This window comes from Strix aluco, chromosome 5 (genome assembly GCF_031877795.1).
Source record: "Strix aluco isolate bStrAlu1 chromosome 5, bStrAlu1.hap1, whole genome shotgun sequence".
NCBI lineage: Eukaryota > Metazoa > Chordata > Aves > Strigiformes > Strigidae > Strix > Strix aluco.
The window spans coordinates 53813219-53885307 of record NC_133935.1 but is presented as its reverse complement, the minus strand read 5'-3'; the positions used below and the strand labels follow the sequence as shown (position 1 = coordinate 53885307).

Sequence of the window (72089 nt, the reverse complement as noted above, 5' to 3'; positions counted from 1 at the left end):
ACAACCTCAGTTCCCTCAGCCGCTCCTTGTACGACATGTGGTCCAGACCCTTCACCAGCTTTGTTGCCCTTCTCTGGACACGCTCGAGTAATTCAATGTCCTTTTTGTAGTGAGGGGCCCAAAACCGAACACAGTAATCGAGGTGCGGCCTCACCAGTGCCGAGTACAGGGGTAAGATCACTTCCCTGTCCCTGCTGGCCACGCTATTTCTGATGCAGGCCAGGATGCCATTGGCCTTCTTGGCCACCTGGGCACACTGCTGGCTCATGTTCAGCCGGCTGTCAATCAACACCCCCAGGTCCCTCTCTGACTGGCAGCTCTCCAGCCACTCCTCCCCAAGCCTGTAGCGCTGCTGGGGGTTGTTGTGGCCGAAGTGCAACACCCGACATTTGGCCTTATTGAAACTCATCCAGTTGGCCTTAGCCCATCACTCCAGCCTGCCCAGATCTCTCTGCAGAGCCTCCCTACCCTTGAGCAGATCAACACTCCCACCCAGCTTGGTGTCGTCTGCAAACTTACTGAGGGTGCACTTGATCCCCTCGTCTAGATCATCAATAAAGATGTTAAACAAGAGTGGCCCCAAAACCGAGCCCTGGGGGACACCACTCGTGACCGGCCTCCAACTGGATTTAACTCCGTTCACCACAACTCTTTGGGCCCGGCCATCCAGCCAGTTTTTTACCCAGCAAAGCGTGTGATCATCTAAGACTCGAGCAGACAGTTTCGCCAGGAGAATGCTGTGGGAAACGGTGTCAAAGGCCTTGCTAAAGTCAAGGTAAACAACATCCACAGCCTTTCCCTCATCCAATAAGCAGGTCACTCTGTCGTAGAAGGAGATCAGGTTTGTCAAGCAGGACCTGCCTTTCATAAACCCATGCTGACTGGGCCTGATCCCCTGGTTGTCCTGCATGTGTTGTAAGATGGTACTCTGGATGAGCTGCTCCATCAGCTTCCCAGGTACCGAAGTCAAGCTGACAGGCCTGTAATTTCCAGGATCATCCTTCCGACCCTTCTTATAGATGGGCGTCACATTGGCCAATTTCCAATCTGTCGGGACCTCCCCGGTCAGCCAGGACTACTGGTAAATGATGGAAAGTGGCTTGGCGAGCACCCCAGCCAGCTCCTTCAGCACTCTTGGGTGTATCCCATCCGGTCCCATAGACTTGTGTATGTCTGTGTGATGTAGCAGGTCACTGACTCTCTCCTGGATTGCGGGGGTGTCGTTCTCCCAGTCTCTATCATCTGGCTGAGGGGGCTGGATTCCCTCAAATACATGTTCCCTCCAGTCTGCTTGGCTTTGGGTCCAGTCATCTGGACAGAGAAATGGGAGCTAATGTACTAAGCTTGCTCTGCTTTGCCCAGTGGGAACCAGGCTGTGCAATGGCTGCAATCCCTGAGCTGGGTCATGCCAGGACATGGGGCTGGCAGAAAAAGCCAGGGTTGTCCAAGGCTCCTGGAGGGAAAACACAGCTGCTGCATGGGCTCCTTTCCACACCTCCACACCTCAGGCTGTTGACTGCCATAGATCAGGTTTCTTCTCCTCACACATACCTGGATCATCGTTCTGGCAGGGGAACAGGGCAGGATCTTTATGCAGCATCTGAAAGGGGGCAGAGACTGATTATCTAGCAGCTCCCAGAACTCCTAAGTCTTCTTCTCTTCCCTGAACATCCAGATTTACTGAAATGCCAGCCACTTTTCAGAAGGAGATGTTTCTGCTGGGTGATACCTGCTTAAAGCATTGCTCTAATTAGAGCCAAGGAAGGGCAGGAGAAAGTGAAAGGCAGAGAACCTAGTCCTCTTTCTGCAAGATAACAATGTCTTACAAAGCAATTACAGTAACTTACTCCTAGTTTCAAGACACAGGGCTGATTCTTGCCATCCTAACTGGATTTTGATTGTTAAGGGGAAGTATCAGTTTTCTTTCACACCGTGAAGAATATGAAGCTTTCATGGAATAGCATCCAACCCCTGTTGGAGGTCTCCTTACAGCCACCGGCCCTCAGAAGACCCACAAACAAGCATGAATTTCCAGGCTCGTTTAACTGGTTCAAATTGCTAGAAGAGCCAAACAAAATCTTCACCCTAGGAAGTATCTGGACAGCAAATGCCATGATGAAATGGCTTTACACAATTTCTATCCCAAAACCTTTGATCAAAAAGGTCTCATCCACGTCAGTTGTATTTCTGGATGCACTGAGCTCATAGATCTGGTTCTTTGCTTTCATGCATTGTTTTGGGATTATTATAGAAATGTTTAACCTGGGTGCCACAAGTGCAGAGAAAAACTGCAGGCATATAAACATACAATCATGGAATAACAGCAAAACATTTTTAGTAGGGTTCACGCAATGTCTTATAATAGCGTGGCTCAAAACAAACAAAGATGAAAAGTGATTTTCTTCATCTGTCTTAACAAAATTGCAGATATATTTGAATTTGCCAAGATTTTTTGATTTATGAATGATAAATATGAAACAGGCATTAGAAGCTGCAAATGGGACTTGATCATCCATCAAACAGACAAACCTGATAGCCTGAGAAGGCTGCTGATTTCATCAGGGTTGTGTTTGTCTGCTTTTCCTAGTTACTTCTTTCTGTGGGCAGTCACTTCTATTTTCTACCCTTTGTACAGTCTGCCTTGCAGTTAAAACAAGCAGAAACAGTTTCTGCAAAATCAGTGAAAGAAGCAACAAGGTGGGTCTCACTGATCCCTTTGATTTAAATTTGCCATGTTCCTCTGCATACAGTCTGCAGCATAAAATGAAAATACCTAAAGTTGGGCAGTCTGAGTATGCTCTTGCAGCATGTAGGTCACCCGATCAGTTGTCCGGCAGGCCCTGACACTTAAGCTTCTGAGTTAATAAACTTCAGGACTGTGTGGATCAATTTCAACATCCAAAGATAATGGAAATAAATCTTCAGCTATTTTTATTTAATTTTTTAATTTTGGCACCCTTTTCCCCACAGAAGAAGATTATAGAAAGAGTTCATCACAGAAGTGCAGACAAAAACTCAAATACTGGCTCCCTTTAAGCAGCTGAAAAACTGTATGGAACTAACCTTCATGTCCTTCTAAACTAAATCTCTCTAATCTTTCAAATCCAGTTCAATCTTATTATCAACTCACTTGGCAAAATTAATATACTAAAATGGGGACTTTGCCAAGTTTTTTTACACTCAGTTTCTGTTGTGCCAATTCAATTACAAATTATTTCTTTACAAAGCTCAATCTTATATAGTAAATTAATATAAGCAAAATGACCAAAGAAGATATGGTTGACTACACTACAGCCTAAAGAGATAATTAGTCTTCTAAACCTGAGAAAAGCATATTAGACACCTATGATTTATGCTGTGATAGATTCAAATCTACATGGCACATAGAAAATGAAACAACCAAAGTCATCCAAGTCTATTGGAAATGAAGATTGTTTAATTTTCACATTGAAATACCAAAAGTAAATGGTGTTAAATGGAAATCAGTTCTGATTTTGATAATAAAACATTTAACTACTTTGCCTGCTCATCCTGGAATACCAAATGGGTTATAACTTCCATATTTAGCACCAAACTAAAAATAATTGGGTTAACTACTGCTAAATCACTGTTATTCTCAGCACAACTTCCAATAGAGTTGTTTTGGCCACAGTGGGAGGGGTAATAGTCATAAACTGTTGTGCTAGTAATGTCCTAACGATTTGCTCTTCACAGCAAAGACATGAGTACAATTTGTACTTACCTGTTGTCCAGGAACCTGTTTACACTAAAAATACTGTTACCATACATAGGGGTGTGAAGAACACTTTGATTATTTATGTGAGGGTAATAGGATTTCTGTGAACTTCTCAAAATCTAGGATGTGACCATTTCGATCAGCTATTTGAAAACTATCAGTAGACTTACTTCAGGTTGGGACATGGCCATTACAAGTTGAGCACAGACAACATTTTCAAAATCCTTATTCATAAAAGGTGAAGAGTTGTTTTTAATACCATATGAATGAGGAATTCCAGATCTGTTTACCTAAACACTCTAAAAACTAAGACACATTGCACGTGAAGCAAGACTAAGGGACTCATGTTGTTAAAGGATGCAATAAATCACTTCACTGAATACAGAAGAAAATTTTATTGATAAAATTAACCTTGAGATTTGATGCCATTTACCACAAAAAAAATAATGCTATTATTTCACCAGGCAGATAGTGGTGTTTCTGCCCTACTTGGTCTTTTGTAAAAAGGTTATTTCACAAGCTCCCAGTGATCTTATAAGGAAGCCCTGTCTTGCCTAGAGAGAAGCTATGCTTGATCAACGAACAGAATTAGACTTCTTGTTTTCTACTCAGGTATGCTCAGTTCCTTCTCGTTCCCTGGCACTACTTATGAGAGAAAAGAAATAGGCTTCTGGTTTCCATTGGATCAGTCCTGCAATCCTTAAAATAAAAACTTTTATTACATACAGATAGGTAGACTTGCAGGACAACTATCATTGCTATGTCCTGTGGAATGGTAATGGTCTGGGATGGTGACCAAGCATGCTGAGGAAACACAGAGTAAGTGAATCTACATCCACTTATTTCCATTGTGGTTCACAAACCCTGGCATGGGTCTCTATAATGTAGCAGTCACTTTGCTGAATAATGAATTTGTATCTGGTACTTTCATTATCTTTCCTCCCATCCAAAGACAAAAAGAAGATGAATATCCAGAAGATTATTTTTAAAATTCTCCTTCTGGCATTGCAATTTTAATAATAGGCTCAAGCAGTCATGTAAGACTCAAGCAGTGAGGGAAGAAGGACAGCCTGGCAGGTCAAGCCCAGAGCTGTCCTCAGAGCTGAAACTGTTTCTGAAATAGTGAAAACGAGCACCACCCCCTCACAGAATCCCTGTTCAGATTTTATCTCAGCCGCCAGCTTTGTTTCAACCAAATCCCATCCCTTGCCTCTGTGCCTTACTCCTGAAACGGTGGTAATACTCATTTATGTGAAGGACAAGCTCAGAAGATTTTATCAGTTAAAGACCACAAGACATCAGGATGTGCCCAGGCTACATAATGCTGACAGTGATCTGGTTTGAGTGCCAAACTCCTATGCTTAGCTCTGCTGAGTCCCCAGATGAAGTGCTGAGCCATCTTCCAGACCTGTGCCAGGTAATTAAACACTTTTGCATGCATGGCACAGCCCTGTGCTACCTGTGGAGACTGCCAATACCAGGACACCGAGAGGCACACATAGATTGATGAACACAAGAACACGCCCAGACCCTTGGTGCAGTTGGCACCAAAGGTCTGTCCCTAAGAAAAATCAACAGTTGCTGAATTGAACTTCATTTTCATGTGAATATTTAACAGAAGGACCCTAGAAAATAACAGTGGTAACCAACCACCAGTTCTTCTGATCAGTTCTTCTTGGTTCATTTTTCATTCTAGTAAGTGTAATAATTTAACTAACACAACTGCTCAACAATTTTTTGTGCATGTATTTTGCACACTCACCCTTACTTCTGTCACTGACCTCATTTGAATTCCTCACAGTATGTACACATTCCTTTTAGCAGATTTAACCACTATGTGTCATGTGTCAGCGGGAAAAAAAATTCTGTCTCAGTATTCTCAATATTTAACAAAAACCATTTGAAATAACAATAAACCACACATGCTGCAAAACCAGAAAATAGCAGGGCTCAGCAAACTAGAAGTTCTGTCTGCAGTCTGGATTGAGTGAGATGGGGAAATCTTCACAGACTGTGCTTGAGTCAGTGCCTGAACTAAAAATTGGTTGTTGTGTTCCATCAGTTTATCTTATAAATTAGTATTTTGTTTATTCCAAGTAAATTATTGGTCTTTCAAAGACAATTTTTTCATTGTCACAACTTAGAAATATATTAAGTGATACAATCTTGAGTGCACAATGCAAAAACTGCCAGAAATGGCCATTTTACAGTCTTACCATTTCTGAAACATATTTTCTTCAGATTTGCCTTGATTCTTCAGGTCCACCTGAGGTCTACAGAACAAACCAAACCCATGCCAGAAGTCAGTGGCAGAAGGCCCAGGTGCTAAGATGAAAATTTCTGTCTCTAGCTCTTTTTGAATGGTTTGAACGTGATCTTTCTGATGGGAGCATATACAGCCAGCTACTTGCTGCATGGGGAATGAAGATCTCCTGCTTAATGGAAATGCTTAAATCCAGCCTGTGCATGCATCGGGAGATGCTTGAGTGTTTCCAAGGAGCCAGCCCAGATGGGGTACAACAGGCACTGTCGGCAGCAGGCAGCAGCAGCTCAGCTAGAGTTGTGGGGTGTCCCTACATGGTGGTGCCACACACTGTGAGATGAAAGGGATTGCTGCTGTGGGCAGCCCTGGGTGCTGGGAGTCACCTGGATGGGATCATGTGGATATGCCCACCCTGTGGTGAATCACCTGGGGCTGAGTTGTCTCTGAGCATCCCTATAAGGCGCGTCAACTGCTTGGAGCAGAATAGATAAGGAACTGGTGAGAGTTCACTGATAAGCCCATAGGGTGGGGAAGCAGAATCTGGCTGAGCTTCTGCAGGATGTTTATCAGAGTCTGTGGCACATAAAAGCAGCCAAATTGCTTTCAGATCTAAGCCAGATATGGAAACAAGTCAGGTGCTTTTTGAGTAGTGCTGCATTTATAGGAGCAATTCAGCAGCTTCAGCTTGGGGCGGTGTCTGCAGTGGGTGATGAGCTGCCAGTGTCTTTTTGCTGCTTTTACAGCAGGTTACTCCCCTGCTTGACCATTGGCTGCCCACGGCAACCAGTGAGTTGACTACAAGCCCCTCTTCCATCTGGATGCCTCTCATAATAATGCTTTCCAACTAGAAAGATACAAACATGCTAGTATGCTGTATCAAGCATAAAAGAGAGCTACTCAACAGAGATTATACACTCACTGCCAATTTTTCCATTTTTAACATTATAAAACACAGACAGTTATCCACATCATAAAAAGGAGGAAAATATTAATGATATCATTACAGAATAAGATTATGCTTATCTATTTTCATTTTACTGTGGACAATGGGTTTCTGTATTAATGCTATGGGTGAATATTTTTTCACATATCTAAAGCATAGTTAAATTGTGGAACACATTCCAGCAGGAAGCTACAGAAAACATGAATATAAATGACTTAATAACAACAAATTCATGACTAAGAGGCTCATCAGTGCCTGTTAAGTATCTGGATCTGAATGTAAACTCCAGGTAAGCATGTTCCTAAACTCAAAACTACTAGAAAGGGACGTGTTCTTTTGAAAGAAACATTGTGTAACTGCTTTGCTTTTAATTAGCTTTTCTTAAGCTGACATCTCTGATACCAGACAAGATGGAGACTCATTCTGACTGAGTGGAATTTTAAATATTTGACCTTCCTCTCATGTAATGACTTATCTCTTTCCAAATGTCATCTAAGACATACTTGCTAGCAATGTTCAGTATGTGCTTCCAGGTGATACCAAGCAGGATTTGCTGAAGAGACACCTTTGCCCATGTCACGCTTTCAAAGGGATCTTAGTGAGATGTCTGTGGGGTCTGAGTTTGGTTAACATTGTTCAAAAGTTTGGTCACTGGCTTTTTTTCTCATTTGTCCAGGGAAAAGACTGCACTCATGTTGGCTGAGATCACCACTCTTCAGAAAGTGGTGTCTGGGACCTTGCTGTGCTATGAAGAGATATAGAGTCTTCATCACCTAGCTCTGGAAAAGCATAGCTAGGATTTGAGAAGATCTTGCAGGGCTTAGTAGAAGACAGTGGAAAATGGGCTTTAATTTCTCTAAACCTGTATTATGCTCTTACATGGAAAATAAGACTGCAGTGACAAAGCCCTGAAGAAGGGCTCTTCCTGCACCACCTATGGGAGGACAAGGGGCTCTTCCACCAATGACATATACATTTGTTAGATATGACAAAGGGGGAAGTGACACATTCTGGCATGCCAACTGCATTGCTCATGTGCTGCTTCAATGAAATTGAGGGCTGTTATGAAGGTATATGTACGTATAGAGAAATTAATCAGTGTTTATAGACATAGAAATAGATTTCTGTTAGTTATTTTTAATAAATTTGGAATTGTTCAGCAGGTTTATATTGTTATTCATAAATAATGCAGGGGAAACAGGAAGTCACTGTAAAGTCATTCAGACAAAATTTTCAATCCAGTCCTCTCATTCATCGTTGTGTGTTTCAATCATTTATCTAGTGGACAGTTACAATGGACACTATACCAAAGGAGAAACGCCCAGCACTGACCCGGGAAGGAAGCACCCCTGCAGCAGCCCAGGCTGGGGGGAACTGCTGGGGAGCATCTCTCCTGGGGCCCTGGTAGGCAGCTGAGCGTGGGGCAGCCGTGTGCCCTGGCAGCAGGGATGGCCAGCAGCCTCCTGGGCTGCACAAACAGGGACACGGCCAGTAGATCGAGGGATGTGAGTTTTCAGACCACATTGAGAATACTGGATCCAGTTCTCCCCTGCTCTGATCCAGAACATAAAGAATCTCAATAAGCTGGAGCAAGTTCAGTGGAGGAGCCCCAAGCTGGTTAGGGGCTGGAGCACTTATGCAGTGAAGAAAGGACAACCATGCACGAGTGGAGAAATCTCCAGAGATGAGATGTTCTCACTTCAGCCCATGTTCATATTATGTAGTTTTATTGGCTTAGCCAGTAGAGGAAGTCCCTCCACCCACTCTGTTGTCATGCCTGTTTGGTCTAGTAATGGCAGAAGCTATTTCTGCTTAGCTGAGTTGTAGGTTATCTGCTGATTATCCATTTGATAAAAGAAAACAAAACTTTTAATAGAAAACTGTTTTTCTGAAACAATATAATTTCCACCTGAGTTGTTTTCATTCCAGAGTCTGATTGGCTGACAGGCTGAGAGGTCCTGTGTTTGGCACTGCTGGCTCCTGTTGGCTTTAAACAAAATCAGCCCTTAACCTGTCCATGTTGCATTCTCATTTTAAAAACAATGGCAACCTATACACCTAAGCCTTCAAGTTTTGCAGCCTCCATGAAAGTGACGCAGAGGAGGCTAAAATCCTTCAAAGGGGAGAAGACAACTGAATGATGTCTCCTATATCTTAGCTGTACAGTCTAATTACTGAATTCTTGTATAAATAGGAGAAGCAGCTGTGGCCTGCACACTTTAATGAGCGACATCTGCTCAGTTTTGGAAAGAAATGTCATAGTTCCTGATTTCAGTCAAAACCAGATTGACTTACTTCAGTCAAAAACCATGTTGAAATCACAACCTGTCCCTGACCACAGCCTGATACAACTTATTTCCACCGTGCCCTGTTTGGTGGTGCTGTCCCTCTGCCGTGGGCCGGGCACCCTGGTGGTGCTGTGCTGGGAGCCCCGACCTCCATGGGAAGGACCCCAGGCCTGGTGGCTCCCTGCTGCCACTTATCCCTCTATAAAGAGATGATATACAAAGGACAAGACAGTCCATGTCCATCAGTCTGAAGAGGCTGACTCTGATATTTCCCTCGTCTTCAGTCTGCTTGCCAGGTGACTGCAAGGCAGGTTTGCTGACTTGACCTCTCTTGCTGCCCTAGGACACAGCTCTTTCAAACTGCTGCATGCAGTTTATCCTGCTGTTTGCAGCCAGACCTTCTCTGTGAGGCCTGAGTGTCTCCAGAAAAGCACCATGATCACCACAATGTGTAATCTGCCAGGTCTTGAGTCCTCTTCTGGTTATAGACCTAAGTGATTCTAGTCCTGGGAGATGAAGCATTTCAGAATTTTATGGGCACAGACCCTAAAGTTTGTAATGTAAGAACTAACTAAAAAAATTACTAAAGGTGAAATAACTCATCTATGTCCAACCATTAATGAACCTTGACTTTTTAAAAAACTCAGCACTTTTTGGTTATTAGGACTCCATATTCTACAGGTATTCAGAGGCTATGGTTTGCCTATTAATACTTTTCTGCTGTCAAGCCAGCAATAATAGCCATTAGTTTCATGTTATGATGGACTTTTATAAAATCTGTATTGAGGCTGAATAATCTTGTAATGAGATGGTACTGCTCTACCCTTTGGTGAAGCTTTGTGCATTACCTACATCACTTAAATCTCATGTGCCTCATACTCTAAGCAGCCTTGATCTGACTGTGAGATGATGCAGCTGATAGACTTCCATTCCAAATTGATATTTAAGGAACAAAATTGCCACCAAATATGACTTTGGAGAATTAGGGTTTCTGAAGGAAAATGTAAGGGACTGACAGCTGGATGCCATTTCATAAATGCTTTTTTTCTAATATTAAGCACTTACAATGCAGGCCAATATAGAAATTTAGAGTCCTATTTTTCAGGCTGCAGGTTGATAAAAGAACTGCTAAGTTTCTTGGCAATACTACCAGGGACTGGTGGAAGACAGCACACATTGCACTTTGACTTTTTTAAGCCTACAACAAAGTCTGACACACGACAGGGCTTAAAAAGGCAAGTGCTAGGAAGGAGCCCTCTGGAGATCATCTCTTTAGTTACTAGTGTGTGAAAGAAGAGGTCAAGTTTATTCTTGTGGCTCTAAAACTGACTGTTTTACTAGAGGGAAAGGCAACATTAGAATTGTTCAGCTGTTTATAATGCTTGTCAGATGGATGTATGCAACCTTCTGTTCTACTGCAGTTCAGCAAAGATCACTGAGGTGCTGGTTTAAAGGAACCCTATCTCCATACTCAAGCACTTGTGACTGGCTCATAAGTTGGTGTCCATCAGCTCATGGGAATGTATAACTAACACAGTAATTCACTGTGTGTCCAAAAGGACTAACATCTGAATGATGTATTATTTTTGTCTAAGTTAATTTCTTCCAGTTTTTCATTATACTTTAGATATCATGTCATAGTCATAGTTTTCTGTCTCATTTTACCTGACAGGCTGCAACATCAAAGAGCTGGAGGAGGCTTGGGTCTGACATGGCAAACAAGTCCACCCCTTTCCGAAGCAGTTCTGCCAAGCCCTGTTCTGCTCTCTATGCATGCCCAGGGTGATGTTTTTGGGAACAATCTAAACCCTCCTTATGTCTTAAATTTATTCTGCCAGTGATGCAACAGGAAGCTCAAAAATCCTTGGCTCCCCTTCCCAACAATGGCTGAACATAGAAAACCTACTGAAAATTCCATATTATTTTCCCCACTTGTGAGCTGAGGTGCTCCACAGTGACTTGATGCAAATGAGTTAATGCTCACACACCAGTTAATTTTTCCTGGGTGGAAACACTGCCTTTGTTGTGGGCTGTGCTCTGGTACCCATTTGCATGTGCAGCTAAGACTACGAAGGCTGCATCCTATATTTCTGAGCATGCAGAACTGCTCCTTTGGGATGGGGTTTTCTGGGGCAGAATTTTCTCTGAAAATGCAAAAGGAATTTCAGTACTTATGGGGTTAAGAGCATCTTTCTTTATGCCCTTTCTACTTCACTTGCATGAAGTGCCTTCAAATTTTGCCATTTGATTTCTAGTTTGTAATCTCTACTGGATTAGTCAATGTAGTTAAAGCATCCCTGTAGTTGAGTTAAGAGTTGTTGGATAAAAACAACATATGACCAAGAGGCAGTACTTTAGTTATATGTCAATTAAATTTTACAGTGATTGCAGGTCACAGAGAGAAGTTTTCTTTTAAAAATGAAGCCAAGACTAGAATAGCATGGGTAATGTATGTTCATCTTTCATATTCATAATGTTTAATACAAAATTAGTAAAAATTAAAGAAATTGAATGAACTTTGTAATAATACAAGAAAGAAAAATACACTGCCAAGGGTTCTCCCTCCTGACACCCATTTGTGTTTTGCTTTACATTGGTATTTCATTGTAAATATCTTACTAGTGGCAAAGACACAGATATTGTGTTAGAGGAATGACCCCGTAGTTCTGTGTTCTGTCCCAGAAGGATGTCGGAGTGTCTGACACCACATGTGGCTTCAGAAGAAAGGTAATAGCACTAGCCCATCTAACAGTGTTATCAATGTGGAGCTATCTGGTTTCATGGTACTGCTGAATCTGGGATCAGCAATTCCTCTGCCTTTGATTCTTACAGGTACAACTAAGCAAACAAAGATGGGAATTACAGCTTTGATTCTTTTTCCTCCCTCCTTGAATAACAGTGTCAAAGAGTGATCTGGTTCTGTGGCATTGCTGAGATTACCTCGTTTCTTTTTTCAGGAGAAATAGGACTTGGTAATAACAATAGGTATGCAAAAAAGGAGGTAAGTGAGCAGATGTGCAGAGAAAATCACTGGGCAGAAATCTCCCCCTTGGGCTACTAAACATATTGTATATGAACTCTGCATAAAAGCTCTGTATCCCTTGGCTCTCTGATAGCAATTATGATCAACCTGCAACCAAGCAGTTTAAAAGACTGCTCAGCAGCTGCATTTACTCAGAGTTCCCAGAGGCAGCCATGAGTCAGTGGAAACAAACCCAGACTGTGTGACTTTGCACAGCCTTCTGCTCACAATTACAATCAAGATGGATGGGAGACACTTCTGTGATTTTTTTTCCCCACAGAGGGACTCCCTGGAGACCACACATGCACTGCTGCAATTACACTATGGCAGTCAATAGCAGGACAGAAAACTGTGATTAATGAACAATCCAAGATTACCACCAGTCAACCCAGTGCCATTAAAAAAGGGATGCAGAACTACATGTAGAATTGTCTAAAAAACATTGCCCGGAAGGCTCTATTTCCATAGAAATGTTCCTTTTCACCCTTTTCCCCCCATGTCCCAGACAAAATCGATACTACAGATGTCTACACATCTTCATATTTAACTCCAACACCAAAAAGAATGACCATAAAAGGAGGTTGATAACAAGCCTAACATAGTAATGCCTTTATATTGCACTACCACTACAGTGAAACAGCAACTGCAGGAATGACTGCAGGTCCTTAGCATAAGTGTAACACTAATCTGAATCAGGCTGAGTAGAAATAGCAGGCTGGCAGGGCTTGTTTAGTCATCTTATGTTGTGGTGTTTTCTTCTGAGTTTTGGTCTGCTGCAGTTGAGCTGTCACCATGACCAGGAGCCAGGTAGGTAAAAGCCAATGGAAATCAAGATTGACATATCAGCAATGCTTATTTAGGGCAAGTGAGATTCTGACCTCTAAGTCTCATTGTCTTGTCACACTGGTAAAAATGGAAATTAAGATATGTTCTTCCAAATTAGCATCCAGAAGAGAAGAATTGCACTCAGTGTCCAAATCTCATCACACTGTGTTCTTGAACAAGAGTGGAGCATGCAGTTGAACCTGTTTCCAGAGGAAATCAAGTCCAGCATCAACTATCATTGCTCCATCCTACCTTTTCCCCTCTTCATACCTCAGTCCTGGGACCATCTGTCCAAGTACTGCAGTTCAGTGTACATCTGAGACAGCTCCACTACCCACCATGTCCAGATAAGGTCCACTCTCCATCCATGTGTGATTTTCTGTCATGAAGTAAATACAGACAGACTCAGCCTATCATCTCAGCTGTAACTGGGAACTGGAAAGCAGCAGAAGTGGTCCAGCTGTTATAGATGTTGCCCTGGATGTACTGCATGACACTAAGGACATCAGAGAATAAAGCATCTGTAATCCACAGAGATGAGGGAGAAGCTAAGGATGTTAAAAGATCTGTGATGAGAAAAGTTCCACTGCATTGTATTTTCCCAACATAACACAACTCCAGGAAAATGAGAGTGGGGTCCATGTGCCAGCATGGGGGAAAAATACATGCCAAATTACTCAGGCATAGGCTGGTCACCCTGTGTTGCCTGAATATTCCCTCCAGAACAATAGTACAGCAACAGAATGTGTCAGTCATAAGTACAGGTTTCAAGACTGCAAACTGTCCCACAGCTGCTAGCAACACCAGAGCTATACCATATGGACATCACAGTGATGCCGGCTTGAAGAGTTCCTGCGTGCCCTCTCCCTGACAACTCAAATCTGGATGCTTTCTTGCTACCGCAGGCTGCAGTGCACCATATTTTTAGTTGCACCATTTGTTGGTTACCTTGTTCCATGTGGTTTCTACCAGGACAATTTCTATCAGTTAGCTGGATATGCTGCCCAACAGCAGTGATGTGTCCACATGCTAATATTGCCAGGGAAGTGGATTTTGGCCAAAAGAACTAACTACTATGGAGGACTTTGGGAAGACAATGCAGGGCTAAAATTAACAGTTTTTGGTACAGGTAGACAATCTTTGCTGGTAGCAAATGTGTTGCTGAACAAGCTGCCTTTCCATTGTTCAGGCCTGCCTATGTTAAATATCCCCAGTGAGACTCAGTATGCAACTTCAAATGAATCAGCAGGGCTGTCTCCACTGAAAGGCTGTGATTGCAGGGCCTGTATGCAAACCTGAGGCAGCTTTCATTTTGGTACTGGAAGTAATTGAAGTGCTAGACTGTAAACTCCAGGCCAGACTGGAAATCTTGTGGGCTGCTGTATGCATAGATAGCACCCCAAGCCTGACTAGTAGTGGCATTGCTGCTGGCACCAGAATGGATGAGAAAGGTCTGTTTGTGCTGCAGTTATGTATCAGTCTGACTGCAGAGGAGACTTACCCTAAATCTGCCTGTACTCCAGATTGCAAATACATCTTTTCTTTCCTGGTCTTTTTGAGGTCAGAGTTAGGATAAATCAGGCTGCTTGGACAGTAAATTCTTTGAGGGACCCAGAAGAGTACAGTGTTTATAGTATATCTGCTCATTAAGTACCCAGCAGCAACCCGTTTTAGTTGAGAGCTTTCAATATTAAACAACATCATCCCTAAAGCTGCCGAAGGGGAGGCTGGTCTCCCAGCCCCTGCAGTGTGTCTAAGTCAGCTTCCGACGGTTTGCCCTCCTGCTGGCTTCGTGGCTTTTGCAGTCTCAGCTGGGCAGTGGCCTGGTTTCCACGGGAGGAATGGAGAGAGCCCCTCTGTAGTCTAGCCTGGAAAATCTAGTCTGGAAATGCAGATGGATGACTTGTATCAACTGCTGTCCTAATATTATGGCATTGGATAATCACTGCTAATGCATGTCTTCCTATAGCACAGTGACATCTACAGTCCATGTTTAAAATGAAGATATTATTTTACTAATGTCATATTGTTATGCACTTTAGGTCTGTTCTGCTTAAAAAGAAATGCTGGCATTGCCTACAATATCTAAGTGCTGTATTGCAGGATGCTGCCAACACAGTGTGCTCAAGTTCTGCACCAGCAGAACATGAGCCAGCTCCAACCTAAAAGCTGTGTGAGTTGTTACTGTCATCATGAGCCTGTCTTGTGATTATGCTTCCCATAATACTCAAGGTCTTCATACGCCTGACTCAGGCAGGCCCTCCTTTTCTGTGTGAATGCATGGATGCTCAGCTCTTGTTAGTGTCTGTAATGTGTCTCAGACATTTGGCTATCACTTCCACCCCTTGCTCTTCAGACATTTTTGTCCTGTAGCTCTTACAGGTTGTTGACTGAGGCAGCATGTTTAGATGTATTTTCCTGGGGTACTTTACCATTCCAAGGAAACTCTTTTTCCTTCCAGTGTTTCTGGGACAGGCAACTCCTCTTTGCATATCTTCCTGTATCAACTTTTCTTCCCCTCTTTTAACTGTCTAAACTTAACTTCTTGTTTATTTAGCATTAACCCATCAGGCTGGGCTTTTTCTCAACAAGTTGTTCTGAGCCATCTGTCATGTTTTTTGCTATATAAATACATAGATCAAAATGTAAACTTCAGCACATCCAGCTGTTTAAAATATAAATACAGAGAAATCTTGTGGGTTTGGGTGAAACACCTGGAGCTGAACCAACTGAGACCATAGTCTAAGACACAGACAGTGACTATGTCGAAGCAGCTGGATGTGGAAGATCTTTGAAGACCTTTGGTCTGGCTGTACTTTCCAGCTTTGTTCTGACCTTGTATCAAATTGAGGACAGGAAAGTCAATATTTTCCTCTCCACCTTCCATAGCCTGGTTTCTCACAGGTCTCCAGTCTTAACAGCAGGGAAATAGATACAGGGCTCAGGAATTTCCACAGGCTGCATTTGCTATTTGAGATGCAGACAGTGTCTCCCAAAGGAGGTGCTGACTGAAAACAAGTATGATCTATTATTTTCTTAACCCACCCGTCAGACCCACGCTAATGCATCAGGCATGGAAAAAAGCATGGATGTTGATCATACGTCCCAGCATTTCTGTCTCTATTGAAAGCTGAAAATGTTCCCTTTTTGTGTATTTGATCAGGCCTAATTCCAGTAATTGACTAGACAGAATTTAGGTGCTTTTGTCCAAAATGTGTGATGACACTGCTCAGCTGATGCCTGACTTCTTGGGGTGAGTAATTTTCAAGAGCACCTCACATTTTGTCTGGACAGTCTAGAACAATAGCTTTGCACATTTCTGAATCATTTTCCTGAACGGTCTGAACAATTTGACATCTAAATCAAATCTAAGCTCAATCAGGAGCCAGAAAGTAGGCACTCATCTGCTCTGAATTCGACATTGTCAGTCCTGCTGCGGTTCTCAAAATGCATCAAAAGAAATTGACAAGAATGGACTTAGTGCTCCGTGAAGTTTTAGATGCCTCTTAAAACAATGGTAGAGCTGCTTTTGCCATACCATCTAATTAGCCTGGATATCCGTAGAAGATGGGGGGAGATACTGTGGGAATTCAACTTTCTGTGTTACCTGAGATAGATACCTTAGCTATAAAGCAGAGTACTCATGGGCCTTATGTTCTTTATTTGGTCAATGAAGCGGTTGCTTTTGGATGGCAAAAGCAACCTCTTCACTGAGAGAGTAAGTCTCTCTTCTTTTCCTCCATGCTGTGATATCCCAAAGCAAGAATCTCTGCAGCTTGCCTCATAGTTTCAGGGTGAGGGACACTTTCTTGAAGACATAGACAGTCTTGTGTGGATCTATTCTAGTGAGAGCTTTGCTCCCTCTACAAGACATTACAAACTCTTTCTTAGCCTGGTTAGTCACCTCCTCTTCTCCAGCTCTTGTCTTTGACAGACATGAGACCTTCTGATCCATTCTAAGCCATTTATAGGGTGCTTTAATTTTCTATGGCATTTCAATGAATCACGCTTCTTAAGATCTGAATGTTTCACTGATCTTTCAGTGTTAAAATGACTGGTCCTTGTGCTATGCTGCCTTGGATATGTTAAATGAATAAATGGTTCATTTGCTTTCAGTGCATTGACACATACCTCTGCTATTTCTGTTTTCAGCTCTTGTTTGTTAGGCTCTGATTTTAGGAAGACTTCAGCAGTCATACTGTTCTCATCTTCTTTTACATGCTCTAGATGCTGAAATGGTATCTGCAATCTCTTGCAAAGCTGATAATTCATTCCAATTCTTGCATCATCTTCCAACATCTCTTTGTCTTGACTTGCAGAGTTTATTGTGGAACATCTGCTCTTGCAGACTGTGATTTTGAGATTGAGATTTTTTTTTCTCCTCTATTTTTTTTTTTTTTTTTTTTGCCTTGGGCCTATTTTTATGTTCTTTTGGATGGCAAATAAGAAATTTTTGACAAGTCCAGATGTTATTTTTTTAGAGTCTAAGGATTTTATCACAGGGACTTAGTCCCCCTCCAAATGGTAAAGTTGACTCTTTCATCTTGGAGAATTCCCAAACCGTGGTTTCAATTTCTTTTTGTGTTTGAGCTTTACATGCATAAATGCTTTGTTCTCTTGTGGGAGACACAGCTTCTCCTTCTGCCTTCTGCCATCCTATTCCTACGTAGCACAGTGAGGCCACCTCTTCACCGCTGCCCGCAACCCCCTGATGCTGTGCAGATCCAACATGGGGGCTCTTCCTCACCTCCCACACCTCCTACCAGGGTGCTAGGGCTGCTGGTGCTGCTGCAGTGTGGCCTCCCCTGCTTTTCTGTGTTTTCACTTCTCTTCTACCTATAAAAGTTATTTGTAGCTGGGCCAGGGCAAATTGCCACACTAACGGTTTTGGACAGTGTCAACACTTTCACTGTGCTTGTTACCTTACTTTAAGAAATTAATCACTGAGAAAAAATGTAGAATATGTTAAGAAGCTTTCAGATACTTGATATTTGAGGAGTCTCATTAACTCCTAGAGCATTAAAACAAGGTTCACCCTTGAAAAGAGGGGGTTGGGGTTTTTCTTTTCTCTTTTTCTTTCTTTTCTTTTCTTTTCTTTTCTTTTCTTTTCTTTTCTTTTCTTTTCTTTTCTTTTCTTTTCTTTTCTTTTCTTTTCTTTTCTTTTCTTTTCTTTTCTTTTCTTTTCTTTTCTTTTCTTTTCTTTTCTTTTCTTTTCTTTTCTTTTCTTTTCTTTTCTTTTCTTTTCTTTTCTTTTCTTTTCTTTTCTTTTCTTTTCTTTTCTTTTCTTTTCTTTTCTTTTCTTTTCTTTTCTTTTCTTTTCTTTTCTTTTCTTTTCTCTTTCTGAAACAACTGTGCCTTGTTGGTCACATCATAAACCACCACTGTACAACTATCCTTACGGTTGCTCAGAAAGGTATTGAGAATTCATCCATCATGATTTAAGAGATGTGGAAATAATCAGTGTAAAAACTGTAAGCAATAATACTTATATATTTGGCAAAGATCTTCAGTAATAATTATAATAAACAAAATATGGTGGGCGGGGAAAAAGGAAATTTAATGACAAGAAATATTTATAGAGCCAAATCACTGGACTGCTTCTGCAAGATTGTTTTAAAGTGCAGCGTATCTTAAATATTTCCAAGAAATCACCTTGTCCAGTCTTTCTTATTAGCTGAAGAGTTAAGAATCTGGAGGGAGATGGTCTGAGGACAGTCATTCATAAAAATCAATATGTTGCAGAAATTTCAAAGTCCCGAGAAGATTCATCAAATGCTATGGTTGTTGAAATTGATTTGTTTAATCACAAAATATGCAACAATCAAAGACATGATAACATAAAGCAGAATGAAGGAAAGCTTTGCTTCATCTCCTGTAAAGGAGATGAAACATTAAAGCCAAAAAGCCAGAAGCCTCCTTAAGCAGGGTAAACATGTTGCTGGAATCAAGGAGACCTGAAAATCCTGAAGGCTATACTCATGCCCTCCACACTCATTTTCATGAATGTTTACCAGATCTGGGGTTGGGCGTGATTTCAACCTTGGAGGATAAAACTATAAAAACTTTGGAAGCCACAGGCCTTTAAAGAGTGTGTGCATCACCCATACCATGAAGTTATTAAAAATTTAGTAAGAAAACCTGCATCTCCCTCTCTGTTGGCCTAACTGTGCAAAACCTTATTGAATTTAGTGTGTGCATTTGCCTTAGGAGAGAAGCTGTCCCCCTATCTATGATTCTTTTTTACATTGTAGTTTAAGGATTTGGCAGTAGGAAGTCTTAGACAGTGGTATAAGAAAGTTAATCTCTTATCACCAATGGTATCAGAATAAAATGCAGATTCCCCAGCTGAAGCCAGGGCTTGTCTTCTGGCCTTTATTAGTTTGTACTAGTCACTATAATTTCCATTACTTCCTCAAGGAAATTTTACAGTGAAAGACAGCTATTAAAATGTCAATCACATATTGGTCTTCCTAGAAATCTCCTCAGAGGCGAGTGGCAAAGAGGCAGAGAAAAGATGAGGATGCGCAAACTTGAGTTTTAAATTATAGCTTGGCCTCTACTGACAATAGACAATGAATTTTGCAAATTCAGAATTATATGGGAAAATATTACAGAGAAGGCCTTTTTAGGACTCTTATGCCTGAATATTGTCCTGTCTGACTTCGTGTATGGCAGGTCAGAGAGTGGAAGATTATAGCTGCTCCTATTCCAAAGCCCTTGTAAGGCAAGGAGGAGACTACAGAGGTTAAGAAACCCAACCTAAGGAAGAGTAAATAAAGAAATGTTGTTCGAATTCTGCATACAAAATGTTAAGGGAAGATTTTCAAGGTCCTTAGCAGATGTTGAGGCAAAGCTTACTAAAGGACTGCATGCACCTAAATCACTTCAGAAGACCTTCTTGAGAAAAACACTTTTGAAGAGTATGCACACTTTCTTTTTTTGAAGACAGATATTAACCTTATATTAACTCCTCCTTTGAGCCACTGTTTTGCTGATTAAGGATACCAATTAAACTCGGACACCAGAGTGAAAAGAGTAGGCGTATTTTACTGGTGATAACCAAATAATGTAACAGTAATACAGAAACATGCAATAAGAAAAAAAGGCAGAATAGTGCACTTAAAGCAACAAACAGGAAAATACACGGTAATGCATCAAATCATTACTACACGAGAGAGAGAATAGTGATTAAGAGAAATACATCACCACTTGCGTATATTATCATCATCATCCAGATCCGCAGTCACTGGGGAGCCCCGGTTACAGCGAGGATTTGGAGAGCCTGTCCCGGCAAGTGGGAAATCCTACGCAGTGCGTCCACCCATAGGTGAGGCATCCAAAGTCACTGTGAGCGGGTCCAGCCTTATATACCAGAGATCGACAAGCCAGAATAGCTGGCACCTTTGTTTTGAGTGGAAAATTTCTGGTTTCATTCTCCTGTTGGATTCCACCCAAAGCTTGGCCAGGGCTTGGGGGGGGGAACCAAGGAAGTTTCTAACAAGGCCAAATACTTGGGTTCTCAGCCTTGAACAAGGCTGCGAAAGGAAAGTTGAATACATGCTCTCCTCACTACTGATTATATTTTGTCTTTCACTAGCGAGTTTACATATTTTATTAATGACTACATGCTAAGTTAGCAGCTTCAGCTTGGGGCCTGTTGTTCAGGCTTCAGTATTTCAATGCTTTAGCACTTTTTACACCAGCATAAGTGGGTTGTTATAACTTAGTACAATACCTACTAGCACAATGGTTGTCAGTTATAAAATATACAGGATTTATCTATAGGTCAACTCTGGCTTGGGCCTGTTGTCCAAGCCTTGGCACTTCAGCCACTTCCATTTTACAATTATAAACTGTATAATAATATTGAATATATTTTCCATCCCTAAATTCAATATGACATGATATTTTAATATAATTAAACTTTGTGTATTTCCTTTTTTATTGTCCTTGTGGAACAGGTAATCAGACAGACAGGGAGAAGGTGAACCAAGCTGGACTGACAGGACAGGTCAGAAATCTCTGGTTTTATGCAAATGAGGTAAGATGCACTGATGATGTTCTACAAAATTTTCCACAATAGACCAGCAGCTCTCATCCTGGCTTTTTCTCAGAATTTGCTTTATCACTGTTCTAAACAGGACACAGAATCAGTAGGTTGGTTTATGTTTGCTTCATGACAGGTCTTTTGCATATGTAGGTTTTTAACTTTTTTCTGCTGTCCCATAAGTTCATGAACTTGTCTGTTTAAAGACTCTCACTGGAATGCTGAGAAACTTGATTGTTTTCTTTGGGGAACTATAGTGAAATGAGAGCCTGGGCTGTTTTCTAACACACAGCTTAACCGTCAGGTTTTGCTCTGTAAATTACAATTTACTCTTGGAAGAAGACCTACTGACTTTGCATTCCAGCAAGCCAACATGAGCAAGAAATTAGTCATTTCATTTTCTGCAAGAATTATTTAGGACTGCAGAATGGTTTTTGCATTTGTGTTTCTATTTTGTTCTCACTATCCCTTTAAAATACATATTTTTGTGAGGCATAATTTCTCTTCTGGAGTTAGGCAATATCTAAATATCATGAAATGTTCTGATAGCAGAAAATAATCTGAATTTGTTTTTTTCCTTTTTTTTTTTTTTAACCTATGTACTTTTAAAACTAAGTTTTAATTCTTTTTTTTATTAGAGTGGTTCAAAATATCCCTGAAACTTAAAATACATATCTGAAAGGAATAAGCTGAATTTCAGAAACAAAACTTTCTATAAACTTTTAATAAAGTTTTTTGTTTTCTGTTTTTGATAAATAAGTCTTAAATATTTTGAACAAGAGCTGAGTTTTTAATTTGCTGCATTTCAAGAATTTCAAAAGTACAAACAAATTTTTAGTTACTTCTTAATTAAGACTAAGTCTGTTGTTTTGTTTTGGCTTAGTTGAAAGATTGGTGCCCCTGATAATGCAACATTGCCAGCCTAATCTGCGCAGTTATGACAGCTTCCAGATGAAGAATATCCACATTCATAAATCATTTAAAATTAAGAAACCAAATTAGCTGTCTCTCATGGTTATTTAAGGTAGGGTGGGATATATTGTCATATTACATTTCAGACTTAAATTTTGCATTGAGACAAATTTCTAATTGTGAATAAAAAATATATAAGAAACAAGTAATCAAACTTTTTATAAGTCATGGAGTTTGCAAGGAAGGAGAAATTAGTAAGGGATTCACTTAGATCTTATGCAAACATGAGTAATCATTAATTAATGATTACTTTAAAAATAATTTATTAATAAAGATGATACATGGAGAATGTAAAGCAGAACACTGTCTTCTTGATAGGAAGTGAGGAGTGGAGCATAAGTTACACAAGACAAAGTGAAGACAATTTCCACTGGGATTTTCTGGCACAGTCTATTATTTTCTCTCTGTCCTGTCAGGCTGGTACTCTGGATTTTCTTTGTTCTTTTTGATGGACATGACTTGTGACAGCGGTATTGCTTTCCAGCTTTAATCTTCCCAACAATAAAAAGACAATTAGGGTCCTTTTTCTTTGGAGGTGTCATTAGACTATGCCCTTTTCAGAACTAGAGACTATCTATAGTATTTGCAAATCTTTCTAAAAAGTGCTTAATATTTTGTAGTTTTAGTTCTGATAATCCAATACTTTTAGTTTCCTCACTAATTAAAATCACACATACAAAGTACTAGGTTTCTTTTAGCATGGCAACAGGAAAGATTCTGGCAGGTCAAAGGAAGCAGCTGTTGAACCACATGTAGTCAATGGGCTGACCTTCTTTTGCTTCTACACACCCAGCAAAACCTTAAGAGATTTTATGTGCAATTTTTCAGACCACGTCCATAATTTGTTCTAAGCTAACATTTGACCCACTGGCTGAAGTATTTTCTTTCTCTCGACTGACGTCGATGTGCACCAAAAAAATTTAGCCATAATATTTTGCCAAAGAATTGTTTACCTTGAATCATGCCACTGAAAATTTTGCTTCAGAGTATCTGTAAAGACTTTTTAATATCATGACGCTGTGATATCATGACTCTCCAACTCTTTGCTTTTGTGAAATGAGACAGCAGAATTGCTCACTAGCCTGGATTATTACCCAAGACAGCCACAGTTTTTTAGGGCAAAAGTGCAAAATTCTGAGGTCAAACAGCTATTCTAACAACCCATTTAGTACCAGCTGTGAAAATTGTATTGACTTTGATTTTTTCCTGATCACTTCAGAGAAAAAAAAGTAATGCAGAACTAAAATTGTAGGGCACTTTTGAAACCATAGATGCAAACTGAACACTTTCAAAATTTCCCTATCTATCCGAACAAATATTCTAAACATCTTGTGAAATTGATCAGGTGTAGCTGGAGTGAAGATGCCTTATAAATGAAAATTAAAAACTCTTCCAAAAATAGTTTAGTAAGAGGAGTGAAGTTTTATACAGATTTGGTCAAATACTGAAAATTCTTTACCAGCAAAAATCACAGCATGATGAATCTTCTTTCTAATAATTGGGTGTAAAAATTAAAGTGGGCAATCTGAAAGACAAAAACAGAGAACTAAAGGTTTGCCTCTGGATTAATTTCTCAGCTAAGGTTGGGCACTTAATCAGTAAATTCAAGACATCCTGCAAAAAGTGCTGAGTAAGAGGTAAAAGGCAGAAGTGTACTTTGTTCTTGGGAGCTCATTGGAAATTTTAGTGTTAAGATACATGTGTGTTCGGGCACAAGTCCTAGGAATAAAACAGACAAGACTTGTGCTCATAGGCTTGGGGCAACTATAAGGTCAGCCTTAACTACAAATACAGATATAGCCCAGATGACTAAAATGAACATGTTGAAACATTTGTAAAAGTACAGTAACAATACCTAATCTCCCCAGATATTTCAGTCCAAGAAGAGGCTTACAATGCACTCACTACAGATACACAAACACTTGTTTTCTTGTCTTTGAAATTTCTAAGGGTCATTTCTAAGTAATGAATATGATCCTTTCTTATGTTTCAGAGCCTGAGATATATATATATATATATAAAATTTAGACCACACAATTTTAAATAATGTGTTTTCCCTAATTCTGTGCTTTTTAGACAAATGCCTTGGTGTCCTCAACATCCATACTGAAAATAAATGCCATCCAGGTAAAGATCTTGCTTTGTATCTGTGGACTTCATTTTGAGCTGGAACTCTGAAACAATGTTTAAAGGGTAGGTATGACACAACTGGAAGGCATCTGTAAAACCAGAAATGAATTGACAGTCTTGTTGATACATGATGAGATCCAGCCTAATGACTTAGGTTCACACAAGAATTTTCCATGCATGGCCAGTTTTAGAAACCTTAGCTAACACAGAGGTTTCTTCTTGAAGTCTCACTGAAATAGGTATGGTTACTTAAGACTGTTCAGTGTGAGTAAAGGTATAAGAGTTTAAGCTCTGAGTTGGGAAAATGGGGGTGTAGAAGGATAAAATAAATCTGTTGGAGAGAACTGTATTTGGTTCAGGAAGGGTGGTTAAAGTAAGAAGGGTTAAGAAGGGTTTTGTCTGTTAACTAAATTTAGGGTTTTCAAAAGCAGGGTTGCTAAAGAAAATATAGTTGGAGTCCACCTTCCTCTGCATTATTTTTGACAGTAAAACTTATGTGTTAGTAGATTTAGGTAATTTAGCCATGAATATTAGCTTTTCCATTCAAATTTAAAGAATAAGCTATTTCCATCAATTATTTTCAACTGCCCTTCTTCCACTTCCCTTCCAAGTAGCTTTTTTTCTACTGGTGTGCCAAAGAGACAAGTAGGAAAAAAAAAAAAGTCTGAATATTGTAAGAAAGCATGACTCACATGAGCTAAGAATTAGCATTTGAATTTTATTCTTGCTCACATGGTTGTTGAGAGTGAAGAGAGTAGATAACAGTCATTAAGGTTAAGCATTTTATATGTCATTCTAATGCAGATACTCCTCAAATCTGAGTAATAAGTCAGTCTATATATACTTGCCTACTCTCTTATTTGAGCCTAATTAAGATGTAAGATGACTCAGGAATGATATGGGTTTCAGAGAATTCATATGATTTAAATACAAGGAGGTAGAACTTAGTTCATACAGTTGGGCAAGAAAGATGTTTCTGCACTGGTTCTAATAAAAATATGAATGTGGTGGTTTAGCCCCTGCCGGGGTCTGAGACCACGTGGCCGCTACCCCTCCCCCACAAAGGGAGTGAAATACAAAGCCCCAAGACTGAAATAAGGAAAGGTTTAATACAACAATGCAATAGCAACACAACAAACAACACCAATAACAATAACAGTAATAGTGATAGCAATGAACAGAGCAAAATAGCTACCAAATACAGCAGTGAGAGGAGCAGATGTACAAAACCCCTCGTGCACCGCGCTCCCGCGCCAGGAAATGTGACGTGCCAGGATGTGACCTCCGCATGGTATCTGAATAACCCGGCTAGAGCTCCCCCCCCCACTGCTGGGGAAACTTAACCCTATCCTGGTTAAACCAGGACAATGAACTATGAGATCATATAGCTATATGCTGTACCCTGAAGAAGTTGACTTGTACCCTTAATTTTACTGGAAGCATCATCACACATTTTGAGGAGGAAATGGATGCAGAAGCTCACTGAGAGCCACTGCTCTGCTGTGTTCTTTCAGGCACTCCTGAATCAAAGAAAAGAGATCATCTTGGACCTGCCTTGTCCTCTGCCTGGTTCCCCATTTGAAGGAGGGTAAGGTTGAGGACCACACAAGAGATTAGTACCCATGCAACCTTTGCACTGATCACCACAATGCCAGAACACTTGGAGTTGTTAGGAAAAGTGAACCACGTGCTAACAAAGTTTGTTCATTGGTTGTTCTAGCCTGCTGGGTCATTGGTCTAAGTTATAGAAACAATGATCTGCGCCATCTTAATTCCCTCATAGCCTTAACATCTCATTATTAGTGTTAACCAGTCCCTTTGTGTTGGGGCACAAGCTCCCTGAATACCAGTTCTTACACCTGATATGTGTGATATTATTTTTCGCAGCACAAAATCTGTGCTGAATTTCAAGTCTAAAATCTTTTATCTTTTTACTCTGCACAGCTTTGATTTTCCCATGTGTAAAGCTACAGACTTTGTGTCACAAAAAAAGAGGTGATGATTTTCTGAAACATCCTTCGTTACTTTCATGTTCTGTGAATACTCCTTAGTTTCATCCAGAGGATCTGAAATTATATCATCCAGAAATTTTCTCCTTAAGTCTTGATTATTTTAAGTAGCCACCTTTGCAGGTGAGTTTTCAAGTTCCTGGCTTTTTGCTCAGCATCCTGGAAGCATGTGGTCTGAGCTGGAAAACATTGGCCATGGCACAGTGTTGGAACTGGTGCTGAAACTACATTATTTTGCTGTGTTCCTGGACTTTTGCTGAGCTCTTGGTTTTGTTTCTCTGTGACCTGTAAGATTTGTCTGTCATGGTGAGACTCCATATGATCTAGGTAAGATGCTGCCTCCTACCTGTCACCTTACTTATTTTATGTACATTGCCATGTGTGGTATTCTGCAGGCTTCAAGAGTAAATCCACTACAGGGCAACATTTACTGGATTTTGAAAGGAGTCTGACTAATGGCAAAACCCTGTGAATAAACCTTTTTTAATGTCTCTTCTGTCTTTTTTATTAAGATTGCTGCCAAAGCTATCTCTCCTGTCCTGACAGTACTGATTAGATAGACTGAAGAAGTAAGATTTTAAACAACCACAGTGAAAACTCTTTGATAAGGAAGTCAAACAATGAAAAAGTGTTATTCATGCACCAGGAGAAAGTCAGCAAAAAAATTTCAAGATTCTGTAGCCTTCAGTTCTAGAAAAGGAGGAAATACTTAAGTTGACAGAAATATAAAAGGAGGGGAAATGACACATACCATTTTTGGTCCTGTTTTAATGAGCTTTTTGTGTTTTATGTTTTATCTAAATGTCCAACCCATTAGGAATTCGCATGTGGCCAAAATGTGCTCTGATTCACTACATAGTGAATATTATTTTCCTGTTTTCAATAGTGATCTTTTAAATTTACAATTTAGGGGCAAACTATTTATTTTGGGGTTTTTTGGGGGTATTTTTGGGGGCAGGGTGGGTAAGGTTTGGTGACTGGATGACATGCCTGTAGTACCTACTCTTTCTTCTGTTATTATTTGCTATTTGCATTGTGGTGTCAGTGGTGTAGCCCCGTAGCACTGTACGAAGCACAAAGCTCTTGAGGGATACCCATGGTAACTCACTGGCTAAAAGCAAAAATGGGTGTATTTTCTGACTGGTTTGAGATGAATTAGCATTTTCTATGTGAATTTCAGTTTGTCTGCAAAGCATTTGAAGAGATGATGAAAGACTAAGAGCAGAACCTTGTCCCCATATAATAGCCATATTCCAGTTCTTCTCCCTCAAATCTTTTTCATGTTGTATTGTGAGATGCATCTTGTAAACCTACAAGTGAAGAACAGGAAGAAAAATTAGGTCTAGGAGACACTCACTGCTTTTTGAAAGATCCAATCACATAAGCAATGTGTTGTCATCTGAGACTATGGTCTTGAGCCTAAATTCTCACTGAAGGGTCACAAAATTTCCAAAATAATGATGGTGCTTCTTTTGAAATGATGGATCAAACCACTGAAATGTGGTGGGAACAAGTAGATGAATAAACTTAACTCATGTTTTTTCCCGATCAGATTTTGATCCATATCTTCTGGAAAAGATATATCAGCTTTGTGTTTCTATGACACTTCTGATCTCATCCTGGATGTTGTACAGCAGCTTCTACTTGTACAGCAGCTTCTACTTCTTGCTTCTGCATGACTGAAATGTAAAACTTTATACTAAAAATGTGTGCCTTGCAATAGCTGCGTGGAACGTTCTACTGAACTGTCAGCAGGAAATACAGAAGTTAACACAGTAGTAATCAAAGTAGTGCAAAGCATTGACTACAGTATGCATTTTAAGTGTAATCAGATTTTTCTCCCATTTCCTGAGTGGAGCTTCCTGAGTATCTTGGGAAAATGCTCAGGCCTAAAAAGAATCTGCAGAAAAAAATGGGAACCGGAACAATTTCTCTCTTCAGACTAATTTCAACACATTAAACACACTTCCACTATGAGAGTGACTATTATGTACCCCAAAGTTCAAATGACTGAGTTCTTTCATTCAAATGATGCTCTGTATCATGCTAAAATGATTACAGAGCTTGGTCACCACAAGTCACATCCTTCATAGGTGGCATGAATAACCACATTAAACAGGGATATTTTGTCTAGACTTATTAATCTCTTTCCAGCCTTCCCAACTTCTTAAAAATCTTATGAAACGCTTGATTTAATTTACTTAGACTAATTGCTGTCTCCAAAACAGTAAAAAATGTCTGTTATGGATAAAAGAGAACATACTAACTTTTCTCATGTTTTTTCCCCTTTTCCTACTATTTATTTCTAGCTTCTTAATTGAACAAAATCCCTCATTTTGAATTCTGTTGTAATTCTTAACAAAAGGATCTGAAATATGCATTATTTTATTCCACGTGGGAAACAACTCTACCATTCCAATTTCAAAACTTACTCACCATTTCTATTATAACAGGAAAGCATATAATGCATTAACATGATTGTCTTTCATGTCTTGAAGAGTCCCTTATTCTTAATTCTGTGTCTGAATTAGCTTTGATATCAGGTCTTCTTTAATAATAAGACAATATAATAAAATATTTTTGAAATTAGTTGCTTGCAGTTGGGCATAGGGGCAGCCTGGAAATTGTGGTGTGTTTTTTCAGTCAAAAGTATTTCTGCTAGTCTGCCTGGTGGGGAACGAAGAAAGGCAACGTCTGTGGCTCTGGGCTGATCTGTGATGCAGATGAGAGCTTCTCCCAAGGCTCACCAACAGGCAGCCTGGGAGCCTGGAGATCTCCTGCTGCAGAGTCAGAAGTGGGGAAACTCCTTGCAGGCTGGAATTGCCAGAGCTTCATGCCTCAGTCTCACAGCAGGTAGACTGAGCATTCTGTCACATCTTGCTTTCTGCTTCCTTGGTGGCCAGGGGGTGAGCATTCCAAGGAGATATAATTCAGTAGAGCTAAGACTGGTAGCCCACAAAGGTCTAATTAAGACTAGTGCCTGGAAGCTGGAGACAGGCAAATTAATGTTGGGATTATAGTGTCATAAAATCACAGGATAATTCAGACTGGTAGGGTCCTCAGGATGTCACTAATCCAACCTCCTACTCAAAGCAGCATCACCTCTGAGCTCAGACCAGGTTGCTCAGGGCTTTATCCAGTCAGGTCTTGAAAACCTGCAAGGATGGAGAGCACAACTGCCTTGGGCAACATGCTCCAATTCTGTCCTCGTAGGGAAAAAGTTTCTTGCTGTATACAGTAAGAACCTGAAATGGCAGACACGTATTTATATTGTTGATGACTATTGGGATTGATCTGCCATAGGAAGTGGTGGATTCCTCATCTATTGTTACCTTCATGACTGGATAGTTCTCTGGGAAACATGGCTTTTATCAAAGATATTTTCTGTATATCCAACAGTTCCTTGTGGCCTTAATTTAACAACTACATGAAGAGACATGCTATTACCTAGTTGGAGGAGCTTTTGCCAATATGAATGAGGTGCTTTTGACAATAAAGGAATTGTTATTTTTTCCAAATGTCTTAATTTAAATTGTTAAAATTATAGTAATGGAATTTACATGAAATGAAAACTCAGTTTGAGGAACAGTTCTTTTTCTAATCTTTCTATGTCTTTTGAACTTCAATACATCTGAGACATTCCTATGCCATCTAATAAACAAATGACTTAGAAAAGAGCAAGAATATTCTCAGAAGCATGTGAATAACCTAGTTTGTACTTGTGCAAAGCCATTAGAAAACCAGCTGCTTTAAAAAAACAAAACCAAAAAAGCAGCAGACTGCTGTCTTTCATGTGATAGTAAAATATATGGTTTCCTGCCTGCAAAAAAAAAAAAAAAAAAGAAAAAAGTGATGTTTCAAAAACTTTGTTTACTGAGTGCTACACTTCACTCATACACTGGTTGTTAGTCAAGTGTTGCATGCTGAGCACCAGAACAGCAGCCCCTGGGGGGGGTCACACAGGGCCACAGAGGTGGTTTTTGGGCTCTTCTGATGTTTTTCTTCCCTGCTGCTACATTATAACATGCTGTAGGGTACATGGTCAGGGAAAGGGCCTATTGCTGGGACACATCATTGTTATAATGATGCATTTTAGGCAGTTTTGTACCCCTTGTTACCCTCAGGTTCCTAAGAGGTTCCATCTCAAAAGAGAAAATGCAGCAACGTCAAGTAAATTCAACGTGGATGCTTACTAGTCCATTCTGTACCAAACCCCAAACCAGGAATGTAATGACATATGATGGACTGAACTCAGTTTCCCGCTATACAGAGGTAGGCAGTGAAAACGTGCAAACTTTGGATAATCCAAACTAGAAATAGTTAATCTCTGTTTACCTTCTTTTACCTGGACTGCGCATCTTACTCAGCAGATCCAGGCCAATGTTGATTATTTATCTAAAGCTATTTATCTAATTCATTTGGCATATGCGTTCAAGACCTAAGGTATAACTGTGGTCTGATTTTCTGTAAGTGATGGTAGCATCCTGCTCTCACTTTTGCATGCTAGGGATTTATACTCTCAGAGTTTGTCTAAGTGCAGATGCTACCTAAATATACAATACAAAGAGATTTGACCTGAGTAAAAATTTATTAAAAAAAGGAATCTTGTGTAATGCCTGCACAATTATAAAAAGGCTTTGTCCAGAGAAAAAAAGAAAAAGAGAAGCTTGAATCTGAATCCTATCCAAGGATTGTCTTTGTAAAAGAGCTGAATGAGTCCTAGGGTGGAGATAAAAATACAGATAAAGAGAAAACAAATAATTGTTTGTGGTAGAATGGAGAGATAAGGATCCATTTAGCATGTGCTTGTGTGGGCAGCTACAACTTGGCAGCTGCACTGGTGATGTTTCCAACACTGGGAGTCTACACAGAAGCTCTGTAGCCCTTCTTCCCATGGCCATATCTCTTTCTCTGCTGCCTCTGAGGCCCTAATGATTCCTGTCTACTTCTGTAGTCCATCAGGATATGTGTAATACTTGCCATATGGGGTGGCAACAATGACCACACACATAAACATGTGATTGGTAGCAAAAGTAGACAAAACTCGGAGAACTTTGGTTCCTAGCAAGGGCTGGGCTGTAAATAAGGCCCAGTATGAAACCTGAAAATGACTGTTTTAACTAATTTCTTAGTCAATGGTATCTAAGGACATTCAGAGTTGATCCCTACTAATTTTTTGCTATGTTTTCCGATTTTCATTGTTCCTTTAATGAAGATCACCACAGTTATGATTTTACTCTGTTTAAAAAATTACTTTTTCTTTTATAAAAATGTAAAAAAAATCTTCAAAAATATAAAAAAAATTAATAATCTTTTTTCACTAACATTTTCAGTAGTAAGTTTTGACTTTGTTGAAAAACTATGCTATTGAGAAAGGTACTAATATTAACTATCTAACTAGGCACACGAAAATTTAGTCTTTATTTTTAGTAAACATTGAAGATAATAGTTCTGAGTAAGAAATATCCTGGGGAAAAAAAATCACTTAAGTTTTGCTTTTTACAGAGAGTTTTTGATAAATATGTTTTCCATATGAATTTCTCTTTGGAAGCCCTTCTACAGATGAGGCTACAGCTACATTGGTGTGAGCAGAGACAGTTGTGGGTTTGGCTTCCTGGTGCTCCAAGGCAACCAGGCAGCTTTGGCACTGAAACCGCAATGAGGTGCAAGACCAAGTTGAGAGCTCCGAGCTTACAGCTGGACAAGGAAATGACACAGAGTCGTCTGAGTGCGCTCTTGCTCAAATGCAAAGGGTCAGGTCTGTTTGCACATGGACAAGCTACCACCAAACAAAGTGGAGAGCCACCACAAGTGTATGAGGCTTGTGTGAGACGTTAAAGAGGATGTCAGTAACTGTGTTTAAAAATCTACTGACAAACAAATAAACATTTTTTTCCACAGGAAGCAAGAGTTTCCATGATCTATTTCAAAGCATCTATTTTAGTAGTGAAGTTCAGTATTTTGGCAACACAAGCAAATTTACCTGTTAGAAGGTTTGAAAAAATTTTTAAAGAATACTTTTACTGTGTCTTTTGTAGTCATATCAGATGGTGATTAGGTTTTGAAGATTAACCAGAGAGAGTAGTAATGCTGTATTTTAAATAAGGCTGTAAAATTTTAGAGCTCCCTGGTATGGCTTGAACAACTAGAACCTATAGGAAAAGGGTTTTAATCTTTTTGGCCAGAAGTAAAACACATCATTAGAGAAGATGAAGTTTGTATCCTTGTGGTTATTAAGTGGAATAATGACATTTATTTTATGATCTTGATGCAAATTTCCTAAGTGATAAACTGACTAGAAAGGCTTTTTATGTAAACAGCTTTAGGTGAAACTGTGGTGCTGTGGGACTCCTTCCACACTATTTTGAAGTATAAATAAAAACAAAAATTGGTCACATAAAGGAACCAGCTCTTTATGTTAGAACTCCACTTACTCCAGGAAGTGTTTGGGGAGTTTAGAACATGATATTTTCTTGCTTTGAGAAAAGATGAAGGGAAAGACAAGAAAAGGCCTCATATGAACCTTATGTGAAGATTTATTATTATTAGCCAGGCTTATCTGAAATTAATTTTCCTGTTATCCTGTCAAGCCCAGATTTATACCATGGTTGCCCTTTTCTAGCCTTGATGATATTTATGCATGATATTATATAAGCCATGAAGTCCAATGCTCTTTACAGTTACAATAAAACTTTTGTAGAAATGGAAAATAAAGGATATCACAATATCATGTCTCCAGCCCTGCAATGGATGTTGATGCAACAGTGCGTATCCTAAAGTATTGTATAGGAATTCTGCAGACATCATGGTCTTTTGAAGGCTTTCTGTGATGTAGCTTTGGGTGAAGATTTACCATTTTCATATAAAGATAGAAACTAAAGATAAACTGCTCTACCAAATTCTGTAAGAACATTAAATAGATAATTTGGGGCAGTCAGATGTCCTGTGGAAGCTCAGCAACACCACAGACTAGTTTGTATTTGCTTTGGAAGTTTCCAGATTTTAATCTAAGTGATGTGGATTCAAGTTTGTTCTTTTTCTGAGAAAGCATTCATGAGAAATGAAGGTACTTTATCTAGCTATCTTATCGAATCTTCAGCTGATTTGGGGTCTTTTTAACTTTTAAAAAGGATCTGATTAAGTACAGTGATGAGAAATACACAACATTCACAAAAACCCTTCCCTCAGGTTCAGCCTTCTGGAAGTGCAAGAAGAGGTCCCCTACGGTTCACCATAGTGGATACCATTTCTTTAACAATGGAAGATTTAGGGAAGAAGTTACTTCTCATACTGGTTCTGCTCACAGCTGTGGATGACTCTGCTGCTCTTTTGCCCTAAACAATAGCTGACTTCGGGGCTACAGAGGCCTGGGGCTCTTGTTTCATAGACACAATGCTGATAAATTAAACAAAGACTACTCCTGTTTCAAAGACTTTTTTCCACAGAGGTGAGAAACCATCATCAACCTCATGAAGCCAGTCTCCTTACTGCCCATCCATGTGGGCAAGCCCAAACTAGGGCCCCAGAAGGGACTGTAACTTAAACATTTTGACTTGGTCTCTGTAGAAGTCTAACTCCTTCTGTTGTCTCTGGAAGGAGTTTCCTATGGAGCTAAAATTAACCTCAGAGAACATCCTTGTACCTATCCAGTCTGGTGGAGAAAACAGTCAGTTTGCAGAAATGTAGGATATAAGAACTGCTCCAGATGGAAGCTGTCATTCCATGTCCCAGGCGTACCACAGATTGGGAAATCCCCTCAGCTTTTCACTCCTGTACCATGTAGTCATCACAGCACAGAACATTCCTTTTTGTCTCAGAAAGTGAAGAATATGAGATCCTTTCCATCTCAAGGAACGTGACTGCACAGGAGGAATGAGAACTGCCAACCTTCAAGTGTTGAGCTCATCATAAGTTTGTAGCAGAAGACTATGAGTTTGTGACTTATTAATAACAAAAATATTTTGAAAAGCTGGTGAATAACCTGAGATTTTGTATTGGATTAAAAGTTTTCTCACACTCCAGGAGTAGGTGGGTTCCTGAAGTTTCTGGAAATTAGGACATTCAGCATGGGATTCACGTTAATTAACTCTGGATGCCCATGATGAAGATGACTGTAAGTGAGCTACTCATCTAGATTCCTTTTATAGTCATTAAAACATGAATAAGTACTTCTAGGATGCAACTATTCTAATCTTAGCATAGAGGTTCAATATAGGAGAGTCAAGTTGTCCTCCAGAAGTGCCCAGCTCTCCCCAGTAAGTATAACATGAATTTAGACACCTAACTTCAAGGTCTGATATTAGGTAATCTAATTTTCATTCAGAAGTTATCAGGTTCTCTTTTAACTGCAGCATACCTTGCTATGGGAGATGGAGATGCTACTCCCTTCATTACCATATTTCTGCCACTTTGAAAGATGCTAGGCATCAAATGGAGAAAATAGGAATGATTTATAATGCAAACTCATGCAGGAAGCCTTCACATTACAGCGTAAAAAATAGATGAAACATATTACTGAAAGAGGGAAATATAATTAAAGTAACTGTTCAATTGAAGAAAAAGTTGATGATATGCCAAGAATGAATCAGTGGAGAAACAAAAATTAGTAGAGAAGGAATACTATCACTACTGAAATTTGTTCATTGCAATTGATGTTTGTATTCATGGAACAAGTGACTGTGTGACAGAAGTCCTTTGGTTGTGCTGAGAAATGAAACAGGTAAGTGACCAGGTGCATCACTTTGCACAATTCCTTTATCCTAGTTTTCAGAGGAAACCCCAATTACGTGGGCAGAGGCCCATCCTCCCTCCCTTGGCAGCATTTGAACCTGTATACTCAGCTCTGGGTGCCTGGACTGGGCCAGGCGGACTTGAAGCAGAACCATGTTACACACCTAGAGTAAGAGTCTTCACAAATGTGTGCATTTGTAAAAGAAAGATAAACAGCAACCAAACGATGCTGGTATTAACATTATGGAGAAACTCCCTTTTTACTTTGACACAGCTATCACAGGGGTATGGTAGCACTTGGAAGTCCTGCCAGGACCCCAACCCAGAGGTCTGCAGCAGACTAACCTGCTGCCCCAAGAGCATTTTGGTCTGAAGACAAAAGTAGGCTGGGGGAAAGGAAGACGTATGTCCATTTAGCTGGTAGGAAACTGAGGACAAGATAAAAGAGAATATCCCCAGAGCTTGGTGACCCGAGTGACCAAGGGTTATTCCACTCTCAGCAGCTTACAGGACTATTTCAGCTGATATCTCTTTCTCTTACTCACAGATCTGCATCAGGATCATAATTTTAAGAATTCTGAATGAAAAGTAGGCAAAACTGAACAAAATTTTATTTCTTATAATTTTATTTTTAATAAAAATAACTTTTCTCATGTCTTATCCACTCAGCTTGTTCTGAGGTCTTATTCTGTTCTCAGAACTGCACTCATGAAATTTTTACTAGTACTTGAACTAAGCTAAGTTACAGTGGTACTTTTACCACATCGTAGACTACAGTTATATGGAATGAACTTAATCAGATTAAATGAGCAAGGGAAGAATCCATGGTGCCAGACCACCTCTCATGAACTTTTGTGTATTTGTGCATGTAATCTCTTCACTGGATTTTTATGAGGAATGTTTGCATATTTATCCAGCTTGTTTTCTGCTGTAGTCATGGCCCCTGTTTTCTCTGTATGTGTCTAGAGCTCTGCTGTACACTATATACAGTTCTGTGCTTGGAAAACACAGAGACAAACAAACCCTATGGAAAATAACAATATACAGAACATATCATGTGACAAACTGTTACATTAGTACTTGGGTCATTACTATCTGACAAAACTGCTCTGTGAATAGCTGCATTTTTCATTCTTCATTCATTACACAGGGAAAGAATGACTGAAAATGCTGCTAGAGGGGTTGGATTCCCTCCATCCAGTGAGGCTATTGTTTGCAAACCTTACCAGGCACAGCGCAGGGTAGCACTCGACCAAAGCAAGGCACTTGTAGGATTTATGCAAGAACGTGGAATTTTCCACTGACCAAAACAGGTTCGCAATCCTTCAGAGGCATACTTTGGTAGGGGACCATAAAAATAACATCGTGATGGGTTGAGTAACATTCAACTAAAGGTTAATGTAATTACCAGGAAAAACCCTCTGCTAATTACAGACTGCCCTGTCTTTTAAAGCTGTTATAATCACATTGCTTTCAGAAATACAGCTGAAGCTCAGTTAATGTAGTCTGTATATGTGGCAGCTTGAGTCAGCTCAAGTGGTCTCTGAAAATATGTAAATCAATGATTTTACCGCCTCAGAGGTAAGAGATGGGAGCCTGGCAGCCCTAAGGTGCTTCTGTTACTGAAAAGAAAGGGACAGGAGCAAAACAGAGGGCTGAGAACAGGTGCAAAATGGAGAGCAGATTGCTCCAATCACTGTTTCTGCTGACTGGAGGCGGAGGTGGACCACAGCACTGTCTCCCTAACCTTTACCCATAGCCCTGTGTACCCCCAGCCCTCTCAGCTTTCCAGAGCTTGGGCTTAAGTAAAATAGTGAAAGTTGCCCTCCACAGCCTTTTATGCCTGCCTAATTCAATGCTTTAGGTACTTATTAAACACAATAGAGGGCCTAGTTCATAAAAAAGCATTTATTCTGCAGTGTAAGACATAGTATCTATGAATTAAGAAATACACAGGCTAAGCATAAAAAATGCATCACAAGCAAATGATGTGGCTTACTTCTGAGCAGTTTCATTGCAGTCCAACACTGCAATACATTAAAAAAAAAGGTGCATACCCAAAAAAATGTGTACATGTCTATTGCTTTTCCCTTAATCCTTCAGATGTGAATAAAAAGAACACAGAAATAAGCACTTCCAAGACTAATAGTAATAATATTAACAACAATAATACAATATTTTATAATTTTGCTGTTATGAAGAGAGTCATAGGGCAATTTCTGAATGCTGGGGGTAGGACTTTTTCATCCAAGACAAACAGGAAGCCTGCTCAAACCCCGTCCTGCAAAAGGAGTTCTTGATTTGATGTGTGTTTGATGACAGCTGAAATAATGGAAATCAGTGCCTAAAACCAGCACTGTACAAAAGCCTCGACATGCTGAGACGTGGGCACTGGGGTTCCTGCAGGAGCTTGTAACTAAAATAAGAATTGGGGATTAACTGCTGTGTCTGTGAACTGGTATCAGGCAGAGAGCCCAAAAGGGATTTGTTCATAGCTATAGACCCGAGAGAGCTCAGGAAGCATTTAGGCCTGCTGGTTATGGAAAACACAGTCTGGGAGCTGTGACAAGAGGAATGCTCTCTGGGTTTTGGCTCTCATTGGTGCGTAGGAAAGCAAAGCTTTTCTGTCCATACTTTGCAGATCCTCACTTGTGTCCAAGGAAATACCTGATTTCATCATCCTCTCCAGATATAAACCTAATGCAAGGGACTAAATATATATGAACAAGTCAAGTGACTTGTTTCTTTCCCAGCATACACATCTGTTTGGTCCTTGAGTCACTATGTGGTTGCATTTTGGCTTGAGTAAGCACATTCTTTCCTCCCAATTTTCCATACATTTTAGTAGGGTTATAGAACATTCTGCATTTCTAGTGCTTATTCTGTAACTTAGAGATTTTCTGAGCTGGAAAACCAACTTAGCAATTATACCCTTAGCTAACTTCATTTTAGCAATGGGGGAAATGACTGGGAGCACTTGGGAGACTTTTTGGTTCCTTTTCCCTCTCTTTAGTGGACTTTTTCTAATTTCTCTGCCCTTGCAGATCTCCCCAGGAAAGCAGCCGCAGCAGCAGCAGCTTTAATGGCAGAACCAGCGAAACCTGTCATGCTTGTCCCCATAGCTGCCCCTGTTCCCAAAGGCATGTGGGGCAGCTGCTGCTCCGGCCCTGCCATGCCATGGTCCTGGCCAGAGGTACAGAGAAGACATCTTTCTGGATTCCTTGTAAAAACTCCTTTGCAAGGATAAAAAGGCCAATTTAAATGACTCTCCAGCAGCTTTGATTACAAGTGGTCGCTGGTGTATGGTGGAGAGGAAATGAAATGTAAAATAAAGGCTTTTCCCTTTGTAGCTTCCTCACAGTTTCCCTGCTCCTAGGGCTGTTAGATTGGAAATAAATGTTTGTACATTCATAATGTTATCTGAAGGATGAAAGTTTATTCTGGCTGAGTGCTGTGCTGCTACAAAATGTATACACTGGAAAGAGCCTGACTACACTCCTTGAGCGCTTCCACACATTTCAGTCTGGTGTTGCAGTCCTTCTTCAAGGGCTTTGTCATAGTCTTGTTCAGACTCCCCCACTTATTTCCAGATGAAGCCACTACAGTGTTGTCTGACATTCAGCTCTGCTCAGCCCCAGGCGAGGGAGCTGTAGGCCCGCAGCTGTGGGTAAGCAAAAGGGAAGGCAAAGGCCATGTGAAATATTTTGTGATTCCAACAAGATCCATATTGTCCAGCCTTAAAACATCAAAAATTAATTTGAAACATGAAAGTTGAAGTATTCTTTGGTCTCTATCAGCATGCACCACATCAAGCCTCTGTTTATTTGCATACAGATAGCTGGCATTTTTTACAATATGCCTAATCAGAGATTTCTGTGATAGGAAGTCTGACGTGTATCACACTGCTAGTTTGCCATCTAGTGGTATACAAAAAAATAATTTTACATCATATTTCCTAATTTCAGTGGAAAGATATCTCCAGAACACAAGCACAAGCTATTTTTTCTGATAGCTAATTTTAGTAATCTATTTGCAGAAGACAGTTCATTACCCTCTGCTCAGTGATCATTAATTCCTAGACTTTACACTTGGTTCTCCAGGAGCAGAAGTTAACTCAGGGTATGGACAACTTTGGGACTCCACGGGAGAACTGCTGTATAGGTTCAGTTGCTGCTCACCTTAGGCCTCAACTGCTTTCAGTATTACCCTGGTCTTTTGTGAGGCTATGAGAACAAAAATATCTATTTTTATACAAGTATCGGGGAATCTCAGAAAGTGAAACCTGAATGGCACTTCAGAGGGAATTATCTATATGACAATGGGCCTTCAGTGAGCAGGGACATCAAGGGAGGATCAATGAAACCTCAAGAGCTCCTGTCAGATGTTTGTTCAGTCTGTTTCACAAAACTTCTGGTTCTCATGACTTCACAAACCTCTTTGGGCAGCACAGGTGGGCTGACAGGGTTGTGGCAGTTGCCCTGAAACACACTTATCTGTAGACTGCTGGAGGCAACACTGAAAAGGGAAAATACTACTTCCCTGCAAACCCAGGAGTGATGCTGAGGGACAGCTCATCACCTCCCCACTGAGCTGCTGTGGGACAGGAACCTCAGCCCAGCCAAGGGCTTCAACTGATCAGTCTGAAGAAGGTTAAACTGCCCAGGGAGGAAGGCTGGGTTGGGGCATAACTGGCAGTTACAGGAATTGAGAAAGTGATGAAAAAGCATTTCAGGAGTGACACTTGTATGTAATGTCTGTTTTTTGTTTTGCTCTAGCATGAGTATAGCTAAGACTATTTTTCCCTTGTATAATAACTCCCATGCTCTTTATTCCTTTAAATATGATAGGCACATGGATTATTGCTACAGATAGTAATCACTTGGGTACTATTTACTGGTTGTTGGAAAGAGTTGAACTACTGTCACACGGAGCTGAGTGCCAGTGCGGCCAGCCAGTCACTGTCTGAAGCTTTTGTCATCAGTGAATTTAAAGTCCCTGGAGTTTCAGTAGCTATGCTGGCAGCATGCTCAACCACACAGGCCACTAAGGACTTCAAGCACTTTTGATCAGCCAGTCATTTCTGATTTAAATAAAGAAGGAACAGATGACAAGAAAGAAGAAAAGAACCCTGCTTTCAGAAAATTTGGCTTTGAGAAAAGTCTGAGATGTGAAACTCCACAAGGAAAGGAAAACTGAGGAGAAGTACTTGTTTTATCTCTTTGTACCCCAAAGGGCAAACAACTGTTTTGATCAGCCGCAGAACTTCATTTTCTCACCCTGACTGCAGCAGTAGCTGGAACAGGAGATTGGCTTCACAAATAGTAGAACTGAGCCTGTGAATGGAAAGGGATACTAAATACCTGTGATCTGTTGTATGAACCTGATCTGTTGTATCATGTATTTGCTAAGGAACAGGATGGAAAAGAGAGAAGCTGAAAAAGCCGTTTGGGAAAGAGGCACTGTAATGTGATGGGGAAAATTTCAGTTTTGTGTCAAACTCAGTTCATATGGGCAGTTCATTTACTCTGCAGGTTTTTATGCAAAATGGATTGCCTAGCTAGTTTTAGTGTGTTTTGAAAAGGGGCAATTAAATGGTAGTGATAAGGGTCTGGACAAAAAGTGACAGTGTCAATAGCAGAAAGGATAATTTCTGAGGAGCCTGAACTACCCTTAAGGACAAGAATCTTTCAGAAATATTGTTGACAGTTTAAATTTGTTTGATAGTAATATAGACAAAGTAGATACAACTTTTGTTGATGTGTACTATAGTATACTTAGTTGCAGAGCTGACAGCACTGGCTTGCAGACCTTGCATTAACACCTTCAGTATTTTTCAGTCCAATTTCTTGGGTACTGGAAAGTTCCTCCAGGGAAAAATGCCAAGATAAGTACACTGCACAAAATATTATACAGGGGAAAAACAAAAACGTTTCAACACAGGCATGATTTCTTCCTGGAAGGAGTAGAAGGAACGTGGTTATGGATGGAAAATAAAGTCTTTGCTTGTGACACTGACATAACACCATCAGAAATATCTTAAATTACAAGAGACAGTGCTTAATAAGACAATAAGCTGTGTTAAAATCTAAGGTAGATCCTTTTGGCAAGATCCTGACAGAGCACATCTAGAAGAGCTGGTGACAGCAAATGCAACTGCTGTATGTGGCATAAATATCCCTCCCAACAAATGGGAATCAATATATTGGCCTCCTTATATAGTAGATATGTAGAAATGTGTATGCAGTGATATTCCAGGAAGTCACCAAACTCTTTATTAAAATGAGAATGGGTCAACAGCATTTTCCTTTTTGTTTCCCTTGGAGACATGTGGGCTCGTATCGCTCAGCCCTGGAGTAGGGACATGGAAATCTGTCCCTCCAGCTCTGCTCTGAAAGCTCCATTTAGCAAGGTATTACTTGAATTTAGAAATAGCAGCAGACAGATTGATAAAACGGGATGGGGTCCTACCCTCTCAAATTCAGAAAATGTGTGAATAGTCCCTCTTCACAGACTGACTTGAACTTGCTGTCTTGGATTTGTTTCAATTTCAAGCCAGTTGAGAGGAAGGCTTAGAGGTTTTCTTAGAAATTCAAATAATCATGTTTAATTTTGGCATTGAACTGTTAGTAATGGCCTGCTATACTCTTTGTAAAATGCTTCTGAGATTTGCAAATCATAAGACACTCACAGAGGATGGAAATTTAAAGGTAACAGTGAAAGTCTGGTCTTTGCAAATTTTATTTGAGTTGTATTCCACCTGATAGACAGTAGTTGTATGAAAATAAGAAAAAGAAAATATTTCCTTTGAGCCATATAATTTATTTTTGTACATTTTTAGATTATTGCTTACGTTGAAATTTGTTAAATTTTAAAGATGTTTCCAGTATATGGCTAAGCTGACCTATCAATACTGACATTTCAAAATCAGTCATATAGAAAAAGCTATATTCATTATTTTCAAACACACTTTTTTCCAAAATAGTGCAAATAATTGCAACATATTAAATAACCAAGGTACATTTGTTTTAGCTAGAAAGTATTTGTAAAACAGAAAAGGATTTCAATGTTTAAGGTCTACATGTGTTTATTAGCTTTTATTTGATATGTTGAATAGTTACTGTTAAAAGGCTTCCTTTACTATTGCTCCTTTGAATTATATTTCTCCATTTTGCCATTAGCATTCTTCATTTGCTTCTGAAAAATCTGCTGTGCTGCACAGTAATTGTTGGATAACATATATTTTGCAGAGTAATGAATGAACCTTTATCTAGCCTTGGATAATGAAGATGTCTCAGACAGCTGTCCATGCCACTGAAACTGCAGAAGATGGAAGAACAAGGCATGTTATGGTTCCAAGGTATCTGCATTCAGTTTGATAGGTGAGAGCTCAGTGTCCCCAGAAGTTATTGTGGTAACAGCCATGGTTTGGTGAAGTCAAAAGAGTGAAACAGAACTGCAGTACCAATTACCTGCAGGGACAGATATACAACCACAGCTAGAGTCAGGGATCACCTTTGTGGTACTAAATACCTGTTGGTTGATTTAGTAATGGAGTGAACCTACATGGGCTGGGCTGTCCTGCATTACACACAAGGAGAAAACAAAGCTACCACTAACTACAACAGCAACCAAACCTACCATCATTTTCAGTTTATCAGGGTGCAGAGGCAAAAATTTAAATGGAGAGTAAGGTAGAAAATTATATAACCTCTGAAGTCTGTACAGTACAAAACTTAAAAGACTAAATGTATTCAGTATGAAGCTAGTGTATGCCATCATCTTCTTACATTCTTTCTCATCTTGCAGCAGCAAAACAGAGTACATCAGATCTGGAAGATCTTTCCAAGCTGCTTGCATTACTCCATGAGCTGACTGAATACAAGTCACATACTGTAAGTTTTGACAGAACACATCCCCTACCAACTGCTTATGTTGTGACATCAAAACTCTGGAATCATTATGAAAATATTGACTACATCTTTATCTCTCTTACAGAGGGAGAAAAGCAGAAGGACAGAAAGCAAAGAAGTTTTATGGTCTGATACATCCTTGAGCTGTGTCTTCTAACCTTAGCTCAGAGCTAAGTACAGTTATTGGCAGGAGAAAAAAAGATGTAATCACACAGATGGTCAGAGTCACCTGTCTGAAGGGAGAAATGGTGGAAGAGCCTTGGAAATCCTCCACTAATTTTGTCAGATTTTCCCATTATATTCGGTTGCTTTAGGTAGTTTGGAAATCTGTGTTACTCTTCCCAAGAGGACCAGACCCTTTTACCCCTGGGCCACAAACATGAGAACACACCCAGCTTAAATTGTTGGCCTTGTCTCCAAGAGGCTCTTACGTTGATTAAACCCAAAACAAATTTGTGCTCTTCATTCTGCTATAGCTTGGTTTCTTTCAGATCTCACCATAAAATTTTTAGAGAGTTCACATACTTCTACAGCACTCTGCACTGAAGCTCAGTTAGAAATTGCAACTGTGGAGTCAAAGAAATAAGATGGAGCAGTAGCCTATTACATCATTTATTTCTTAGCCTCACAACAAATTGGTCCCAAGAGATGCTGTTTCCACTTCTTCCAGTGAGGAATTATTTTATAATCAACAAAGAGTTCATTACCAAGAAGTTTTCCCTGACATTTGGCCAAATAATTATTTGTGACTTTTTTCCATCTTAACATAATCATATCAGTCTGAGTGCCCTCAAATCACCCTGTAATGTTAATAGGAAAGCTCTGAGTCAGGAAACTGTTTTGAAAGGAAAAAGTAGATTAGACTGTCTTATTAATTACAAGGAGCGAACTGGTGATTAAGGTCCTTGTTTTGCCAAAGCTTAAGCACCTGTGAGAAAGCAAGAGAACTACTTATGTAGTTCAGCTGCTTTTTTTTCTTTTCTTTTTTTTTTTTTTTAAACATATTGCCTCTAAAAGCATCTGATTACTGACACGAAAAATACTGCCTGCTTTGTTGTACTTACACTTTAATTTGGGAGTTGCACAGTTTAGTAATTTCCCAAAATATTAGTTGTAATACAGCATAGTCTCCATCTGTTCTGAAATAAGCAACATGGATTCTAATACCCTCCCATCTGTATGTTATTTTTAGTCACACATTCAAGTTTGTAATCTCTCTGTTCCAGTCTACATTCTAGGCACAAAACATAAAACTTGTTGTTTGATCAAAAACTTTAAATTATGCTTGTGTGTGCATGTGTCTGTGTTTCAAGTTTTTTTTCTTAACTCTGGGGAAATGATTTAAAACCTATGTGCCTGCGATAAGACAATTTCTATTTCTCTTCAATCTTCAAAAGCTTCTATTCTTGAATTGTCAGTCATATATTTCCTAGACAACTGTCAGGAATATACCATAAGATGGAGAAATGAGAGGAAAGAGAAAGCTGAGCTGAAACACCACTGGGCAAGGTATATTGGTAAGTACTTTTTAAACACAGAACAAGTTATTTTCTTTTCACCTTACCATGCTTGTGGCTTATTTATGAGGGTTTGGAAGACAAGCTTAAGTCTTAGAGTGATTGACAGATGACCAAAGGGAGAAAAAAACATCCCAGGTGAGGCTCTTAGTTGTGTTTTTGTGGAAGCGGTGAAGAATAAGGGAACAGTAAACCGAATTAGTTAACTTTCACTGTGTAAAGAAAATGCAACCACAGGAGAAACACAGCTGGCATTCATAGTTCTTAAGTGTTTGCATTGCCCCACACTCATTTTGGTGAAACTATTTCCATGCTGAGAACAACCACCTATTTAAGAAACAGTGGCAAATGCATATTCCAACAAGAGAGATATTAATGTAGCAGTTGAGAAGTCCAGGCCAGATTCCAGCTCCAGGACTGCTTTAAGGAAGATGAAAGGTCCTTGTCCCCTGTATTCAAAATTCACCACGTAAATCCAGTGTATCAGCTGTATTGTGCATGTGCAAATGACCTGATGTTGAAAGTGATACAGACATGTTTCTCAGGGAATGTGACTGGGCTTCTCAATTCCTGGGTGCAGGTGTGCTTGCTGGATTTACCTGGCATCACAGGGAGGAAATATGTATGCATGGACAAAGAAGTGATACAGAGGTTCCTGGTCTGGATGACTAGGGGATAAGGCCTCCTATGGAGGACAAAGACACGCAGATTTGTTGTAGCTACTGCCTCTGTTCAGTGCAGTGGATACATAAGTACCAGGAGGCTGGGCTTTGAGGACCTGAGCTGTTAGCCTTTCAACACTCTGCAAAAGGTATTTTGGTGGTTTTGGACAAGGTAGTCTTTGTGCTTCAGGTTCCCATCTCCTTATTTTAGACAGGCAATATGAAGATATGCACTCAGGATTACCTTGCACTTATGTGAAGACCTCAGTCCTGAAGATGTAGGGGTCATCATTCCCTATTAGAAGATCCCAGCATGGACATCTCCACCAGAATTCTGGCCCTGGTGCCAGCTCGTGACACATCCCTTATAGGAAGAAACATGACATTGGGTAATGAAGAAAAAATTTCCCAGTAAGGTAGCTGTTCTTTCCACACAAATTAGCAGTTGCTTTATGTCCTGAGACATAAGCCCTTCTATCCATTTATTAACAACCTTTCACAAGTATCTTGGAAAGTTCTCATTACCAGAACCATTATGTAATCCTTTCCCTGTCTCCTGCCCCAATCTGCTAAGGCAGCTATGGTCCTTTGTCAAAGAATTCTAGCACTAAATAATGCATAAATAAATAAAAATATTTCTCTTTGTCCATTGTAAATTGTACTGGAGTTCCACTGGAGTTCCCCAAGTCTTTATATTATAAATAAGAGCAAACAGGAAAGTCTGGTTCTCTTTTTGTCTGACTTGCTCATTTTTAACGCCTGTTAAATTCTTTCTAAAGAAAAGTCTCACAGTTGCTTCATTTTACCCTCCCACAGAGGTCTTTTTCATCTTTGATTCCTCTTATAGTCTCTCCACACTTCATGTATAATCAGTAACTTCTTACCAAGGTGAGGATGACAGGTGTTAACCCAGTGTTGCAGATATGCTAGTCCAATGAATGCATAGTGGCACATGAATGTATTTTTGAATTATTTTCCATTTTATTCCCTTAATATTCTTGCATTTCCATTGCAACTGCACTTTGGGCTAAGGTTTCCAGCAGAGTGTTGCAGATGTGCTGAAGCTTGGAAACTACTAGGAAACCACATCTGAGGAAGCTGTGTAGTAAGTTTAGCAGAATATAAATGACTTACTTTTAAAAACAAGGGAATCTTTAAAACCACCAGACTATTGACCAGATATGCTCTCTCTGACAATAGGTATCATTAGATATTTTGGACAAGGACTCTTGAAGAAGAGAAAAGAAACCAAAAGTCAAAGGGAGAATTTCCATTTACTTCAATGGGCTCTGAACCAGAAATTCAGAGTGGATATTATTAAAAAATATACCAGTTATCTAGTGAACATTTATCCTACTTACTAAGTTTTCCTTTTACTTTGATTTAGCACTTGACTTGAATAGTTTTAGTTTTAAATGCCATGATCAACTTTGAGAAGCGCAAAATAAAACTGTAGCATTTGTAGAGCTCCAATTAGAATAGTTACCACAGCATCTTTTTGCGAAACAAATGAAACTAAGGTCTTAGAAAAAATATGAAACAACACAGAATAAGACTGTAAGCAGATGAAGTAATTTTACTTGTAGCATACTCCAGATGAAGTACTTGAAGCACTATGACAATAAGAATACATTGCTACATGTACTAACCAGGCACATTGTGATTTAATGGATGACTTCAAAAGAAAATGTCATAAGCAGGTTGAAATGCCAATTAGTGCAACATTTCCTAATATCTCACAGATTAATTTATTCCCCTGTGAGTGTTAGAGAAATGGAAAATGTTGCACATTTAATCCACTCTCCACTAATTTGACCCTTTTGGGCTCTTCATGGTACACTTTATTCCATCTTGGTCATTTAGGAACAATGTTCTACCAGTGTACAAGGGAAAATGGACTTACACATGAACTGTTAATTCAGTATGACAGCATTTGAGAGGAAAAGTGTGTTCAGATTGCAGGCCAAATATAAGATATGAAAGGTTAATCCTCTGCTTTGTTCAGGTTTTGCCCAGGAGAGGAGTGGAGTGTGGTGAGAGGTGATGAACAAATGCTACCATTGGTGCTGAAGGCACTGGGGAACTGCAGCCCTGAGACCTGCAGCCAACATTTCAGGCATTTTCAGTGGTCTGGCCACTCAGACATGTCTCATTCAAGAAAGGAGGTTGAGACACTTGGAGAGACTTCCCCCAAGTGCCCACAAGAGGTAGGCTGAGCTGGTTTAACTGCGGTTTGAGGTGATGCTCAAGAGAGATTTGGGGATTGCTCCCTGTACTCTATAATAGTAGTGGGCCTGTCTATACAGGAAATTGTTCAGAAATAGCTATTGTGGTAGTGCAAATTCATACTCAGAATAAATCTACTCTAACTTTCAAGTCTGGACGAGCTCTTTTGCTTTATTATCTGTGTAAAGGCGGTAATTGGTGTGAAATCAGAAAAGAAAGGTTAAAAAAATCCCAAAACAAGATGAAAAGGAAACTAGGCTTTGAATGGGGGATACATTTAAAGAAACAGTAGTTTCCTTCCAGTGGGAGAACGGAGCTGCTGGATGTGAGGACCAGCATGATGCTGTTCTTGGCATAGGTAAATGTTACTTATCAGAGGCAGTATTGCTGTCCTACCACAGCGCTGGCCTCCTCTCTGCTATTTAACACAACAAAACACTGTGCTCATGCAGCTAGGCTGCTTCCAGGGGCGAGGTATCTTTGCTTGACATGCTGTTGTGTTGTATAGATGTACTGTCTGCTGTCATCTGCAACTTGCTAAAGTCAGCATCCTTTCTGCAGCATCGCCAAGTCATGAAATCAGGCTTTCACAAGAGAGGGCACCAACTTTAAATACGGTCATGCCTACCAAATCTTTGGATCTCAAGAGTCTATAATGATTACTGAACAGTCACAACACTGGTCAGCTGAAGATATTTCTGTGTTTATACCTAACCCTTCCCCTTTGCAGTGACCACAACAGGGCTTTTGGGGTCTCCTCAAGTACCTGCCCCTCAGGTCCTGGCACACTTGTTGAAAGCAGACCAGGTACATCCCATAAACTAAGCTGCAGCACAAACATGGTCTTTCTTGGCCTGTGTGTGCTCTAAAATCTGTTTTGAAACTGGTCAATAATATGGCATGAAATTTTCCTTGATTAAAAAAAGACCTGAGATTATCTGCAGTAGATGTTTATAAATAAGGCAACAGCAGTAAATTGCTTTGCTGCCAATTGTGATTTTATTGTAAGTCCTGCCTAGAAACTGCTTTCCTCTGGTGCTCTAAGAAGTCTGTGGAAATCTCCAATTTTACATAAAAATATGTTTCTAGCTGGGATGTAAAGAAAATTTTATACAGAAAATGCCATGCAGAAGTTTGAAGACCAGAAGTTAGGCAAAAAGAAGCTCATACTGCCTTTTCTGCTCTGTCAAGATATTATGATTATGCAGCAGAAGACATTTACCCCAAATTTTAAACATTCTGGGTTAGCAATACTGAAATTACCTCTATGGGAAATACCTAAGGCTCACTGAGTATTTTTAAGTCTTCTTCCTACTGTTTTACAACAGTTTCAGGTGATTTCAGAAATCTTTAATCTGGCTTCCAAAATTATTGGATGAAGAGTCAACTATCCAAATTTCTTGCAGAACAACATGGCATTTTAAAGAGAAAATGCTTGAGCGACCTCTTACTTATTGCTGAACATGGTTTGTGGTTCAGTTGCAGCCTTTTTTGCAAAGCCCGAGACAGCCCTCAGGCCATGTGACATTTGAGGGGACACAGTGCTGGCCTACTGCAGCACCCCTCCCAGGACTGAGGTGATAAAGAGTGCTGCTTCCCTGGCTGTAGTGTAGCCTTATGGCTCTATTCACATGCTGGGACATCCTCATGAATAGCAGTAAGAGGTTCAAAGTGCCCACTGACCTGTTTCCCAGGTATTGGAATTATAGAATAAGATAGGAACTAGTAAAGCTGGGCTGTAAATGAGTACCCTGCAAAAAAGTCACTGCATTTGAGCAGAGTAAGATGGAAGCCAGTTTTTTGTCCCACGCTTGGTGCACAGGCTTTGACAGGTAGTACAATTTACAGACTTTCCTTATCTGTGACAGTCTGGGAATGCCTTTCCCCTTGACGGGAGAAGTTCAGGATTTATGCTGGGATTGCAATCAACCTTTGGCTCTAAAAAATTGATGGCAAAGTGCATAGTCCAGTTTAGTCCCACCTCACAGAAGAAAAGTAGAATAGAAGAGCAAAGCAGGGACACGGGTTAATGAAGACTTTTCATTCTACTGGACGTAGTGGAGGAACTCTGCTTATACTTTGTGTTTTGGTTCAAAAGCAGTAGGAAGTGTTGTTGAGTTTTTTAAAGATTTGTCATTCCTCTTTCATAATGTACCCTTTCCCAAGCCACTAGAGGGCCCTAAAGTCCACCTTAACAGATGGGCTTGGCAAGTTGGCATTTTTGAAAAGGCTATATACAAAAGTGAACGTATTTTCCAGAATTCTTGCACTTTCTGGGTTTGCTATTACCAAGGAAATGTGTAGGGTGAATACAATCACAAGAAAATAAGGATGTGGAGAAGAAGATACCTTGAAAGGTAGCGTTCCCAAGTGGGACTTCCACTCCCTAGAGAAGAGCGTGGATTTCTGGAGTTTGTTGGGGGTGGTATCTCCTCAGCAGCACCTGGATTTCATCCATGTTCACCCAAGTCCTTTCTATTTTACGAGTCAGACATATATGCAGTAGACTCCCTGTGTGTGCACAAGAGGCTTGTAATTTCATATCACTCCCTATGAATACGTTTGCCTTATGTTAAACCTTACCTCAAGCCTTACCTCCCTAGTTTGTGTTTTGTTTGTGGAGGAGTGAAGTAGCTTGGTTCCCCTTGCCATTGAGTATCAGGTATGGGCAGGGTGAGTACTTTAAGAAACAAGAAAATTGTCCTTTAGAGTGATGTTTCTTTCTCCTTGTAGAGTTGAATGTGGTGGGTGGGCTCTTCTGCTCTGTATTTGTGGATGTGTCTGAGCAGAGGACTTCTGTGCCTTCGGTCATCCTGCCAGAAGAGCACTTCTTTGTGCTCTATCTCCTTGCAGTCCAGAGTAACACCCAGACATTTGAACATGTTCAGAAACTTGCAAAGTTTAAAAATAACTCCAGAAAATTTTCCTTTTTGTTCCTCTTCCTGTTTACTTTTCCAACCCCTTTATTAAATAGTCTTGTCATCTCACATGCCATCGTCTTGGTCTGAGACGTTAAGATAGACAGGTGTAAAATGGTGTTAAATTTTTGATAGTCCTTTCAGGACTGAAACTGAAAGCTGGATCATATGAAGAAAGAGTACGTCATTGGGACCAACCATTCAGTCACTCCTGTCTTGGAAGAATCTGAAGTGTTGGGCATTGAAAAACAAAAATGTTACCATGAATTTTATGGCTTTTGCTGAAACCTATATAATTTGATAGATGATAGCTAGACCAGCTGACTCCACAATACAAAGAGGGCAAAATGGGTTCCAATAATAAAATGCTAAAATTGCCAGAAACCTTCCTAAAATACTTTGCCTGTGACATATACGGAAACATACTGCAGTGTAGACTGGCTCTGCTGGCATTTTCTTGAACTGACCTGCATAATACCAGTGGTCCTTTCATCCCAGAGTGAAGAATAGCTGTTCAAAGTGACCTCTGTTATCCACTTAATGTGCTGTGCTTACACAGCCCTGTCTTTTGGAGGGCTGTCACTGGATACAAATGAGGCATAAGCTATGCTTTTTCCCTCAGGGTTAATTTTGCCTTTCCTGAAACGAATTACACATTTGTGTAAGAAATAATGTTTCAGACAAATATATGGCTGCCAGGCTAGTGACTGTGATTAGTGATAATGGATGAATGAATGCTAAAGAATGAACATCCCCTCCTGTTCTTTTTAAGCAAATCTTTTCCTCATTAGCAGACATATGGAAGGTATTAATGTATATGTGAGTAGCCACCACGTGTATTGTATACAAAGACTTAACTCTCCAGCAAGATAGAATGGATGGGATTAATCTCAGATAACTCTTCAGCATCTGACTTAGTCACCTGTACTCCTTCTATGGTAAGTAAAGGGAAAAAAGGCACTTCTAAGTAATTATTCACTTCGTCTTAATGTAGATGACTAAAATACATTATGTAGCTCTAACTGAGAAGTATACATTCCTCTCCTTTAATTACAAAAGAAGTCTAGATTACTACACAGGTTATATATTATATATATCTAGCTTTTGGCAAGATGAATCCCACCTGCCCTGTTGGTGTGGTCATGCAAATCTCACATTTGTTTGTGTTAAATTGCCGAGTACAGTCTCTGCTGCATATGTGGCAGCTGCGGCACTTGGGAGAGAAAAGCATACACAGCAGGCAGCTGCCAATTCAACAGGGGCTTGAGAGAAACTGTAGCTCCCAGGAACAATCGGGTAGAGTTCAGTTATTCCAAAGGAGATTCCTTTCCCAGTTTGGGGCTCTTTGGAGATGCAGGAGTACTTTACCCTTCTGTAACTATGGGATCTCTGAAGGAACTGTGTGGGCAGGTGTAGCCAAGCTGCTGCCTGAGGAAAGCTTGTCTAGAGGGCTTTGGGTCAAGGGTTTCACACTTCCACACCCTGAGAAGCTTCGTAGGTTGCCTCTTGAGGCCCTTCTCAATCCCATCTGCCAGCATTCCTCCAGGAGTGATGAGTGTGCTCTACTCAGCTGCCTGAGCTGGGACACAGGACATGCAAGGAGGGTGACACAGGAGGACAATGGAAGGATGGAGGAAGAGGGCTCTGGTAAATCATTTAAAATACAATATCACTGTTCAGGAAGTAGCTTAATTCACTGTCTGCTTTCTTGGTTAGTCACCTACTGCAGGTGTTTGTTTTATCAGTGAATGTTCTTTTCTTAAAATAATAAAGCTTTCCTGTTAAGGAGTGGTTTGAGTTAGCAGTAATTCAGAACTGTTTTTTTTTTTTTTTTTTAAGAGGGCATAAATGGAACTATAAAATGCTCTATGGTATTTTAATTACCTCTGGATTTCTTTCATAAGCTTATTTTGGGTCTTGAGGGATGTTCATACCAATCATGTGGCTTAATTCCAAGTACATTTCTTCTTAAAACCCTTGTGTTTTGGGGCATAGCCAGATAGGATGACAGAATATCTATTATTTTTATAGCTCACATGTTGGGTTGACAGCATGAAAAATGTTTTACCCTTGCGAGAAAATTAAACATTCCTGTCTAATTTAAAGAAAAGATTGTCTAGAGGACTTGTTTGCTCTAAGCTTTTACATACTTTTGGGATCCTCTTCCTCTTCCTTAGGAACCGTTGTCTATTCTTTCGCAACCAGCTCTCATCATTTAGGAACTCATTTTGTCATTCAATTGTAAGTGGTTTACAAACTCCAAAAAAATCTCTGGACATCTAGTGTGTTAACGAGATGGGGAAGAGGAAAGTGTTCTTGCAGTGAGGTATTACATACAATATGAAATATCCCTGGGCAAGATACTGCAGTTTAGTGGCTGATTGTATGGTTCATTCAATATTGGATGAGGAGCAAGATTTCCTTTCAAGTAATGGGTGTCTGTTAAGATTTTTTTTTAATAATGACCCTGGGAAGTTTAGGAAAAAAATAGGAAGTCCTTTTAATAAAAATAAATATATATAAAAAAAATTACATTCTCAGAAAAGAGAAAGTTTTCTGAAAGAGCAGTTAAGTTTATCTTGCTCTCCTTCAGGATAATGAATGATAACATAGTCAGCTGGTGAAAGGTATCTTTACAAACATGATATCATCACAGCTAAATCTTGTTGATTGATCCCATGCAATAAGAAGGACACTTGTGGCAGCCTCATACAAATTAGTCTTTTCTTGAACTTCACATCCACATTACGTTCCTTTTGATTATTTCTCTCATTGCCGCTGTTTTCAGCACTGATGAGACGTACCTGGAATACCGGGTCTAGTGCTGGGCTCCCAAGTACATGAGACACAGGAACATACTGGAGCCAATTCCAGCAAAGGAGCATGAAGGAATGGGAGCATCTGACACAGGAAGAGAGGCTGAGATAGCTGCAACTGTTAAGCCTAAAGATAAGATGGCTCCAGGGTGATCTTATCAATGTGTATAAATATGTGGTGAGCAAAAGTAAAGAAGAGGAAGCCAGATAATCTCAGAGGTATGCAGTGACAGAACCAGAGGCAATGGGCACAAACTGAAACACAGGAGGTTCTGTCTGAACACAAGAAAACACCTTTTTACTGGGATGGTGGTCAAACTCTGGCACAGGTTGCCCGAGGAGGTTGTAGAGTTTCCATCCTTGGAGATATTCAAAAGCCGTCTGGACATGGTCCTGGGCAGCCTGCTCTAGGTGACCCTGCTTGAGGCAGGGGAGTTGCACTAGATCATCTCAAGCCTCAGCCCTTCTGTGCTTCTGCCACTGTTTCTGTAATTCAACAACAGCCAGAACAGGCTCTGTCTGAGCAGCCTTGGTGCTCCTGTAGTTAATGTTCAGGCATGAGGTTTTGAAGCAGGTTTTATGTCAAATTACAGATTGAGAAACAGATTTCTTCATTTCCGCAGTTAAATAGAGTCAAAAACCAGAACAGACAGAACAGACATCCAGTCTGAACCCCTGTACGTTAAAAGCCATAATGCCTAATTCAAATGAATTAATTGTAAAATAGGATCTTCAGAGGCTGTGTAGTCTGTCTCTTTGTCCCTAGGTGGACTTAACTGTACCTAAATCATTCCTGGCAACATTTCCAGTGGTCTTATTATTAGAAAGAGTTTCTTGATATCTAAGTGAAACTTCAGCAACAGTTGGCCTTAGAATCCCATTAATGTGCCTTCTTGTCACAGTGGTCACCGAACAGAGTTTATTTACTTTCCCTCTCAAGGATCTTGCACACTTTGCAAGACTGTTGCCATTTCCTCCTCAGTCTTGTCTTCTCAAGGGCTGAACAACCCTTCCAATTCCTTCAACCTTCTCTCACTAAAGATACAGAAAAAAAATCACTGGGACTTTTCATCCACAGAATGCAGCATGCCTGCAGGTTATCTGCATAGTCTAAGTGCTACCAAAGGAACTACCCAGTGCTCTCAGACTGACTCTTAAAAACAGCCCCTAGTGTTATGTGTGGCATGTACCAAAGCAATTGAGCTGGTAAACCCACTTAGAAGCTTTTGAAATGTTATATTAAGACTAAAAGCAGTGGTTAGGTCAAAATGTATGTACTCAAATGAAACAGCGTTCCCCACAAGGGAAGACTGGCAGTGAGTGTGCAGTTCCTGGGGTCCCTGGGCTCCCTGACTTGTCAGGCGGTACCTGAGCCTTGGGACATCAATTCACTGCAGCTTCCCAACTGAGATGCTTTGACAACTTCCTGTGTGGAGGAGCCTGCCTCCCTCCCTTAGTTACACTGGGAGCATGGGGATAGCTGCCTCCTGCTCCAGGAACTTGGTTGCATTCCCAGAGCTCAGGGGAGATCTGCTCCCCGGGGGCAATATCTGCCCCTGTGGCATGGCTGAAATGTACTCACCTGGAGGTTGTGATGAGGTGAACCAAGGTCATGGAGCACTGTAAGGCCTCAAAGTCGCCAAAGTCATGCCCTTCTCAGCCCTGATGGGAGAAGAAACTGCACTAGCCAAGCACTTGAGGCATTTTCTTTGCTACCTCAGAGTATCTGGTGAACCTTTGCCTCCATGCACCACCAGCTGCCTGAAGAAAGTAGGAGAAAGCAAATGGACAAATACAAGAAAAAATGAAAAGTGAGCAGAGGAAAAATTATGTGAGGAGGATCCCCCCTGCCCCATGCCCTCTCCTCCCAGCCCAGTCAGGCAGTAAAGACCTTGAAAGATGAATTTTCCATCTGTATTTGTTCCAATACAAAGCTGAAGGAGTTATGGATGCACTAAATTCAACACAAGCAATTCCACTCTTCCCCAGGGACAGTAATATTTACACACAGACAACTTAAAAAAATAAGAAGAGATAAGGCTTATATACCGAGTTAATGAAATCTGTAGCTTCTGTAAAGATGATAGGGCCATGGACAATAAACCAAGAAAACCGGTAAGAATTTGCAATCATAAAAAAGTTGCTGCTATGGGGAGTAACAAAGAACAAGAGCGTGTTCTTTATTAAAGTCTTAGCAAGGGTTTGTTCTCAGTTGTTTCACTTTGAAAACACCTTGAGAAATAAGCTAAGGTATGTTCTGACATCAAAATTCTGCAAAATGAATAGAAATTCACAATACTTTTCAGTGTCATCGAATCTGTATTTCTATTCAAGTGATCTCATTGAATAAAAACAGACAAAAGATGAATCAGGCCCAAAGTACTGAAGTGGATAAAATAATTTAAATGCAAAGTGTAGTCTGTTAAAAGTAAAACACACATTTGTATGTTCAGAAATGTACTGATGCTTTCAATATCTCTCACATATTACTGAAATATGGACTATTTTATTCAAAAATGCTGTAGTCTAATTCTTCTGTTAAACTCCATTGATTTTAATAGGATATCGCTGTTGTAACCAGGTGCAGAATTAGAAAAAAAAAAGTTCTAACGCAGGCATTTGCTTTTACAGACCTCTTTCAGATGTCCTTGATTATGCTTTGCTGTGATCTTTGAAATCACCTTCCAAGACTGCTCTGCGGAGCTTACAGGGTTATTCCCAAGCTCTTTATAAAATGGTATTTCTGGGTGTTTCTTGAAACAAACTCCTATGGCAGTTTGAGAAGTTTGCATTTCTCAGGATAGCAAGCAGATAGGCTGCATCTATAGATGTTTATGGGTACAACAGCAGGACCAGGCTTCGTGGCAGAAAGTCTAAGTTTTAAGTAGAACTTCTTAGTTTCTGCTCTGACTCCTCATTATGAGGCTTGACAATATAGATGCAAGATCACCTAGGAAAGCAAAAGACAAATAGACTTGATAGTCCAACAGAGCAAAAATTCTTTGAGAAAGATAAAGGGTTTGAGCTATGCTTAAGACTTATGGGGTTTCTCTCTGGCAGAATGTCAGTTTTCATGCATTTATAACTCAAGAAAAAAAGCATAATATAATTTTTTGGTAGTTTGAAGAATGAGGCGTTGGGGAAAAATGTTTCTCCTAGAAAAGAAAAAACAAAAAGCTTCTGTCACAGACCATAGGTTTTTAGGTTTTTCAAACCACAGTCACCACACTTGCAGGAACTGATGGTATCAGTGCTCTAGCATAAAAACATATTTGGACTAGCATCAGCTTAGCTTTGATTTCTTTTATCACTGTCTTACAAAAAAACAGTGCTGGGTGAAGGTTAGAAAACAATTTTAATTATCTTTTTTGATAAGGTTATTGAGCCCACACTTTCTATTTGGCATCCATATCTACTGTTTGCTTCTGTCAACAGCCAGGAGCTAGAAGAGAGCAGCAAAGAAAGAGACCGGAAAAACAAGCATTTGTATGGATAATTATATAAAGCCAGAGTAATAGGGCATGTTTTGAGTGAAAAAATGTAGAAAAATGGTTTGGGGAAAAAAAAGAAACTAAAAAGATACTGAGATATTTTGTGAGCTTTTGTTATTTTGCAGATTTAAAACAGTAATCAAAACCATTTCTCACAATGGTTAATGTCAACATTTTTCAAAGTAAAATGCTTCACTTTCCAAACTGAAATGATTTTTCTCTCCTTTGATTTCATCAGAATCACTGCATTGTTTTATATGGACATCGCTGAAAGTACATTGATTTATGATGTTTCTTTAAAAAAAAAGGAAAATAACCTGTTTCACTAGAAATAATTAAAACCCTTGATTCTACATTTTCGAAAATTTCAGTTTTTAAGCTACCCAGAAAATACTACATTTTGTAGTTGCTAATGAATTAAAAATGTAAAAATTTCTTAGCTGATCATGTTAGGTGGTAGCACTTCATATCATCATGAAGAATGAAACAGGCTACACTCAGACTAATAATTGGGAAGGGGAAAAGGCACAGAATATTTCAGCATAAAACCTGTTAGTAATCAAGTGTGTGGTAGGAAAAACTGTCACACTACTTTGAGGGTAAGGAATAATGATTCACCAATAAAGCTGTAACATAAGCAGTCCTGTCTTCTTTGAGGGGAAAAAAAAAGTTTTTCCCAGTAATTGCTAACTTTTCCTAACAAGGTGGTTAGCAATTTTATCTTGAAGTTTTGGTTTAATTTGATTAATTTCTTTTAGTAGTGGTAAAAAAATAAAAAAATAAAATCCCCTGAGATAAGGAAAGCATCACTGGGAGAGGAAGGAGAGAGTCAGTCATCCTTTCCAGCTTTTGCAGGATTTGGGGTAGTACTGGGAGGGAAAAAAATCCCCAAAATTTTATGGAAAAAACTCTTCCTGAAAAATACATATTTTTTTCCACAGTCTTCCTCCATCTAGAGCGTCATCCTGGTTTGGGGAATTGCACTAGTACCTTCTGGTGTAGTGGGGACTTGCAGGCACTCCTGTCCTTTATTCAACTATGGAGTAGAAACTCAGCCAGCAGAGACCCTGTTTCAGTAAACAACGGCATAGACCCTGCTCTGATGTTCCCCAAGTTGAGTCCTCAAGACAACTGGTAGCTGCAAGGCATAGCATGTAGTTTGCAGGTTGTCTGGGGGTCTATTCACCTGAGTAGATTATAATGAAAGAGTAATGGTAAGAATGCACAATGCTTTGTGAGAAATGAGCGGTTCTCTGTAATACATTTTTTTTTTTTTTTACTTTTCACAATATGGGTCTTTTTTTTTTTTTTTTTTTGTACTAATTATTTGTCTTGCATTCTCATTCCTTCATTGTTTTATCATTATAATTGATTTTTGATCATTGACATATGATCAAACATACTACTTGCCATAAATTTCTGGCTTATCTCATGACAATAAATCCTCATCTTGCCCCATTCTTTTCTGTGGTGGGGAGGGATCTGAAGCTAGAAGTGGGTTGTGATGTCTGATAGCATTCCCATGGGATGCCACCTCTGCAGATGGCACTGCACAGATGTCAGACAGCAGTGGGGCTGGAAGAGTGCCTCTAAGTCTTGTTCTGTTCTCATAAAAATATAGGGCAGTGGAGTAACTAGCATATTTTTGTGGGATTCCCCCCACAGAGGTAAGAGGAGTAATGAAGAGGGAAATGAAGAAATGTGATTTTCCTCTGCTTGGTATTGGAAGCTGGAGTTACAGGAAGAAAAGCTGCTCTCAGAGATCTTTGAGATATATCTAGAAACTTGTTTGACAGATGCAATTAAAGCTGAAAATTAAGGTGCTAGATTCTGAAAAGAGTAGGACCAATGTAGTCTAAAGAAGAGATCTGGCAAAATTATGTAATGGGTGGTACAAGAATAGCACTCCTATTCAACTGTATCGTAGAAGGATGAGGCAACTTACTGTGAAATTGAAAAAAAGCCATTTTAAAACTGATAAAAGAAAATGTGCTGTTACACAGCATGCTGTTAGCCAGGAACCCCTCGCAATTCCTATCACAGGCAGCTTTTGGCTGGGCTGACCATGGCTTGCTGGAATACTGAGACAGATGATGGTAAAATGCTGAAATAAAATCAGTACTTAAATGTGCATAGGCACATACACGAATATTAAATCTCATATTCTTGTCTTTTATGATCTCCTTATTAACAAAGGTAAGTGGATTTTGTGTTCAATTAAATATAAAATAAATCAATAAAAGATGCTGCCCTTCAATGGAGTTAGTCTTTGTTTGTGTGAGATGCGTGCAAAAATATTTATTTTTCCATTCTGCTCTAAAGTCTGTTACTTAAAATATATGTCCAAACAATTGGACAACATGACTCAAAAACACAGCCCTAGTGGTTTAAATGACAATAATAAACTCTTGCAATAACAATAGTCTCTTCTCTATTATTTTCTTTTCTGTGCAGGAGGCATATTATGTTATACTTCTATTTCATGTTTCTAGACTTCTATATTGAAAGTTTTTACTTTAGTCAAGGCTTTTGTTTTGTATGTAAAGGTTGTTTAAACAAAATTTTTAGAGTGGAGGAAGCAGAAAGGCATAAATTTCCAACTACCTTGGCTTTCCCATGGTTAAAGAAGTCTGTAAGAGAGCGGCAAATCCACAACATTGTTCATTTCCACCAATTTTTGTTTTATACTTGTTGTGTCTCTCTGCCATTCCCTATGTTTATCTGAAGTGTCTGAACAAGACACATTGGCAACCATCTGCCATCAATTTTATTTTCATTGCACTGCACTAACAGCAAAGTTGTTTATCTTTGAGGGCCTTATTCAATAAAAAATTTGTCTAGCTATGATTGCATGTGGGATGACTGTCTCTGCAGCTGAAAAGAGCTCATAGGAATAGCTTGGGTTTCTATCTAGTGTAATGAAATTAAAGTCCCTGTCCAGCTGACTCGTGAGCCACATGTGGTAGCTGTGTGTTTGTTGGCTGAGTGTGGACGATAAGGGCAAATGGCTCTTCTGCCATTGGCAGGCAATGGGATGAAACCAAGTTACAGAGTCATGGCTGAGGTCCACCCCTGGCACTCATCACCACTCCTGTGCATGCTGGAGGTGTAGGGGCAGGAACAGCACAATGGAGACTGGGAGGGAAGGGAAAAGGATCACCTCCAGTTCAGTTGCTTTCTGCCCATTCTCCTGGCTTGGAGGAGGCTAGAAAAGTTTCACTACATCCTCAGAGAAAAAAAGCCTTTTCCTTCCAATTTCTCAAGCACCCTGCTTTAGGGAATAGGTCAACAGATAGTTTGGAAAATATTCCCATTGGAAATATGTTAAATTTGTCTATTATACACTGTTGTTTGTTGAGATTTAAACAAATTTTGTACAAATGTGGTTTTCTGACTTCTCAGTTTATTGGTCATGTTCTGATTTTTTTGTCTATTTCTATAATTTTCTGTTATTCAATGCAACCATTCGAGTTTATTTTATACATATTATTTTGTGATATATACCTAGATATTTAATTCTGTCTACCTTAAAAAGGAAGTCAGTTCACAATTATTCAAGTAGTGCTTAATCTTCAAATAGGTGCAGAAACAATTGGCTCAGTAGAAAGGGTACTTACAGAGCACTGAGCAGGATTAAATAGACAGAGCACTCAGCAGGATTAAAAAGGCCAGAAAGCATCAGCTGCTTTCAAAGGCATTTTCTCTCACCAAGTATTTCCAGTAAAACAAACACAAAAGATGCTTTGCAGAGAGTGCTTACAGTAACAGAGGACCTTCCTAGATGTTACCCTTCCCACTCTGAGTTTTTGATGGGCTCTCCCATCAGCGTGGAGCTGTGTTGTTTGGTGGTGCAGATGCCTGACCTGCTCATTCTCACCAGCAATGTAGTTTGCATGGGTGTTCCCTGCTCTGCTCTGCTTCACTTCAGCATTTCTAAAGGGTGGTTTGACTTGACCTGACAGACCTTTCCTGGAGCAAAGAAGTGGATTAAGAAATGCCTGGAATAAGAAGTGCTTCACATGAACTATTCTGGCAGAAGTGGGGAGGTGATGCTCGCCAGGCAGGAGGGACAATAAATTTGGTGTGAGTGGTCTTTTCACCAGGCAGACCAGGAGGCAGAAAGTGATGCCTGACTGTAGGGTTAGCATGGCTTTGCTGGGAGAATGTTCTGGGGAGAGCAGCCCCGAGCCATGGCTATGTTGGGTCAGTGCCTCCGGCCATGCCTGGGGACCAGCAGGGACTGTGATGCGAGGTGCCTGGGTCACCTGACCACTGAGATATCTACGCTCAGCTCTGGTTCAGCAGGTGTTTACACCATATCAACTCTTTGGCTTGATGGCCCTCAGATAATTTGTCATTAATTCGAGTTACTTTTCCTTAAATACAGTGAAAAGTCTAACTTCAGTAGCCTGTTGGCCAGGGAATCTTATAGGTCCCATTCTAAAACACTCAGTTAGAAATAATAAGCAGATTTTAAAGGTACGGTACTGAACTTTAACAGCAAAATGAAGTTTCCTGGAATTCATAAATTGAAATAATATTCGGATTTTTTAAAAATTTATTTTGATTTTATGTTTTTTTTTTTTTTTATACACTGATGTGCAGTGCTTGGGGGCATTCCTGCATGTTTGAAAAAAATATTGTTAATGGACAGCAATGAGCTGAGTCTCAGTCCTGAAGTAATTACCTATGTGTTTATTATTTCTACTCTTAAACCCATGTGTTAGATTTCAGGTGGCAGAGGATGAGGTAAGTGTAAAACCCACTATCTTTTCATATTAATGTGTATGAAGGTATATGTTTTTTGGAGCTCAGGGAATGTAGGTGGCATGCACATTTTGAATTAAAAAGTAAGCAGTAATAATACCTAAAGAAAAACAGAAAGGAATTAAGGAAGATACACTGGCTACTCTTGTAATGTATCTGTGGACCCTGTATGACCCAGCTGTGCTGTGTTACCCTCCCCACAGTCTGTCCTGGCATGAGACACCTCTTGGAGCACTGTCCTATGGGGAAAGCCACCAGTGAAGTGCACTGACTGCTCATCCTGCTCTCTCTGCACTCAGGGTGGAGGGGGAGAAGTTTGGCCAGAGGGACTTAGTGATCATTTTCCAAAGGGAGAAATGGTGCAGACCACGCTAAAGGTGATTCATATTTGCATCTCTTGTGATCTTTCAGTAAGACCCACTGCACACATGCTTGACCTTTCCACAGTCCAGCTGCTGCAGAGTTTGCGAAGAACTTGTTTGACCCTGCTATTTGCAACAGGAGTTGTGTATTTATAATGCAGGGTAAGGTCTTGCACTAAAAACAGATGGCCAAGTCACCCTGTGTGTTCTAGACCCAGGATTGCCTTAATCTGTTTTTACAGCTATTTTCCTTCAAGTAATGCAATGATAATTTTAAAAAAAATAATTGTATTTGTGCCCAGTTAGAGCCAAGCTAGCTAGCTGCAAAGTTGTCCTGGACAGAACTATCCAGGCATGCAAAAATCTCAACTGAGTAATCTTTCCTGTACTATTTACATTAAATAGGAATGCCAATAAAGTTTAATTATTAATACAGTTGATTATTATAATGGAAATATCATGTTATATATATTGCTAATTAATGTTTATTAATTACTTGGGGGAAGTATTAGTTGTGCATAACAATGATGATATAGTATCTAAGGGAAACCCTTCCCAGTAGTCTCTTTCCTTGCCTTGTTGAGTGTATCTCCATCTCTATCCCCATCCCAGCTGTACCCAACATGACCCAGACCCTCCTGACACAGAAGCCCCCTGGGCACAAGACATAGCCCACTTTCTGCTGTTACAGAGAGAAGTGATGACCTCAGGCTGTCTTGTTTTCCTCTTGTGCCACATTATTGTTGTGGCTTTTAGGAACCCAGTGTGTAGCAACTTTTTTGCTAGAAGTGTTGTGTTCACAGGTGGCCTGTGTGCATTGCTTGTTGACTCAAGTCTTCCCTTAGCTGTTTGGAGTGAAGACTGGGGCTAGAAAAGTGAACTGAGCTTTGGTCAGGCACTGGTTTGGTGTGCTTGCCATCCCTTTTATGATTAAGGGTTAGTACAAGAGGGATGTAGCATGGATCCTTACTACATACATAGCTACAAATACCCTGTGTCCTACTCAGTGGTGAAATTGGGAGCACTAGCCAAAAGAAAATAAATCCTTATAATAAAAGGGCATTGGAAATAAATATACTGTGAAACCTTTTCTTACATAATTGTAGTCTGAATTCATGTTATTAGTGAGAGGAGCTCAATGAGGAGGTACGTGGCTAATTAGGCTGGTGGTGGTCCCACCTTTTGGAGCCATTTTTCTGAACAGCTCTTTGCTCTGTATTTTCACTTGGCCTTCCTGTGAAAAGTTGGTTAATGTGTATTTTTGCTGTTTCTGTCTTAGAATCACAGAATATGCCTCTGAACTTGACACACGATTCTTCGTTTGCATTGCTTCACTAAGCTGGCACAGCTCTGAAAGACCAATGCTGAGGTATGAATTACTCAGGCAACTCATGGCTTAGAATAATTAGTTTTAGAAGAAAATTGGGAAGAACTTATATTACATGTGCTAATTATAACAGGTCACTGAATATAAGACTAAAAGGCAATTTAATGTTTTAGTATGGAATCTGTCTTTCCTAACTCTAGCTGTCAAAGCTAAATTAGGAACACACAGGGGAACTAGACTAACAAAGATAGCCATTTAGCTTCTTTCATATGAGGAGAGAGAAACTGACACTTTCACAGAGCAAGTTTTTCAAAGATACTTAGATATGTATCATTAATTAGATATGTGTATGTGTCCCCATCCCTGGAGGTGTTTAAGAGTTGGGTTGACATACTGCTGAGGGATATGGTGTAGTTGGGAACTGTCAATGTTATGTTAATGGTTGGACTGGATGATCTTCAAGGTCTTTTCCAACCTAGATGATTCTGTGATTCTGTATTTTAGATATACTTCACTAGTTATGAAAAACCCACCTGAGTAGGTAGGTTTTAGACTGGATGATGAACATTTAAATTAGATGTGGCAAATCTTTGTCTCAGTACTGAGCAAAGAAGATTATGCAGTAAGACAACGGGAAGTTAGTAACAGCCATTGCTATCAGTAATGACATTTGAGTCATTGAGATAACAATAATATTGAATAATGAAGAAATCAACCCTGAGAAATCAGCACAAGTGTGTCATTAGCTTACCTATTTACAGTCTCTCATCCTGCATCAGTATTTACACCGGGGTTTGCATTCACAAAGCTCAAATGTCTCTTCTGTCCCTCTGCACAGATACTGTTCTTTGCCCTTCTTGTCTGGTCAGTAAGATACAGTTGAAATGCATGGAGATTAGGTTATTTGAATTGGACATGCTGTCTAAATTGATAGAGTTATACCTGAAACACATTTAATGTGGAAAGGGGGGATCAATGTAAGAGAAAGGATATGGACTTTTCTTGGGAACTGAGGAATAGTCAATTAGCAGTGACTGGAGGAAACAGGAAAATGCTGATGTGGAACCCAAGAAGACTGAAATATTTGCTGTTTTCCTGCTTCTTATTTCAATCCTGAATATTAGATTGCTACAAATGAGGTAAGGTAGTCAAAGCATATTACTGGCCATAACAAAACAGCAGACGTTTCTAGCTGCAGTGAAATTAGAAATGCTTATTTAAACACCTTCTCTCAAAATCTAGTACTACATAGATAAAATACTAATTTTCTGATCTCAGAATCTAATAGCTTGATTGAGTGAATATATGTGAGTTTTTCAAGAGCTATTAAAAAAGACTTAGAAAATTCTGGTGTAACAACAGGGTTGCTCAGCTCCTAGGAAACAGCATTTCACCAGCACTAGATCGGCAATATACTCTGTGAGTCAAGAAGGTATGTTGCTGGTTACTTTTGCTTAGTGATTGTTTTTCTCAGTTGAGAGTTGGACAGAGAATTAATGAGCCCATGGTATTCCTTCCTGTCTGTAGGTAGACAAGCAGGAGGTGCTGAGACCATGAGAAAGGTGACATTTGTATGACTTCAGTTCATGGCATGGGAAGGCTGAAAATCTTTCCTTTGAGAATGGGGAGGCTATTTAAAAGTTATTTAAAAACATGGTCCCCAGTGCAGCTGGAGTATTAAACAGATCTTGGAGATTATTGAAGGGAAAAGAAAGAAATGACAGGAAATTCTTGTGGCATTATTCTAACTTGCCTATGGGTAGGAGATGTCACTGAATTAGATGTGAATCATACGAACTAAGCACTGCACTGCATCATGACTTTTGACATCTATCAAAAGGTCACCAAATGCATGCCTGTGCATTTGGTGGCTATATTTTCATGTTCCCTCTAATCAGTTCTTGTATGTCAGTCATTTTGTTATTCTGTTAGAGGCTAAGCCTGAAGAGCAAGCTGTATGCAAATCCTGTGACATTGCTGACTTTCCATCTGTGCTAGAACTAACCAATAAATCAAGTAAAATGAGTGGGGTAACCCTGCCTACTGATGTTATTGCATAGCCGGAAAACATTTCTATAGAGGCCAGGAAAAGTGTGAGATGCAGAAATAACTAGAAAAGAAAATAATCGTATCCCCAGAATAAACCCAGAGTAGAAGTCAGTGTTTCCTCCCAAGTGTTAACTCGTGGCCATTTTTAATTCCAGATCTGTGGTCAATCTAGATGGCAATGCCAACCATTGGTAAGAGAGTCTCCTGATGAAGATACATGCTGCATTTCCCACCTTTCTGCTGCTGTTTATCTCTACCTATAGAAATTACTCATCAGCTTTGTTAACTTCTGTTTTCAATGGATTTTTTCTTTTTTAAATTAACAGAATACCCAGAAGCTGGCTTCTAGGAACTATGTGCTTCTAAAAACAGATTGCAGCCCAAGATGGTCACCTATGCAAGTGGATGGGTCTTAGGAATACTGACAGAGTGGCAGAATTCCAGTTCATGCCCACTTCATCCTTTGCTTATTCTGCTTCTCTGCCAAATACAGTGTTGGCAGGGAATGCATGTATGTCATTTTGCACAGAGGCTGGCCAGAGCTATAGTACATGTTATGTTAATGTAACCAATATCAGTAAGTTACAGTGGAAAACGAACAGATGAGTCTTTTATTACATGAAGCTAGGATAAAGGAAAAAAGTCAAATTAAAATCAAGATTGTTGATCCACTAAGCTGAAAATTGACTAACATAAATTTCACTTAAAAGCATGAAATAGTTTTCTGGCTGTTAGTTTCCTTGAAAGACATCGCAAATTTTATAGTACTTGTTTAAGAACAAGTTACATATTGCTCATGGAAATGGCTTTTTTCAGCAATAACCCTTTATTCCTGCTCATTTGATTCTATTCTTCTGGAGGATTGTTTCAGATATATTTGGCTTGGAGATAACCCAAACTTGGGACTTCTTTCTAGGAAGTTTAGTCCCTTCGGATCTTGCTCTTGATGGATATGGAATAAAACTGGTTTCCCTTTTTTTTTTTTTTCCCCCCACACACACAAAAAAGATAATTGTTATTGTTGTAATTTAGAGAGCAGTAAAGCATTTCCACACATCATGTATTTCCCCAGACTCTGGCAGCAAGTGAAAGGAACTGACATTTTTGTCAGCTGCCTGCTTTGAGAAAAAGAATGCAAAGAGAAGTAGTAGAAATGTCAAATTTAGGCAACAACTGAGGCTTCCAGGGATCTACAGTTTGGAAGGTTCTCCACCATTAGAACTGCCCTGAGATACTGAGGTTTCTCTGCAATCTAAAGACCTTGTGTATTTCACAATGTGTTGTGATTGGTGAAACTGTATTTTGTGGTGAACACCTGTGGTTTTTAGTGTAAACACTTCCCTCTACTATTATACAGTTATGAGTGAATGTACCCCATAGAAGTTCAATGCCAAAGGCTGATCCTGTGGACAAGCCTCAAATCAACGAGCTATGTCTGTGGCAGCAGGATTAAACCTTCTATTCCATCTGTGAATAGGCCATGCAGCCTGTTTTAGCCACAATCCTACACACAGACTAGAAGAGGGGGCTGACATTTCTCCCATAGGTAGATTTGTCCCCTGGCGTCTTTGCAGTGTCAGACATTTTCATTGGGACAGATTTCACTGAAGGGTAGATCTCTGTAGTGCAGATTTCTATATCTGAGTTAGTCATGCACTTTGTAGTCAGCAGAGCCATGTAGGGCACATAACATATGACCTGTATTGGGCAAGCTATAAAGGAAATCTAGATAACCAGATCAGATGTAGACATCAGACAAAGAGGTGGCTATGGTTATCTGCTGAATCTTGCTGTGGGGGGGGTGCTTCCCTGCTTCTCTACTGATTGGCTTTTACATTTTGGAATCTGCCACAAGCCCTGATCAGGGACTGGGGCCAGCAGGGTCACTTTCCATGGCCTTGTTGCTGTCAGTTGTCCCATAGAGCACAAGCACCCCATGGCCCTGAAGACATGGTGCCCTTGGCTCTTGTGCTGATCTGCTCACAGACTGACTTCTCTGATTGATTTGCTATGGGTACATTTGACTATGTACTTACAGTGAAAATTCTCTGTAAAGAGTTGTGTGTGTCAGTAGCACTTTGACAGAGCTCATAACAGAGTGGCTCTTACACAGTTCTCCCCATATTTAGAGTTTCTTATCTCATAGTGGATAGATGTTATAATTTGTCACAAAAATTTTTGTGAAGGGGGATTTTTTTAAGGTTTATGTCCAGGTCCAGTACAGATGGAAATGTAGGTGATCTGCTTGTCTGGCTGATTTGCTGAAACATATTCCACCACTAATCTGGAAAGCTGAGGCTTTTCTTTTGAAAAATTGGCATGCAGAGGCAAATCTAGCCCCAGCACTGCAGATGCATAAAGAACTTTGGCAGAGGGATAAATGTGGTTCTGCTGCACAGACTGTGCTTCTTCTCTCTGCAAAACACAATCCTTCTCTCTGAGGATCTCTGTAGGAAAGACAGAGTGGTGCTGATGGTGGGGGGAAATTTACAGCTTTCCACATTCACCTTTGGGACTGATTCATTGCATGAGCCCAAAGCCTGTGAGAAGGAGAGTTCTGAAACCACTTTTGCATTTAATGAAGATGAAGGGCTATTTGGAGATTTCAGAAAAAGTCATATTGTTATTATTCAAGAGTTGGAAAACATCGGCTGCCTTTTTTGTGCAAGACAGCATTTTGAGGTTGTTTCATGCCTTTAAAAACATGCCTGTGAAACATACCTTTAAACGCATGGGGAGCAGAGAGGGAAATTTTGTCCAAAAGCATTAACATGAGATATAACTGAGCAATGGCATTTCAGATTCCCTCTGAACAAAGGGCTGAACAATAGAGGATAAGTCCTAGGATAGGGACAGCATTTTCTCTAAGTTCTCAAATTATTCAGGGTAGAATGGAACAAATCCTTTTCTAATGGTAGTTTGGGAATATATAACTATTATTTTGTCCCCATACTATTATGACCGAGGCTTAATGATTCTTCAGATGAACTCCCTCAGCTGAGAATACATTTATAAAAGTGTTCTGCTTATCCTGCTTTGCTGGACTTTCTAGACTAGAAAACTGGGCATAGTTTTTCTATTTTCCATAAAACTAAGTGGAAATAAGTTAAAGTTGCTTAGAATGGGCATTGGATTCAACTCAATGAATAAAACATTCCTGTTCCTACATGGTCATGTAACTGAACAGAATTGTATTTTAATAGTCAGCATATAAATATAAAAGCAGCAGAAGACAGTGGTATGCTCAGGGAAAAAGGAGGGAATTATTTGGTGTTTTATGTCAAGATCTGTGTTAGTGAGAAGAAATATGAACAAACTTTGACTAGATGTGAAAGCACTGCCCATCACTTTGGTCAGACCTTCATGAGTTGTCAGGTCAGGAGAAACCATCTAGTGTGAGAATCATCTCACCTGGATAGAAGTTAATGTCTTACGTCAATGTGGATTGCCTAGTGTGTCTTTTAGAAACAATGGAAAGAAACAAGTGCCTCTGGTAAAAAATTTCTCTACCCTGTTTTTAGAATTAAATGTATCACCCTCTGGAGGTGCTTATTTTTTGTGAGTAGGGAAAGCACCTTAGCCTGAGGTGTCAAGTTTAGTTGTACTTTATATATTTTTAGATCCCTAATTTAGGACAATTGAATCCCACTGCTAAACTAATGTGAGATGTAAGACTTCTCTGAAATTAATTTTTTGGGCTAAAGGCTTTTACAAATCTTGTTTTTAAAATGATCAGTCATGAAGGATCTACTGCATTTTCTAGTATATCAATCCAGCTGTTAATTATGATTATACTGTTTTTAAAGCTCTTTGATTTATTTATAGCCTGAACTAGTCCAGCTTCAACTTTTATCTGATAGATCTTGTTAAACCCTGGCCTGCTTCAGTGAGCTATTACATAGCTTTGTTCCCATGCAGTGCATGTGGGGATTTATCTCTTCTTAATTCACTTGTCTCAGAATCAGGTGCCTAGTTTGAACAATCAGTTTCCCCCAGTAGCCCATGGAGACAGATAATGATTTATCCAAGATGTTTGGGACATATATTTAATGTTGGAAGAAAAGCATACTGGGGTGATGATACTTTCTTTTTCCATCAGCTACAGAGGGGGCCTGGAAGAGGTGTCTTACACTAGATGACACTAGATCAACTAAGACCAGGTGGAATAAATTCTTCTCTGAGATATGCTCATGACATTCCTGACCTTTTCTTCATTAAATTAAGCATACTAAGCTGCTGGAATCAGCCTTTAAAGATTTTTTTTCCCTTCCTCCCCCCTCCTCCCTGTTCTGTTATGTTATTCTGCATTGAACTCCCTGAGTTTCTTAACACTCCTCTCGATGAGTGGGCACCAGAAGTGGACACTCTTCCCTCAAAGTAACACACTTTCCTGCTCTTATTTGGTATTCCCATTTGAAATTGTAAGGATCACATTAGCACATTGCTTTGGGACCTCAGCACAAGTAATTTTCTCCCATGACCTTCCAATCCTTTCCAAATAACCACATCCCCGACCATGGTTCTCCATCCTGTGCACACGAGCTACATTCTTTGGAAAGATAAATCTTTTCAGGGATGAAGCTGAGCTGATTTCTTTTTAAATTCCAGCTCTCAAGACACATAAGGCAGACAGTTTTCAGAACTGTGAAATTTGACCTTAGCTGAAATCACAGGGATGTGGCTTAGAGAAGAGACAGTATTTTGTAAACCATATAATCTCCTATCATCTCTCACATGTGTTTTTTCCCTCCAGATTTTCAAAGAAAATGGTTGATTTTTGCCTTAAGCGTCACAGTGCAGCCACAGAAAATAGTCATAAATTAACTGTTTGAATGCTTGACACTGTGTTGCAGAGGAATCCTCCAGAACTAGCCTCATGTTCACACATCCTTCATATGTGCAATGGCAGCTCTTTGGAAGGAGACCTACACTTTCTCTGCACATAGACATCAATTTGACTGGAATCTGATCTCACCTGAACCAGCCTGAATCTAAAGCAACATCACTGACTGCAACTGTTACTCTAGGTTTACACACTTGTAACTCAGCCCTTCCTGAAATCTGTCAGTCTGCATCTTCATGAACAGAGTGTATTGCTTACTGGAAGTTTGTTTGCAGGGAGAGAAAATATAAAGGAAAGACTGCAAAGTTTCTCCATTTCAGGGAAATCCTCAGAATCTTAGAAAAAATGTGTAATGTTTTTAAATAAATGATAAAGAGACTAATTTGACATGCTTTATCCCAGATTATCTTACTAAAGGTGCATGGGTGTTGTTGGGGAACATCTGCATACCTGGTGGCAGATAGATGCAACCTTGATGTTCTTCAGCTCCAGGCCAGAAGCCAATTGTCCATTACTGTTGTTTGTGCTTGAATTATGAGGTCTTGTCAAGTATTTTTATTTTCTGGAATGGAGTATAAGAATAAGTAGCCCATGCTGAGAGGAAGACATTTCAATGTTTTAAAAGCATATTTTTTAAGGAGGCCTCAAATACTCAAATGTTACAGGTATTCATATGGAAATATATAGCTAACATCAGTTCTTAAAACTAAGACATGTTACACATGAAATTGTATATACAAACTCTGGGCATCTGCTCCTATTTCTGTTCTGTACTAGTGTTCCTGGAGTTCTTTTCTTTTTATGTCCTTTTTCTATTGTATTCACTAAAGCTTTCTGACTATGAACAACAAAACTGTTCACACAATTCAATATGGTAATTCAAATACCTGCTTTATACAAAATAATTGTCCTAAAATTTTTCTTTTGGTTTATTTATTCAACTTCTCTTCTTCCCATACATAGGTCTTCTTTTCAGCTTTTCCTCTCATCGTGGAGACAGATCAGTTAGAGATGAAATCATTATTAAGCATTTCATTTCTAACCCATATCCCTCACACCTTCAGACTTACTCCTTTGAGAATGTGTTTTATTTTAGCATTTAAGTTTTGACTGCAGTTAATGGAGGCTAACTTTAATAAAGGAGGCTGAAGAAAGCTCTAGAGAATAATTTTCTTTTGGAAATGCTCCAAAGAACAGATCTTTCCCAAGAATATCAAAAGGTGAATAAATTGTAACAAACCCTCCCCCAACATTAAAACTGACATGATAGTATCAAAATGTTTTCTGCTGGCTATACAGAAATACAGATTTTTGGGCTCGTTTATTTTGATTTCAATTTGCCGTATATTCAAAGCTTATGTATAACAATGTAGCATGAAATCCGTATTTCCTATTATGTAGTATTATATATTTTCTGAAGTATTTTGAAATTATCACAATAAAGTGATCTTATATCAAAATAAATTATAACTATTTAAATTCATGCAGAGCGCATCCCAACATCACAAGAATGGTTCCTTTTGGACACTGGTGTGTTGAATGAGCCAGTACAGCAGAACAAGACCCAGGCTTCAGCAGGCTTTCAGGTATCTTGAACAGCTTCTCTGGAGTGTCCTGTGGCCTGGAGACAGCCTAGCTCAGACCTGAGCAATGCCCTCTCTGAGCACCCTTTCTGTTCTTGCAGACTTCTGTTTATACATTTCCTCTCCTTGCCTCAAGGTAGCTTTATTCTTGATTTTTAAATTTGTTTCTCTCATTCTTTTTCCCATTCTTACCTCTTTCCCCCAACCTGTTTCTCTCCTCCTCCTCCTGGTCCCCTCCTCTGTGTCTGCTCTGATGAATGTCGGGAGAGTGACATGCCCGGTCTCTTTCTGGGCACTGAAGAGCTGGAGGCTGCCTCGTTTCTCATGCAGGAAGCCAGCAATCCCATCTTCCAGCTCACAGCAAGAGCTTTGACAGTCACTTGACAGAGCAGAGTATTGGGATTGGCTCTGAAACATATTTTCTTATTATATAAGGATTCAGGCTTGAGGAAATACAATGATAGCAGGTGGCTTTAATGAAAATTGTTTTGGCGTCATATGACTCAAAAGCTCTAGCTCTAGCCACTGTTTACCCTTGGTTATTAATAAGCTAGTACCTAAACCAGGCAGATTCAAGTCAATTAGCAAGCCTAACTCACAACTGACTTGGGGAGGACCAGCTTATCTGCTTAAGACTCTTCAGATGTGTAACT

At 39.8% G+C, this 72089-nt stretch overlaps 1 long non-coding RNA gene across 1 annotated transcript; it reads left to right on the top strand.

Annotated features, from left to right (window-relative positions):
- The first annotated feature begins 21393 nt into the window (after positions 1 to 21393).
- Positions 21394 to 45598, top strand: LOC141924615 (uncharacterized). Its single transcript, XR_012623593.1, has 6 exons — positions 21394 to 22148; positions 24173 to 24289; positions 42213 to 42322; positions 42772 to 42857; positions 42961 to 44392; positions 45266 to 45598. It is a non-coding gene; the product is annotated as an uncharacterized LOC141924615 (long non-coding RNA).
- Positions 45599 to 72089: the final 26491 nt, after the last annotated feature.